This window comes from Euleptes europaea, chromosome 18, assembly GCF_029931775.1.
Source record: "Euleptes europaea isolate rEulEur1 chromosome 18, rEulEur1.hap1, whole genome shotgun sequence".
Taxonomy (NCBI): Eukaryota; Metazoa; Chordata; class Lepidosauria; order Squamata; family Sphaerodactylidae; genus Euleptes; species Euleptes europaea.
In genome coordinates, this window is record NC_079329.1 from 15,399,594 (window position 1) to 15,463,497 (window position 63,904).

The 63,904-nt window shown below is 45.4% G+C and overlaps 3 protein-coding genes across 3 annotated transcripts; 2 read left to right on the forward strand and 1 right to left on the reverse strand.

Moving 5' to 3' along the window:
- Positions 1-4,030: 4,030 nt before the first annotated feature.
- Positions 4,031-17,853, forward strand: LOC130490461 (serine protease 33-like). Its single transcript, XM_056864289.1, has 6 exons — positions 4,031-4,085; positions 5,168-5,188; positions 9,073-9,238; positions 11,312-11,589; positions 12,883-13,064; positions 17,674-17,853. The coding sequence occupies exons 1-6, from the start codon at positions 4,031-4,033 to the stop codon at positions 17,851-17,853; spliced, it is 882 nt and encodes a 293-aa protein (XP_056720267.1).
- Positions 17,854-31,943: 14,090 nt separating this feature from the next.
- LOC130490463 (serine protease 33-like) lies at positions 31,944-43,159 on the forward strand. The gene is made up of 6 exons (XM_056864290.1): positions 31,944-31,998; positions 32,758-32,778; positions 34,321-34,486; positions 36,295-36,572; positions 37,873-38,048; positions 42,980-43,159. Exons 1-6 carry the CDS (start codon positions 31,944-31,946, stop codon positions 43,157-43,159), a joined length of 876 nt encoding a protein of 291 aa, XP_056720268.1.
- Positions 43,160-48,560: 5,401 nt separating this feature from the next.
- LOC130490464 (serine protease 27-like) lies at positions 48,561-60,509 on the reverse strand. Its single transcript, XM_056864291.1, has 6 exons — positions 60,452-60,509; positions 59,390-59,410; positions 54,530-54,695; positions 51,030-51,292; positions 49,852-50,021; positions 48,561-48,866 (listed from the first exon to the last, which is right to left on the reverse strand). The coding sequence occupies exons 1-6, from the start codon at positions 60,507-60,509 to the stop codon at positions 48,561-48,563; spliced, it is 984 nt and encodes a 327-aa protein (XP_056720269.1).
- Between the last annotated feature and the right edge of the window lie 3,395 nt (positions 60,510-63,904).

Here is a 63,904-nt window from a genome sequence, read left to right on the forward strand (position 1 = left end):
ATCCCTTGCTGAGCGTGGGTGGATGTTTGGCTGACCCTTGGGGCGGACGGGAAGAGATAGCCGGGCCGGCTTTTTGGGAGGGGCCGTGGCTCAGTGGTAGCATCTGCTTGGCATGCGGAAGGTCCCAGCTTCAATCCCCGACATCTACAGTTAAAGGGACTAGGCAAGGAGGTGATGTGAAAGACCTCCACCTGAGATCCTGGAGAGCTGCTGCCGGTCTGAGTAGACAATACTGACTTTGATGGACCAAGGGTCTGATTCGGTACAAGGCAGCTTCATGTGGCTCCTGCTACCTCCGCCTGCAGGGATGAAATGAGGACACACTGGCTAAGAACTCCCTCCCCCCCACCGCACATTCTGGCCCTGCCTCCTTTAACCTCTCCATTGTAGCCACTTCTGCCCCCAGCCTTCTTGTAGTACAGAGGGAATACATTTCTCCATGGCCCGGGTGGGGAAGGGTTAACACAGTTTCTTGGGCGGTCCTAGCAGCTCCATAGCTAATGACTCTTCTGCAAGGGGGAAAAGAGGTTCCTTGAATAGAGGCTATTCCTGTCCGTGGGAGGGGGTGGATCACCATTCTTCAATCCTTCTGACTTAGAGATCTGCCAGGACCCACAAAGGGCCAGACCAAATGATTTGGCGGGCCTTAAACGGCCCCCGAGCCTGATGTTTCCCACCCCTGAAACTGAGAGAGCCAGGATGGTATAGTGAAGTGGTACTGAAATATCAATACGAAGGCTTTATTATACAAACACTAGCATCTGAAGTGGTACTCAGTCCGTGGGTCATGGAGAGCCACTTTAGCAATTCTCATCATCCAAAAGAATGGCATGGCTTCTGCGTGCCCTGTGCACCACCCCAGACATGCTCAAACAATAACACATAATATAACATATTTTTTATTTTTTAAATAAGTATAAAAGGACATAGAATGAAGGAAAAGTAAAAAGCCATATCGTGACCGCAACGGCAATTAAGTCAATTGCATCAAAGGTTCTCACTGAAAAATAGTCCCATCTTAGTGGCCCTGAATGTCTCTGAGTTCCAGCCAAAGATGTCTGTCATTGTTTTGCTCCTGCATCTAGTGAATGGTAATTAAAAGATTAGACTTTAACAAGTGCAACTTGGAACACCAGTTGCCTCAAGCTAATGAACGACAGAAAATCCTCTGAAATCTTGCAGATGAATTCTTGGGAGTTGTTCGTCTTCATTGCCCCGAAAGAAGTTGGCTGTTTCCCGAGTCTCCAAAGGTGAACTGGGCCTCAGGTTGTCAACTCTGAACATTTTTTTAAAAAGTTCTGGGAGTTCAGAGAGCATCCCTGGGGTGAAGCTGGAGTCAAGTGGATTCTGACGGTCAATTGATGGAGCTCAATAGCTTCTGCTGCATTTGGAGGTGGAATCTATGGCATCACATCCCTCATGAGGTGCCTCACCTTCCCAACCCCCCTCCCCGGGTTCCATCCCAAAATCTCCAGGAATTTCCCAACCTGGAACTGGCAACACTAGTATAGATTCTTTAAAAAAAAAAATCATATTTGCCTATAGGGCTGAAATTTGGGGTGGAGCCTGAGGAGGGCGGGGTTTGGGGAGGGGAGGGACTTCAATGCCATAGAGTCCAATTGCCAAAGTGGCATTTTTCTCCAGGTGAACTGATCTCTATCGGCTGGAGATCAGTTGTAATAGCAGGAGATCTCCAGCTAGTACCTGGAGGCTGGCAACCCTACTACTTACTGGTCAGCAATCCAAGGGAACAGAAGTGTATTTCGCCGTGGAATCTGAACCCTGCCCCTCACGATAGGTCAAGTTCCACACAAAAGTTTGTGGCCCATCAAGCAATAAGTCCTTTGGAGGTATGGAGGACACCTGGTCAGGTATAGCACTGCAAACCTGCGGGCTGGATTCAAACTGCTTTTTCATTCAATCTCACCCAAATCCTCTCTTTAAATCTGTAATCTTTCTTCAAGGTAAACAGATAAACGACGGGCTGCCGTCTCTCTCCCCATTTTGAAGTTGTCTTCCTCAGAATAATTCTTTATTTTAAAAATGACAAGTATATTGCCAAAGTAGATTACCTCAAGAGTTTTATCTGTGAAAGGGATTTTATCTCAAAGAAGAATTACACAATGGAGGAGGACTTTTCACTTCTGTGAAACCAGTAATATATATATATTTAGTTTTTTACCAACTTGAAGATTGGTATTAACTTGTTCAAATTAATTATTAAGATGATGTAATTAGTTTTTTGCTTTACAGCCATGTAGTTTGTACTTTGCTTGCACTTTTGATGTGGCTTAGCTACTGGACTAGGTGGCTCCTGAGATCTCTTCCAGACTTAGCTCCTGTAGTTTTGTCAGAGCCCACATTGTTGAAACCGATGCCTTTGTGCCCATAAAGACTAGGAGCCTTTCCTTTTTATAAGGTAAGATGCTTCCAATACACTGAAGGGCAAGAAGTTGTGAAACTGGCGACAAACCTCTTTGCTTATGCAAAGGTGAGAAGTACAGAGTCCCGAATTTGATTAAGGCTCAGAGGATTCGAAACTCACCAATGGAATAGGGATGTATGTGTGTAAAGTGCCGTCAAGTCGCAGCTGACTTATGGGATATTGACGTATAATTTATGTAGTGACAGAAATCAGGAACTTCTAGGTAAGCCAATCATAAAGGTTCCTTAGTTTGCATACTTGGGTGGGGTTTCGTTATCTTTTAATACAGTATACATAGGATTGATAAAGGCAAACTTTATTGTTGCGTTGGTAGTCTGCTGGGACTACCTGAAGAGAAAGGTTTATGTTGCTCTGCTGGCAGCTGTGACCCAGCTCACCTTAACTGTAGGCAGTGCGCGTCCATGCACATACCTGGAATAGGAAGAGGAGACGTGGGAAGATAGGTAAGTACTTTGATCCAATCTTGCATAAATTCTGGAAGCGGAAAAGAAAAGTGAACGTTCTGCTGGTGGGGGGAGGGTCTCGAAGCAAGAGGGATCCCTTGGACGCCTAAAACCGATCGCCTCATTTAAATCTCTGCTCGTTTCCTCCCATTTACGCATGTTGGTCAATACGAGACAAATGCAGACACAGACTAATGAGTTCCAGAAGTTCAAAATTTTAGTGTGTGTGATTTGCCAACAAATGTCGAGGGACCGTGGCTCAGTGGTAGGGAGGGACAGTGGCTCAGTGGTAGGGACTCTGCTCGGCATGCAGAAGATCCCAGGTTCAATCCCCGGCATCTCCAGTTAAAGGGACCAGGCAAGTAGGTGATGTGAAAGACCTCCACCTGAGACCCTGGAGAGCCGCTGCCAGTCTGAGTAGACAATACTGACTTTGATGGAACCAGGGTCTGATTCAGTATAAGGCAGCTTCATGTGTTCATGAATGGCAAACAGCTGACTTTTCACAGCTGACTTTTGGCGATCCTGTGGGGTTTTCAAGGCAACAGAAGTTCGGAGGTGGTTTGCCATTGCTTGCCTCTGTATAGCAACCCTGGTCTCCCATGGCTGACCCTGCTTAGCTTCCGAGATCTGATGAGATCAGGCTAGCTTGGGCGATCCAGTCAGGGCAAAAAAATCATGTTTAAAAAGCATGTTAATCTTTGGAACCCAGGCACCTTCTCTTTCTCTAACTCACTCTACGTGGCTGGTCTCAGGGAGCTGGCATGGGGGTGGCATCCGCCCCTCTAATTCTTGAGGCATTTGTTCCCACCTGGAACAGCTGTGGAAGGAGGTATGCAGAGGCTACAGAAACGGGGACAGAGAGCCAGGATCCTCAATCCAAGCTTCTTCGAACAGGATAGAAGCACAGGGAGTCTGTTGACTCTTTGCTTTTTCCATCTAGACAATTAGCAGGAGTCCTCAGTTCTTTCTGTCTTGCGGGGGGCGTGTGTGTGCAGACAGTAGCTCCATATTCTTCCAGAATGGAAGCTTTGTTGTTCTTTTTATGACCCTGCCGATACATTTCTGCTTGAAAATGTCTTGTCCTGACTTTAAAATGGCTTTAAATGACATTGCTCAGACAAGTGAGGAGACTGAGAACATGGCCAGGATCGAAGTGCTCCTTCTATGGCTTCTGACGCTGCCTCTGCTAAACGGTGAGTTAAAAGCTGATTTTGATACTCGTGTGCTATTTCATTGCTGTGCAGCTGATTTAATGCACAGTTTTCTTTCACCTTACTGTTTCTCCAGTTTCTTCTGCAAGTCTTGCTCACTCGTCTCGACAATCTCCCAACATTCATGTGTGCCGCAATTGGCATCACAAGCTTTCCCGTTATCAAGCTGAAATGATCTTAGTGGCTAGCTGACAGGTTGATAATAAGAAATGTGGCTAGCCAAAGGGGCCAGTGACACAGACAGCGGAACAAAACTCTGGTTGCTTGAAAGCTAAGCGCTACTTGAGACAAAGAGCACTTTCACACATGCCATATAATCCGTTTTCAATCCACTTTCAATGCACTTTGCTGTTGGATTTTACTGTGTGAAATGGCAAAATCCACTTGCAGACAATCATTAAAGTGCATTGAAAGTGGAATGAAAGTGCATTATTCAGCATGTGTGAAAGCACCCTGGATAGAATTCCACGCACATTCCGCGCCACTATATCTAACGATATAGTGTGGAAGATACAAAACCAGGTTACCCACAGACAATATACAATTCTCTCTGCCTTCAGAGGACATCCTAGGCATGCCGAAAAATATGACCCAGAAAAAGAGCAAGAACCCAGTAGCTCCTTAAAGACTAACAAAATTTCTGGCAGGGTATGATCTTTCGTGAGTCACAGCTCACTTCTTCAGATAACTTCAGATAACCACTTCAGATATTCATTAGCCCCTTTTAATCATTATCGTTGGGTGGGGGGTGTACAAAACTGTATACCTCTCCTCCCTCAGCATGCACATCACCACCTCAGCACAGGGGAGACGGTGGCTACATTGTTTGATAGTCAGAGGACAGGCAATAGTGGCACCTGCTGCACTGAGGCAAAGATTCTGCATTTTACGAAAGATGTCATTTTGGCTTTAACAGTTGAAAAATACTGAGGCGAAGATTCTGCATTTTATGAAATGCAATTTTGACTTTAACACTTGAAAAATACTGGGAGGGGGCCAAAATATCAGCTGTTTGTTCTGCTCTAAATATTACCCCTCTCTCCTTTCCCCCAATTCTTTTCCAGGAGCTGATACCATGCCCTCAGGTAAGGAAGACAGCCACGTTTTACTGTAAAAAAGATGTACCTATGCAAAGCTAACTGGGAGTCGGGATTGCCAGACACTACTCAGTCTTTGGCTTTGAAGGAAAGAGGTTCCTGTGGTTGGAAAGAGGGGGTGGAAGCTTTATGAATTAGGAGCTTTAGGGTCTTCAGAAAGGAAAGTCCCCCCCCACAGAAGTCCGGATCCTGTTTTTAGATTTAGGGTGCATTCCTTAACCCCGCCCTGAATCAGCTTAGGAGCCAACGTGACCCCGTGGTGGCTTAAGTCCCCATTCATCCCATGATAATGGGCACTTGTGCCAGCACGGGGGGCATTTCCACTGGCGCCTGGGTGCTGCGGAGCTACACCAGCCTCCCCTGCCAGCATAGCCTCCCTCTGGCATCCATCTGGTGCAGGTTCCTGTGCCAGCATCCCAGGAGGTGTTCCTAGGGGCAGAGCTGCCTTTGGGAAGCTTCCCAGCCTCTTTTGCCCCAGGAATGCCGCCTCCCATGGAGGAGTGAGGAATCAAACCCGGTTCTCCAGATTAGAGTCCACCGCTCCATACCACCACTCTAAACCACAACACCACACTGGCTCTCACTGATTGAGGAAGCTGTATATTGCCTGGGGGTGGGGACACAGAATGAGCATGCCCCCAAATACTTCTGAGCTGGAACCCTCCATGCATCCCTGCAAGTTCTCTTTCTCTCCATCCGTTCCAGTCGTTCTCCCTGAAAACCTCTCATTTACCTGTCTATTACTCTGCCCACCTTTCTTTTGTAGAAGGCGCATTCCTTCCCATTAACTCGTGGCAACCGCATCTATCTTCCCACATCCACATCTCACTCTCTGCTTACAACAACCGTATATTATTTTTCATGAGTTAATTGTTCAGATTTGTAATCTGCCCTTGAGATTTAGGAAATGAACCAGGATTGGCAGGAAAACGGGAAACATGAAAGACCTGGCCTAACCAAAACTGCCTTACAAAGTCCTTGGAAGAGGCTTAAGCTCTGGAGTAAGCCCTGGCAGAAGCTCTGGAGCAACACCTGGAAACATCTGGCTTCTGCATGGACCTTGGAGGTTCCTGCTTGACACAGAGAGGCTACTGTTACAAGTGGTTCTCGGTTAACTGTACACCTAAGCCCTCCGCAGAGATTATGTTGAGGTTCTGTTTACGTGGATGAGGAGCCTGCCAGGGGCATATTCTGGGAATAGGGCAACCTGTGGATTTTTTTTTTCATAAAATTTTTATTATTTTAAAAATATTTTACTGTCTGGTACTTTTCAACAACACATTCATTTCATAAATCATACAATAAAAAACTTTAACAGCGTCATCGAAAAGCATATTCATCTATTAATGAAAAGGTATTCAAATAAGAGACTTCCCCCTCACCTTCCTCCATCTAGCTATAAATTTATCTATTCTTTTGCAAAAAAGTTCTAATCCAAAAAAATACATCAAACTTAATTACTAAGTTAATTCTAAATTATTCAATTCATTTACAATTAGTACGTGTTTATTATTGATTTCATATATAGTAACAGATTTTATTTCAAAACCGTTCTTAAGGTAAAAGGATTAGATCAGAATATACAAAATTCCCTAGTCATCATTTAAATCCCTGTTTAGCCCTCTGTTTCTCTCTATCACCCATAAACTGCATGTTTCCTTTTAGTTTTGTTCTTGCTGTGAATTTTTGTTTTTCCAACAACTGTTATTTTTGAAGTCTTGTCTTTTTTGTCCAGATGTCAAGGCCAACTCCTTTTTCTCCTCTTCTTGTTGATGTTGTGGCTCCTGGTTAAGGCCAGCTAGGTCTTTTTCATAATTTTTCAAAAAGTTTTTAACCTCCTCCTGTGAAGAGATAGTAAATCTGACCTCTTTGTAGGTAAAAGTGAGTCCCTGTGGGAAGATCCAGCAGAATCTTATTCCATTCTTCTTCAATATCCCAGTAAATTCTTTGTACATATTTCTCTTCATCATCAAATGTCATGGGATATCCTTAAGAATGATAAGAGGATTTCCATTCACTGACAAAGGATTATCATAGAGGGTTTGCATAATATAATCTTTCATCCTTATATCATAAAAGGAAATCATAATATCTCTTGCCTTTGTCTTCTCCAAACTAGTGGGTAAAGGAATTCTATATACTTTGTTTATTGCATAATCCAGATCTTGTTCACTTATATGAATCAGGTCAGCCAATGATTTTATGATCGTTATTCTGGTACATCCCATTGCTTCTGGAAAATTGCGAAGACGTACGTTCGATTGTCTTAATTTTAACTCCATAGTAGCCAGTAGGTCCATAACGCTTTCTTGTTGGAAATGTATAGCTTGAATTTGATTACCTTGAAGTATCTGTTTATTTTTAATATCTTTCTGTTCTTCAATTGCCTTTTTAATTGAAGTATCCATTTTTCCCATATCAGTTTTCATTGTAGATATTTGAGATTTCATATTTGTAATTTCGCTTGCCAAAGTGTCCAATTTCTGACTAGTCTGGTTGGTAGTTTGAGTTAGACTAGTCAATATGTTGGTTAACTGAGCCAGACGCTGAGATTGTTGCTCACATTGTTTAGTAAAGGCATCCATGTGTTTTGTTAACATTTCCTGTATTTTCTCGTCGGTCTTTCCCATTTTTATTTCTGAAAATAGTTCTGACAGTTCACCAATACCAGGAAATGCTATTTTAAATATGTTGGCAGGGTCCAAAACCTTGTAGTAGTTCTATTCATCAATTATACAGGTCCTGGGATTAAATGGCTGCAAAATCTTCTCTCCGCTGTAAAACAATTAGTGTTGTTGTAAAAGGGCCATCAAGTTTTATTGACACTCTGCTCGACTGTAAAAGAAGGGGGAGAGCTGGGCATTATTTAAATCACGGACCTTCGGTCGCCTTATTTTCCAGTAGTAGGAATATGTTGCATGTTGCACAATAAAGACGCACCTCAAGCCCTGCGATTTGGTTTCCTGTATGATCTTTCCCTTTCAGTCTCGATGGTTTTCTTTAATGAATCGGAAAGACGTCATCTCCAGAGGAATTTAGCCCATTCGCTCCCACCCCTTTTAACACCTTGGCTTCTAATTGGTAGCTAGAGTGTCTGTCAACCATCCCGTTTGTTATGCCAAAGTGGAGATTGAGTAGATAAGGCTCCTGCCGTTCAACTATACTCTTTTTAAACAAACAAAGTCACTTATATTCTGGACAGAGAAATGCAGATTGCATTGATGATTATTACGATCTTCCAAAGCTCCAGTTTCAAGGTAAAGACAAAAGAATTCTTGCAACTTACTCAGATGTTGGATGATAAGGTTACGGTGATGATAATTTCTTTAGATGGTGATTGAAGGGGGAGGACTGAACCTTGATGACCCATGAAATGTTCCGGCGATGACTTTCCCTCTTGCCCTCGGGACCGGCATCAAAACTTACGAGGGGCTTAAAAGCCTCCCTCGGAGAGTTCTGGAGGTCAAACCGCATATATGGCTGCAGGGAATTCCTGCTTCCCGAGTCCACTGTTTAGGACCGGGTTGAGGTGCTATTTAGCACCCCAATTTGAACATTTCTTGGATTTTTCCTGGAGAGTCCAGGAAACATGGCGCTCAGCCCAGCTGTGGATTTTCCATGCGGGTACAGCTTCCATTCATCCTGTTCATCACTACACCTGTCCCTCCTCCTCCTCTTCTTCTTTGTTTTCTTCTTCTCAAAAGCCATTTGGTTTTGATTGATTGATTGCACATCCTGTAATGGAAGAGATACTCCTCCTGAAGATAAAAATATTTGGCCTCAGTAACTCTGTGGCACTCGTTGTATTTGCTATGGAAGAATGCTCACCTTAACTCTGCCCTCTCCCGTGCCTCTCTCTCTTCTCCCCACAGCCTGTGGCCGGCCCAAAGTGTCTTCCCCTTGGATCGTTGGGAGGGAGAATGCTGCTGAAGGGAAATGGCCCTGGCAAGTCAGCATACGGAAAAACAGGGTGCACATTTGTGGCGGGAGCCTCATCTCGTCCCAGTGGGTGGTGACGGCCGCGCATTGTTTCGAAGGGTGAGGAAAAGAGGCTGAGGAGGCACTACCTCCTCTGCACCACTAGGGGGAGTTAGCTTTTAAAATGGCCAAATTTGGATGGCGAATTATGAAGACTAGACGAGCATGGGTCGAACCCAATGAATTAGTTTTAACTGTGTTCTAATTAAGCTTATGTTTTTAATAGTTCCCCTACGAATGTTTGATTATATATTTATTGATGTATTGATGTATATAGATACTATTTTTATTATGTAAAAGTTTTTCATTGTTGGTCTGAGACCGTATTAAACATTTCACTTCAAAGGGTGAGGAAAAGAGGCTGAGGAAACACTACCTCCTCTGCACCACTAGGGCGAGCTAGCTTTTAAAATGGCCAAATCTGGATGGCGAATTATGAAGACTAGCTGAGCATGGGTCGAACCCAACGGATGAGTTTTAACTGTGTTCTAATTAAGCTTATGTTTTTAATAGTTCCCCTATGAATGTTTGATTATATATTTATTGATGTATATAGATACTATTTTTATTATGTAAAAGTTTTTTATTGTTGGTCTGAGACCGTATTAAACATTTCGCTTCAAAGGGTGAGGAAAAGAGGCTGAGGAGGCACTACCTCCTCTGCACCACTAGGGGGAGACAGAGGGATGGCAGTGTGTTGTGCCAGGATCAGTATAAATTTAACAATGGACCAATTCTACCGTCGCTAATGCCAAAATGGTATAATCTGTGAGTTGTGATTGGAATCAATTATTTACGAACCTGGAATATGGATGTCCAGGTAAGGAGTGGCTCATTAGACCAATCCATTTATCGTGAGTGCTGATAGAATGTGGGTCAGATGTATTGAACACTGAAATTTTCTATATAAATATGAGTTACTATTACTAGGCATCAGGATACAGATATTACACTCCTGTGCTGGCTAATCTATTAGCATCTCCTTGCTCTTTGGTATTTATTTGGTCTCTGATGTAGTGTAGTGAGCCAGATGGGGATGCCAACTCTGGGCTGGGAGATTCCTGGAGATCTGAGGATAGAGCCAACCCACCAAAGCAGCCATTTTCTCCAAGGGAATTCATCTCTGTACTTGAGATGAGTTGTAATGCTTGGAGATCTTTAGGTAGGGTTGCCAACCTCCAGGTGGTTGCAACAACCAGCATATGGGCTCAAATTTAAGATATGCGGTGTACAATATAATATACCACTTAGTATACTTTATAATATACACAATGTTCATTAGTATATAATGAACACAAACTGATTTGAAATTAAAGAAAAATAGTGTTATTGTCACACATAATATTCTAGATTGGTGTTGAATTCACACACATGTCAATATCATAAACATATACACAATCCCAATATCATATGTTTATGATATTGGCATGTGTGTGAATTCAACACCAATCTAGAATATTATGTGTGACAATAACACTATTTTTCTTTAATTTCAAATCAGTTTGTGTTCATTGGACTCTATGGCACTGAAGTCCCTCCCCTCACCAAACCCTGCCCTCTTCAGGCTCCATCCCAAAAATCTCCAGGTATTTCCCAACCTGGAGCTGGCAACCCTATCTCTAGGCCCCACCTGGAGGTTGGCAGTCCTAATTAGTAGAGTTGCCAACCTCCAGGAACTAGCTGGAGATCTCCTGCTTTTACAACTGATCTCCAACCGGTAGAGATCAGTTCACCTGGAGAAAATGGCCGCTTTGGGAACTGGACTCTATGGCATTGAAGTCTCTCCCCTCCCCAACCCCCGCTCTCAGGCTCTGCCCCGAAAACCTCTTGCCGGTGGCGAAGAGGGATCTGGCAACCCTGTCCCTCCGCCTTTCCTCATAAGGCTTGGTCTCCAGACCAAATGAACCCTGAGGCTGAGTATAGGCTTAAACTTAGCAGAAGGGGTGCCAAACACAGAGCCCCTTGAGAGCTCCTATCCGGCCAGCAAGCCAGCTGAGGCAGCCACCTCCTCATCTGGGCTGGCGAGGAATGGCCCGGCCCAACCAAGTGACATTTATGTCACATCCGGCCCTTGTAAAAAATAAGTTTGATGCCCCGCCCTAATTTTTCTTTGGATTTCCCCCCACCATCCAGACCGCTGGTCCCAGACGAGTATCGCGTGCACCTGGGAGAATATGAGCTCCCCAAACCTTTGCCCAGCATGGTCTCGTCCGGCATCAGCAAAATCATAGTGCATCCGAATTACGCCGGAAAAGGGCTGAGCGCCGACATCGCACTCCTGCAGCTGGAAGAGCCCGTCCAGTTCTCCCGGACCATCTTGCCCATCTGTCTGCCTGCTACTTTGGATCTGGACCCCTTCCCCGCTGGAATGTCATGCTGGGTGACCGGTTGGGGCCACCTCTATGAGAGAGGTAAGAACGAGCTTGGTGGAGTCTAGGGTTGCTAAGTCCCTCTTCGCCATTGGCGGGAGGTTTTGAAGTGCCTGGCTGTCTTATAGAGTCCAATGAACAGACAGCAAGGAGGAGGTTAAGTTCAAAAGCAAACAGTTCTTTATTTAGCTAAACACAGAGCTGGGTGAGTTAACCACAGATAAGGCACAGGGTTACTCACAAAGGAACAAAGCATGGGATAGATCCTTTATACTTTAGGATCGGGGGAAGGTACATTGCCTTACAAGGAAACATTTCGTATTACAAAAGAACCAATACACAATAGGTGTCTACCAGCAAGTTAATTAGCATAGCCTATAGATATTGCCCGAAGGCGTAACTAAGCGGGTGCTTGATCTTGTGAGCTAGGAAACAGAAACTACATTCCTAAGGATAGATGTAAGAGTAACTGTGTCTGTCAAAGACAGCTCTCTCTCATTATGGTGAGAGGCAGTACCAGGCAGTGAGAGTATGATTTGTTGGTTCAAAGCCTTTGGATGCCAACTTCCCTACATCTTTTATGTGTGTGCATATGAGTACATAGTATTTTAAACCAGCCCTTATATTTAGGCACAACAGTTTTTGGGCGGAACCTGAGGAGGGTGGGGTTTGGGGAGGGGAGGAACTTCAATGCCATAGAGTCCAATGGCCAAAGTGGCCCTTTTCTCCAGGTGAACTGATCTCTCTTGGCTGGAGATCAGTTGCAATAGCAGGAGATCTCCAGCTAATACCTGGAGGTTGGCAACAGTAGGCCAAGCTGATCCGGCATCATGTGTATGAGAGTATGAGGCATTGTTTCTATAGGAGAGACTCCTATACACGTGACTCCATGAAGATCCATCTGTAGGGTGGGAAGAACAATGGACACACAGAGAGAGGAGGGATCAAAGGGTTAAGAGAAAGAGAGGGACATCCCATTCAAGGGGATAACACTTATACACACTTAAAGTGATGTAGCGCCCCCTAATGTCCAGACATGCTAAGTTGCTCACTCCAACATTTATATTGGTATACCATTACAAAAAAAAATCAAGCCAGAACTGACCCTAGAAGCTAAAATGACTAAACTGCGGCTATCGTATTTTGGTCACGCCATGAGACGACAAGAGTCACCTGGAGGTTGGCAACCCTATGTCAGACTATTGACTTCAGTGGACCTAGAAGTATATCACTCTTTGGGATCACAATGCCAAAGTCCCAGTGAGCATGAGAAGAAATGTTGAGTCTTTTTCTCCAGTTTGAGCCCAGTCTCAGTCCCCCCTCCCCCTTTCCCAGCCCCCTTTCTCACTCGGACCCTGCAGGAGGTGGAGGTGCCCATCCTAGGCGTGGAGGACTGTGACAACATGTACCACTACAACACCTTCTTCGACACTGAGGATGTGCCGGAAGGCTACAGGCTGATCCACGAAGACATGATCTGCACTGGGTACCCGGAAGGGAAGAAGCATGTATGCCAGGTAAGATCTCTGGCTCAGGCAGAGCCGAGAGCAAGAGGCCTACTGTGTGGCAAGGGCTTCTTGTTTCTTTTACACGTGGGCCTTTAAATATGGATTGCTGTGACTTTTGATGGGAGAATTATTTAGCAGCAGATGGGATTTCATTAAAAAAGGTGCTTCCTGTAAATACGCGGGGGAAATGTCTGCTTCCGGGAGCCCGAAGGTGGTCAGCTCCCACCTCCAGCTAGAAATTGGCACCTAGTAGTAGGGTTGCCAACCTCCAAGTGGTGGCTGGAGATCTGCTATTACAACTGATCTCCAGGCGACAGAGATCAGCTTACCTGGAGAAAATGGATGCTTTGGAAGGTGGATTCTATGGCATTGTACCCTTTTGAATTCCCCCCTTCCCCAAACGCCACCCTCCTTAAGCTCCAGCTCCAAAATTTCCAGGTATTTCCCACCCCAGAGCTGGCAACCCTGCCTAGCATGGAAGCCACATTTGGGAGGATGATGTTGCTAGAAGGTCTCTTCCTGGAGATTTCAGTATTAATGCTTCCCAAGACATGAGATGGGGTTGGTGAAACAGGGAGGAAGTAGTTATGATGACCTTAAAAGAAGGGTAATAGGTAGGGTTGCCAACTGCCAGGTAGTTATACCAAAAAATCAGCACGAGGGCTCTGCTTTTAAACATAAGATTATATTCACCAATTACAAGTTGCAAGTTTCCCTTATTTAAGTAGCACTATATACATTGAAATCAAAATAACACATTTAAACAAAATAATACAAAGTGTTCAGTCACACCATTCAATTTCAGAATCAGTTATTCAAGTGTAAGCTGTAAAAGAGTCCGTTACTCAAGTGTAAGCTGCTAGAGAGTCCAAATGAAATTCAAAAACAAACCAAGATATAAATCATGCTGTGGCTGTCTTCCTGCAGCCAAAGGTCAGACTTAAATAAGGGAAACTTGCAACTTTTAATTGGTGAATATAATCTTATGTTTAAAAGCAGAGCCCTCGTGCTGATTTTTTGGTATAACTCTGGTTAATACAGCACAGACCCATTGTTTACATTAAACTGCCAGGTAGTAGCAGGAGATCTCCTGCTAATTCAACTGATCTCCCGCGGATAGAAATCAGTTCACCTGGAGAATAATGGCCACTTTGGCAATTGAACTCTATGGTATTGAAGTCCCTCCCTTCTGCAAACCCCGCCTTCCTCAGACTCCGCCCCAAAAACCTCCCGCTGGTGGCAAAGAGAGACCTGGCAACCCTAGTCATAGGCTGCTACTTTGGGTTCCCATCTGGGGAGAAAGCAGGGTTCCCAGCTCCAGGTTGAGAAATACCTGGAGATTTTGGGGGTAGAACCTGAGGAGGGAGGGGTTTGGGGAGGGGAGGGACCTCAATGCCATAGAGTCCAATTGCCAGAGCAGCCATTTTCTCCAGGCGAACTGATTTCTATCACCAGGAGATCAGTTGTAATCGCGGGAGATCTCCAGCCACCATCTGGAGGTTGGCAACCCTAGGAGAAAGTTAGGGTATAAATTAAGTACATGAAATAAATTTGATAGAAATGTGGGTGTGGAGCATGTGGCTGAGGTAGAAGCCCCCCAGTTCCTTAACATGTCTGTACACTTCAGCAATGGATGGCTCCTTGTAACCTATGATCTTCCAGCTGCCCCAGCCTCGGCCATCTATCTCCTGCTTGCTCCCCTAAATGACTCCACCTTCCCCCCCTTGCTGCCCTTTATATGGAAACTACCTCCCAGAATCATGGTGTCATGCCCCCCTTCTACCTCCCTTCAAATCCCCTCTCAGCATCCACCTTTTCTGTAAAGTATTGGACACAGAATCCCTCTCCTACTCAAACTCACCCTCTGCTGGAATAACTTGGAAGCACCATGGGGCAGAGGCTTCCCTACTCGTACTCTGCAAATTTTGAGTTACGGTTATGGATGAATGGGGTGGATATGTGTATCATGTCTAGTTTAAGAAGAATAATTGTTTTTTGTATGCCGACTTTCTCTACCCCTTAAGGGATACTCAAACCAGTTTACAATCACCTCCCCTCCCCTCCCAACAGACACCTTGTTGGGTAGGTGGCCCTGAGAGAGCTCTTAATAGAGTATTGTACTGCAAATGGTCTGGTGTGGAACGATGAAAATCTAAGGTCCTGGTATTCTCAAAGTCCTGGAAACCACTGAAATGGATAATTGGTGGCAACTCACTTGAGCAGATCAAATATTTTAAGTATTTAGGCATTTATTTCCATCATAATGCATCTTGGAAAACCCATTATCAATTTGCAACTAAATCAGCAGAACTTAGCTCATTAGCAATTATTCAGGCTTTTTTCAATAGAGGAAATCAATATATTCCTGCTGCCCTTAAGGTCTTTAACTAAAGCCAAAGTCAACGTGCAATTGCTGTATGGAATTCCTGTCTGGATTAGTGCACTAGGTTATCCACTGGAAAGCACCCAAGCCAAATTCCTCTGAAAAATAATGTGCATGCCCTATTGTGTCCCATATGCCGCATTGTGCTTGTAAACTGGCCAAGTGCTACTAGAAACAAGAGCATGGCTCATGACTGTAAAATTCTGGTTACGCCTCCATTTTAAGGCAGATTTATTTTCCCTTATCTACTATATGCTCATGGAGTCACATGCTTCAAAGTTGCTTCAACATTGGTTCTTGTAGGTTATCCGGGCTGGGTGACCGTGGTCTTGGTATTTTCTTTCCTGACGTTTCGCCAGCAGCTGTGGCAGGCATCTTCAGAAGAGTAACACTGAAGGACAATGTCTCTCAGTGTCAAATGTGTAGGAAGAGTAATATATAGTCAGAAAGGGGTTGGGTTTGAGCTGAATCATTGTCCTGCAAAAAGTATCAAAGGTAATGTGCTAATCATTGTCCTGTAAGTATCAAGATAATGTGCTAATGAGGGTGGGGTATGTTAATATGGAACCATTGTATCCTGAAGTGATCTGTTAATGTGTGAAATCCAAAGCTAATCTGCATGGCTATTGTGGACTGTAGGCTTTGTTAGCCTTCGACAATATTTTGCTTCAACATATTGAGAGCAAAATTAAATCTATTGGCTTTAACCTCGACTCCTTGCTTATGCTTACTGAGGCAGAAGCTTTTCAAAGGATAAAATGCAGGCTCTTAGATATAGGACTTCAAGACCTAAACAGTGCTACTAATAAAACATGCTCCCCATCAAATTTAGGGGTACCTTTTGATGTTTATCATCCCTCCCCATACTTATCTCACCTGTGTGATCCTTCTCACTGTAGAACCATTACTCTGGCCAGATTTAGGTCAAAAACGCACGGCCATTTACTCCAGTTTCTGCCCAGTTTCCTCCCCGTTCCAGCCAGGATTAAATGAACCCGGGCTGGGGGAGAATCTGTACACATTACCTTTGTTGATCTGTGCTTAAACTATGTGCTGATCCCTCCGTGAAAACAGAAAATGTGAGAGAGACATGCTTCCTGGTCGTTCAGCAACGCCCCCTTCCCCTGGTGATTGGTTGATTCAGACTCTACTGCCATCACTGGATAGGTCTATATGCCCTGCCTTTTCAAGATCAGCAACGCCCCCTCCCCCTGGTGATTGGTCGATTCAGACTCTACTGCCATCACTGGATAGGTCTATCTGCCCTGCCTTTTCAAGATCTGGGCAGCTCAGCCAATGAGAGCCATTCTATCTCCAGATCCTCTACCTCAAGGAAATTAAGCAATTAAGACGAGCCAGGGATAAAGGTTTGGCTCCTTGATTGCAAAACCGGGTTCGTTTTGAGTCGACATATCGCTCAGCCAGCAGCAAATCAAGCGCCGTTCGTTTGCGAGGATTTGATCCTGGGTGAAATTGGGAATAAACAGGGAGGAAACTGCGCAGAAACTGCAGTAAGTGACCGTGCATTTTTGCCCTTAATGTTTTGCCATCTGCGCTACTTGAAGGCAGATTTCAGAAAATCCCTCTGACAGGCTTTGCCCTTGTGGCAACAATTGTATTGAAACGGTTGCTCGTGTCTTATTTTATTGTAGTTTCAACATAGAATGTCGTAACGAACTTTTAACCTCCCTGTTGGTTAATAGACTTCAATGCCATAGAGTTCAATTGCCAAAGTGGCCATTTTTTCTCCAGGTGATCTCTATCGGCTGGAGATCAGTTGAATTAGCAGGAGATCTTCTACTACCTGGTAGTTGGCAACCCTAGCTCTAAGAGAGCTGTGACTAGCCCAAGGTCAACCAGCTGGCTTTGTGTGTAGGAGTGGGGGAACAAATCCAGTTCACCAGATTAGCCTCCGCCGCTCATGTGGAGGAGTGGGGAATCAAACCCGTTTCTCCAGATCAAAGTCCACTGCTCCAAACCGCTGCTCTTAACCACTACACCATGCTGGCTCTCCTAGAGAGATGAGTTTAACATCTTCCCTGGTGAAAGAAGAAGTGCCTCTGAGCATGCTAAGAGTTCACCCCCGCTTGCAACTGATATACTGTAATCAGGTTTCCTGCCCTCATGTCTAGACTGGGGTGGGGGAAGCATTTCCTTGAATGGGCTGTGAACTCTTTCCTGTCTTTTTACGCAAATGCAACCGTGTCCCATGTTTCCTTCTTTCTGTCTTTCCAGGGCTACTCAGGGGGACCCCTGGCCTGCAAGCAGAATGGCACTTGGTTCCTGGCTGGAGTGGTGAGCTTCGGGTTTGGCTGTGAGAAGGCCAACCAACCTGGCGTCTACACCCGGATTACCTCCTACATGGACTGGATTCAACACACTAGAAGTGGAGCCCATCTCCCGTGTGCTAATTGACAATGGTCAATTTAGCCCCATACTGTGTTCTCTGATTGGTTCTCCCATCTTTCCCATCACTCGCTGTCTTAACTGGAGATACTGGGGTTAAACTTGGGACCTTCGGCATACAAATCAGGTGCTCTGCCACAGAGCTATGCTACAATTGAGACGCCAACCCACGTATTGTCAGCTTTCACTGGTGTTAATGGAGTTCTCCAAAGCCATAGTTAGAGGCCTTTCCAGTCTTTATTTGGTGGTCCTGGGGGTGGAATCTTGGATCTTCACACAGAACATATATTTTATTATTGAGCTCGCTTGCCTGGGCCTTTCTCCACCTACCCTGTTAGCCATGGGTGTAGATCAAGCATCATGTTCCTTGAAGCAAAGGGTGGAAGACATTGGACACCAGCCAGACCTTGGAAAATCACCATTTTCCCTAGTACTTGATAAATCTAGATACTTGGTCTCACCTGCAGCTTATTTTTATCATCTTGAGTGTATTAATTATAGGAAGGCCTTTACCCTTGCCAGATGCCAGGCCCTACCATTGGCTGTTTTTGAAGGGAAATATAAGAAGATCCCTAGTTCAGAGAGGTTATGTCCGTGTGGAACAGGGGACATTGAAGCCATGAACATGCACTGATATGTTGCCCATTCTACCACGAAGTTAGATCAAAGCTTATTTCCCCCCTACTTGGTAAATTTCCTGATGAGTCAGTTGATCTTTTGGCAAAGAAACTCCTATTAGGAGAAGACCCTCCGCTTACACTCCAAGCTGCCATGTTTTGCTCTATTGCTATTAAAAAATACGCAGAGCTTTATTAGAGAATGATTGTTCGGCTATTTTACAATTTTATCAATTTTAATGTGATAATTTTAACCAGGGTTTGCTTTTATTGACCTTACACCTTTATAGGTACGGGCAGTCTGTGATTCTGCGGTGCAAAACTATTGTGTCTGGAAATTTTGATGGGTTGGCACGTGATTGGTCAGTCGACTGTATTAATAAACTTGACTTGTCTACTATTGAGCTCTTTCTGTGTATAAAATCCATGTTCGGAAAAACCCGCATGGGTTGTTCCCCATGGGTCTTGAAGGCAGATTTTAGGAGAACTTCATTTAGGAGAAAAAACTTCATTTTTTTAGGCATTAGGTTTGCAGTAATAGGCATATTTGCTTCTGTGTAAGCTTGACTGACTTCAGTGGTGCTTTTATGAAAATATACCTGCAACAGAATCAAGCTATAAGCACAGGAGCCCTGACCTGGATAGCTAAGTCTAGCCTGATCTCGTCAGATCTCTAAGCAGGGTCGGACTTGGCTAGTATTTGGATGGGAAACCACCAAGGAAATCCAGGGCACGAGGAGGAGGCAGGCAACGGCAAACTACCTCCGACGGTCTCTTGCCTTGAAAACCCCATGGGGTTGCCATAAGTCAGCTTTGACCAGATGGCAAAAAAGAAAGAAAAAAAAGAAAAGAAAGGTACACTCATTGGATGCCAATGAAGGACAGACAGAAGACACAAAAATATGTATTTGTTCTTTTCACCTAGAGAGATGATAATAAAGCAAGTGTTGGGATACTGCTAGAGTTGCCAACTTCCAGGTGGTATCAAAAACAGAGCTTGAGCTGATAAAGTCAAAATGGATGAGAAATACGCAGCCACTATGGCATCAATTTAACCCTTATAATATAATAAATCAAAACACAGCTTCAAATGGTTCAACTATAGTCGCAAATAAGTCTTCATATTCATTTAAGACAAATTACAAGTGCATCCTCATTCTTTCTAACGACGCAAACAGTGGCCTTGGTATTGTTATTTGTTCAAAACAATAATACAATAATGGTAGCAGTCCAAACAAATGGGTGGAATGGGTGTTACAGGTTTTCGGTAGCTTCTCCCTGTTTCAGTTATAATCATCTTCAGCCACCCTTTCTTCAGTGCAATCCCATTGTGTTTCTGCCACTCTGCTGTTTTTTTCCACCAGTTGCCTATTTTTATAATTTCAGCCAATTTCAGCGGGTCAGAATACATCCAATATTTCATAGGCATATCACCACTTCATATTGATGCCTTTCCCCTAATAATACACAATATACTAATATTGAAGCTGTGCACATTATAAACAAAGCTTCAGATAAGCACGCAATAATCCACAATCATCATTTCAATTTACCTACCAGCTTTTTACAACACAAAGTAACACGTTGTATAGACGTTTCACTGCTTCATATCGAGTGCCATACATTCACAAAGAATTACAGGTGTTTAAAATCATTCAGGGAGGAACTCAGGGCATTAGTTCATCATTATGGGAGTGATCCTAAACAAAACTTATGGAAATCCTGAAAAATCACATGCGGCATACAAGTCATTGGGAACTACCATATTAAACATAGTAATGAAGCGAGCCTCTTGATCTTTTGTATGTTGGATCTAACATACTTTTAACGCTGAAATTGCCATAAAGCAAAAAACCGAAGGTCCGTGTCCAGGTGCTTGAATTTTCTAAAATGATCCACGACCAGGGTTTCAACCACATCATTCCTAATGCGTGAGCGGTGCTCCCCAATACACAAATTCAATGGGTGGCGAGTCTTTCCTATGTAAATCAATTGGCATGGGCAAACCAGGGCATTAATCACATTGGATGAATTGCAGTTAGTAAATGATTTAAGTTCAAAACTAAACCCCGTCTTAATGTAGGTAAACCTCTTAACTAGCAGAGCATATGCGCACATTGCGCAGGACCCACAGCGAAAGTGGCCCTCTGTATTGGAGATAACAGAACTCGTTTTGATCTCCGAGTGCACCAGCCTGTCCCTTAAAGATACAGTACACCGATACCCAATCAAAGGGGGTGTGGAACAGCCTGGAATAGTATTTAGTATATGCCAGTGTCTGTTTAATATTCTTTTAATCCCACCTACCAACGGGGTATATTGGAGTGAACTAACAAACCTATCTTGCTGCTTCGCTCTACTCTTAATTCCTCACGGTTGCGTGCATCTGCTCTTCTTTTTGCTTTCTTACGACAGGATAACCTCTCTTAGTCAAGGTTTCCCGTAAGGCACACGTAACATTTTCAAAATCACCCTGCTTCGTGGCATTTCTTTTTAAATGCAAAAGTTGGCCATATGGCAAATTGTTCTTTAAATGATTTGGGTGTTATGAATTGTAATGAAGAAGAGCTCCCCTGTCGGTTGGTTTTCTATAGGTGTCACCCACAACTTTCCATCATTACCAGTGTTCACAGTAATGTCTAAACCCCCCCTCCTCAGGCTACGCCCCAAAAACTTCAGGATACAATGGTTCCATATTAACATACCACACCCTCATTAGCACATTATCTTGATACTTATAGGACAATGGTTAGCACATTACCTTTGATACTTTTTGCAGGACAATGATTCAGCTCAAACCCAACCCCTTTCTGACTATATATTACTCTTCCTACACACTTGACACTGAGAGACACTGTCCTTCAGTGTTACTCCTCTGAAGATGCCTGCCACAGCTGCTGGCGAAATGTCAGGAAAGAAAATACCAAGACCACGGTTACACAGCCTGGATAACCTGCAAGAACCAATGAACTCTGACCGTGAAAGCCTTCAACAATATTTTGGGCAACTGAAGTTTTTCATGGCATGGAGGTCAAAAACAGCACCTGGTAAATAACATCCTGTTAAACTACTGAAGGGATAGGACATTTTTTATTCTCTATAGGCAGTTGGCAACCCTATTCCCCATGCATGGGTAGTGGTGGAAAGTGCCATCAAATCACAGCTGACTTATGATACACTGTAGGGTTTTCAAGGCAAGAGACGTTCAGAGGTTTGCCATTGCCTGCTTCCGCGTCACACCCCTGGTATTCCTTGATGATCTCCCATCCAAATACTAACCAATGCCGACCTTACTTAGCTTCTGAGATCTGATGAGATTAGGCTAGCCTGGGCTATAGGAAATAACAAAGTATAATATTCCTTATCTTTTACAGCATGGGTGGGGAACCTTTTTTCTGCCAAGGGCCATTTGGATATTTATAACATCATTTGCGGGCCATACAAAACTATCAACTTAATAATTAGCCGACCGAGCCCCAAGCTGGCAGCTGCCCCAGATGACACCCTCCGGAACGGGAAAGCAGGCAGGCATCCAAAACGGTGGTGCGCTCGCCCACTTGGTGGCACAGTGTGCTAGGCCAGGTCGTCTCAGGTTACTGCCGGCTACTGCTCTTGAGAGCAGGCTGTTATCTCAGGAATGCAGGAAGCCGGGGAGTCCCGCCAGGAGCTGGAAACCAAAATAAAGTCCGAGTGCAGAGGCGAAGTCAAAAGTCCAGTCCATGGGTCAGAAGTCCATTTATCAAAGTCTAGGAGCGTCAGCAACAAAAGTCAGAGATCCTTTTGCAACAATTGCTTTCGCAACGTCTGTCTGTTCCAAGCCTGGGTTTAAGCTGTTTCTCTTTGCCTTAGTTCTCATCCTCGGACAACTCACAGTCTTGGAGCCGTCTTCTTAGTGCCTGTAGATGTGCACTTCTCCTTTTACTTTGCAACTCCATTCTCCCCTTTTGCCTGTGCTGTTGAGTGGCTTCAGGTGAGCTGGGTGGGTCCTGCTTCTGTGGAGTTACAGCTGCATCTGGTTGTGATTCTGTGTTTACTTCCAATTCCTCAGCAGGGCTGGTGTTTACTCCTACCTGTTGTCCTTCACCCTGCCCTGCATTCTCAGCTGCCTGAGGTGCAATGCCCGTTATTTCTCCCTGCTCAGGCTTTTTCTCGGATGATGCTTCGCCTGTTGAAGTCTGGGCCATGACACAAAGGATGGTCTGTTGCACCAGCCAGGCGCAGCCATCCAGCCACATGCCAGAGTTGCTCCTGCTCCGCATGGTTGGGGCCGGATTCTACAACCGGCTGCCTGCAGGGATGAAATGAGGACACACTGGCTAAGAACCGCCCCCCCACACATTCTGGCCCTGCCCCCTTTAACCCCTCCATTGTCGCCACTTCTGCCCCCAGCTCTCTTGTACTACACAGGGAATACATTTTTCCACACCCCGGGTCGGAAAGGGTTAATACAGTTTCTTGGGCAGTCCTTGCAGCTCCCTAGCTAACAACTCTTCTGCAAGAGGGAAAAAAAGGTTCCTTTTATTGACAAACTCGCACCAGATCCTTCTGAGCTAGAGATCTGCTAGGACCCACGAAGGGCCAGACCAAATGATTTCGAGGGCCTTAAATGGCCCCCAGGCCTGACGTTCCCCACCTGTATTGTACAGAGACATGCAAAGATGGTGGAATGCACTGGGAACACATCACAAAGAACTCTGCAGCCAATTCCAAAAGAAGACGTTTCCTCAAAGACACCAGGGTGGGAAAAATATTGTTCCTGTTGGAAATCTGATAGGAAGTCTATCCTATTTTCCTTTTTGATCAGCTTTTAATCTTTCTGGGTTTTCCTTCCAACAGTTAGTTGAAGGATAATTTAAAAAATCCACTGAGTCATTTGTGTGTGTGTTGTGTGTGTTAAGTGCCGTCAAGTTGTTTCCAACTCATGGGGACCCTATGAATCAATGTCCTACAAAGTGTCCTATCCTTAACAGCCTTGCTCAGATCCTGCAAATTGAGGGTCCTGGCTTCCTTTATAGAGTCAATCTCTTGTGTGGTTTTCCTTTTTTCCTGCTGCCTTCAACTTTTCCTAGCATGATTGTCTTTTCCAGTGACTCTTGTCTTCTCATATGTTGAAAGTACAACAGCCTCAGTTTAGTCATTTTAGCTTCTAGGGTCAGTTCAGGCTTGATTTGCCCAAAGTAATCAGATAGTAGTGGGCGTCGGCTCAACACCAGCACTGTGCAGAAGGAAATTCCACTGGGTGAGCTGTCAGATCACAGGCAGTGAAATGAGTATCTCACAGGAGAACAAACCGAGACCCCCCAGCAACAGCAGCAGAGTGAAGGTCTTTGGTATTCTGCCATTCTTCCCAGCAGTCCCACCACCTGCGTTTGTGCATGTCGCAACCCCACCTCCTGCATTGGTGCACGCCGCAAAAATCATGCTGGGTATATACTGGGAGATCCAGTCAGCATAGTAAGGCACGTAGGCGTAGACGCCAGGGCGGTTTGACCTAATGCTTCTCATAGTGGAACAAGCTAACACTGAGGTCAAAGCTATAAAAAAAAGAAACTGACAACATTGAAGACAAACTTAAAAATGAACCGGAGTCCTCTGAACTGACAAATTTAATGAAAAAATTGGAAACTGACCTTAAAACGTATTCTGAGAACATTCGATCATACAAAGTTAAAAAATTTGAGAGAGATACTTCAGATTACTCCAAAAATTCAGTTTATCCTTGGTATAATTTACAGGGATCTAACGCTAATAACATTGAGTCTAATACAGGCAGTAGAGTAACACAGAAATCAGTCTGAAAGTGATTCTTCCAGCATGTTTAGTTGGTCTTCTTTTAGAGAATATGCTCTTAGACCACAAGACAGGGAAAGAGGCTCTTGTAATTTTTTTACCACAGAGACCTAATTGGAAGAGACAGACTTAGTAGTTAACTTGTCAGATTGAACTCTTATGGAAGCAGAAAAACAAGTACTTAATATAGGTTTGGGCTTTGTGCCCAAACCAAAATACTCTGCATTTCAAACACATATTGATATATTCAAACTAGTTCGACTTTTAAAACTTAGAGATAATTTTGGACAGTCCACCAGCCCAGCCGTTTCCTTTAAACCCAAATCTACATTTGTGCTCTCTTTGTGCAGCCACCTAATCTCCACTTTTCAATATCTGGTATTTCAGGATATCAGTAGAGAGAAAAAAAGATTTACCAATGACAATTTGTCTGCAGATGACCGGGTAATTTTAAATGAATTGGCAAATGACCCGGACTTGACGATTAAACAAGAGGACAAGGGGGTGTTGTTGTGCTGCTTAACACCAGGGATTACATTAAGGAGAACCTAAAACAGCTCAATGATTCTAAGATATATTGTAAGTTACCACAATCCCTCCCTCAGAGTTGCACATGATTCGCACACTAATCCAAGAAGGTTTAGCTCTTGACTATAGAACCAAATCGAAAGCTGATTTTTTTTATAAACATGCATCCTAGGATGCCTATTTTTTATTCGCTGCTAAAGACACAAATGGATTTCCGCCCTCCCCCGGTCGTCCGATCATTTCCGGAAATCAATCTGTCATAGAACCCTTAGCACAGTTTTTAACACACCACCTCCATGGTTTTTCTATTGACACTCCCTCTTATATTCTAGATAGTAAGCAATTTATTCAAATGGCTGAACATCAGACAGTTCCTGAGCAAGGAGTGCTTGCTACAATGGATGTGGCATCCTTATATACCAACGTTCCCCTTGAGGAAGTCCGCCATATCATAGCCAAGCCAGTAGATATAAGGACATCGTCTTCCCCACCCACTCATTTTTTGCTAGATCTGCTAGATATAATTTTTGAGAATAATTTTTTACATTTTTTGTACCAAATATATCTACAAACACAAGGAGTCCAATTGCCAAAGCAGCCACTTTCTCCAGGTGAACTGATCTCTATTGGCTGGAGATCAGTTGTAATAGCAGGAGATCTCCAGCAAGTACCTAGAGGTAGGCAACCCTACCTCTCATCGACTGCCCTAGCTGACTGCTGCAGCTCCAAGCAATTGCAGGATAATTTTTTTAAAGGCAGCTATGACTCCTTCCTGGGAAGGTCACCAATATGTCCCTTCCGGGTTTCCCCAAGAAGTGACGTAGGGACGGAGCCGACCTCCACCCACTGCTGGTTGCCAGGCCCGTCAAGGAGGCCATGATTCTGGACCCCATCCTATACTTTTGTGCGAGGCCCCAGAATTGCTAAGAGCCAAACCAGACATTATGGCATCCCCAGGTCCAACCTGTGGGCGCTGCTGATGGGTCCCTCTTTGCTACTGGCGGGAGGTTTGGGGGCGGAGCCGGAAGAGGGTGGAGTTTGGGTAGGGACTTCAATTGGACTCTATGGCATTGAAGTCCCTCCCCTCTCCAAACCCCACCCTCCTCAGGCTGCACCCCCAAAAATCTCCAGATATTTCCCAACTCTGACCTGGCAACCCTATCAGTAATGCTAGAAGAACCTTCCCTGACATCCAAAGCAATAGTGCATAAGTCAATTAGCCAGAACACTCCCCAATGCATGTTTACTAGAATGCTTGATCTCACTGTGGGTCTGATTGTGCTTCCTATAAACTAGTTGCAACTTTATAATATGCTCAGTCACCTTTACTACCTGAGTAGTGATTTATTGGCTGGGTGTGTGGGTCAAAAAGGAGCGCGTTGACATTTTGTGTTCTTAAAATGCATGCTTTCACATGCACCAAAGTCCAAGCTGTTCAAATAGAGCAGAGGTGGAGAATCTTTTTCCCACCAAGGGCCATTTGGATATTTATAACATCATTTGTGGGCCACACAAAATTATCAACTTAAAAATTAGCCAATCAAGCTCCAAGCAGGCAGCTGCCCCAGATGACCCCCACATGGGCAAGCAGGCAGGCATCCAACCGGTGGTGCACTCACCCCCCTGGTGGCACAGGATTGTCTGTTTCAGCAGCTGGGCGTAGCCATCCTGCCACACACAGGAGTTGCTCCTGCTCTGCATGGTCGGGGCCAGATTCTAAACCTGGCACGAGACTCGGCGCTCCATTACGGAGGAAGCCCCAAGAGCACGCGAGGGGCGAAGCCTGTGCACTGCGGATCTGGACAGCTGCCAAGCGGGGTGGGACATCCTCATCCCTTGCTGAGCGTGGGTGGATGTTTGGCTGACTCTTGGGGCAGAGGGGAAGAGATAGCCGAGATGGCTTTTTGGGAGGGGCCGTGGCTCAGTGGTAGCATCTGCTTGACATGTGGAAGGTCCCAGCTTCAATCCCCGACATCTGCAGTTAAAGGGACTAGGCAAGGAGGTGATGTGAAAGACCTCTGCCTGAGATCCTGGAGAACTGCTGCTGGTCTGGGTAGACAATACTGACTTTGATGGATCAAGGGTCTGATTCGGTACAAGGCAGCTTCATGTGGCTCCTGCTACCTCCGCCTGCAGGGATGAAATGAGGACACACTGGCTAAGAACTAGGGCTGTCAATTCGGTTCGGCCCGAACTGAAAATCAGCCGAATTTCCCTTGATTCGGCGGTTTTTAGTTTGGGAGGAACCGAACTCAAAACTGGCGGGCAACCGGGGGGGCCGAATTCAGTGAGTTCGGGAGTTCGTGAATAAATTCGGCCAATTCGGGGCCGTCAGTAAGCAGCATAACCTTCAGTAAGCAGCATTCTCCTCTCCCGGCCAATCGGTGGCCAAGCTGGGTCTTCTTCTGGCCAATCAGTCAGGATTGAGTACTGGAGGAATCAGCTGATGTGCGGCCGGCCCGGGAAAGAGAGAGAGAGAGAGGGAAATCCTCATGTGTGTGTGAGGGGGTGCTTGTGCACATTCGCTCCTTTCCATGGCTGCAGGGGGCGCATTTTTTTGGGTACAGACCCCAAACTTTCAGGGAATATTCAGACAGGTTTTCTTAAGAGACCACCCAAGTTTTGTAAACATCGGGTCAGGGGGTCCCGAGATATGGGCTCCCCCCTTTTTCTTTCCATGGCTGCAGAGGGCGCATTTTTGGGTGTGCCGACCCCAAACTTTCAGCGGAGCATCAGACAAGGCTTCTTAAGATACCCCCCAAGTTTTGTAAACATTGGGTCAGGGGGTCCCGAGATATGGGCTCCACCCCTTTTTCCTCTCCCCCCTTTTCCATTTTCGTGGCTGCAGGGGGCGCTTTTTTGGGGGTGCAGCCGCCAAACTTTTGTCATAGCTTCAGAGAACCCCTCTTAAGAGACCACCCAAGTTTTGTAAAGATGGGTTCAGTGGGGGCTGAAATATTGGCTCCCCCCTTTTCTCTTTCCGTGGCTGCAGGGGGCGCATTTTTGGGTGTGCCGACCCCAAACTTTCAGCAAAGCTTCAGAAAAGGCTTTTTAAGAGACCACCCAAGTTTTGTAAACATTGGGTCAGGGCCCCCCGAGATATGGGCTTTCCCCTTTTCCCTATTGGGATGAATGGATCACCCTCGAGAGATGCATACATATGGATCTTATATTGGATACAAATGGAATCATATTGGATTACCCAGCCTCCCAGCCCCTCCTGCTGGAACAGAAGACAGCCACAGTAAGACCCCTTTGGGGGCTTTAATCTATAATTTTTCTTTTCTGTGTGTGTGTGTGGGGGGAAAGCAGAGTCTGTGTGTGTGTGTGGGGAGGGAGCAGTTTCTGTGGGTGGGTGGGGGAAGCCAAAGGGGGCTTTTGCCGGTTCTGCCTGGGGTGTGTGTTCCCCCTCCAGTCTCTCTCTCCCTGGTTTGAGGGGGGGCTTCATTTTTATTCTTCAGGTTTTTCCTCATTCATAAGATCAGTTAGGTTATTTTGATGCTTGCTCAAAACTGGTTTTCAAATGGTGACTTAAAGAATGCATCTGCCTGGTCCCAAGTCCAATGCAGAAGGAGAAATTCCACCCCCTCCTGCTCATTATGCATAGCTAGCTGCCTCTGTCCCTTTCCATGGTATGCAAACTCCCAGGTGTCAGGTGTTGCTTTGCACTGTTGCAAAGGTGTTGCATTGCGTGCTTGTGTTGCTTTGCAGTTGAATGGTTTTGCAAAATTCTTCACACCTGCCCCGCCCTTTGCATGTTTGCAAAGGGGTTGCTTGCAGTTGTGTTGCTTTGCAAAGTTCTTAGCACCTGCCCCGCCCTTGCTCTCATCAGCTGTTTGTCGGGGCTGGGAGCTTTGTGCATGGGCGGCAAGCTCTGCTGAGAGATATACATTAAGGGTGGGGGGGACCCCTTTCAGGGCCCATATCTCAGCCCCCCCTGACCCAATCTTTACAAAACTTGGGGAGTCTTTCAATATATGTCCTTTGAAGCTCTGCTGAATGTTTGGGACCTCTAAGCCCAAAAATGCCCGCCCCCAGAGCCGCGGAAAGGCGCGATTGTGTTTTTAATGGTTTTATTCGGCCGAATTTTTTTTCCGAACTTTGAATTCCCGCCTAATTGAACGGATCCGAAGTGGGGGAGTTCGGACTTCGGCACGTACCGAACCCACAAGGGCCAAATTCGGCCGAATCCGAACTGTACCGAATTTTTTTTTTTGACAGCCCTACTAAGAACTCCCTCCCCCCCACCGCACATTCTGGCCCTGCCTCCTTTAACCTCTCCATTGTAGCCACTTCTGCCCCCAGCCTTCTTGTAGTACAGAGGGAATACATTTCTCCATGGCCTGGGTGGGGAAGGGTTAACACAGTTTCTTGGGCGGTCCTAGCAGCTCCATAGCTAATGACTCTTCTGCAAGGGGGAAAAGAGGTTCCTTGAATAGAGGCTATTCCTGTCAGTAGGAGGGGGTGGATCACCATTCTTCAATCCTTCTGACTTAGAGATCTGCCAGGACCCACAAAGGGCCAGACCAAATGATATGGCGGGCCTTAAACGGCCCCCGAGCCAGACGCTTCCCACCCCTGAAATTGAGAGAGCCAGTATGGTATAGTGAAGTGGTACTGAAATATCAATATGAAGCCTTTACTATACAAACACTAGCATCTGAAGTGGTACTCAGTCCGTGGGTCATGGAGAGCCACTTTAGCAATTCTCATCATCCAAAAGAATGGCATGGCTTCTGTGTGCCCTGTGCACCACCCCAGACATGCTCAACAATAACTCATAATATAACATATTTTTTATTTTTTTAAATAAGTATAAAAGGACATAGAATGAAGGAAAAGTAAAAAGCCATATCGTGACCGCAACGGCAATTAAGTCAATTGCATCAAAGGTTCTCACTGAAAAATAGTCCCATCTTAGTGGCCCTGAATGTCTCTGAGTTCCAGCCAAAGATGTCTGTCATTGTTTTGCTCCTGCATCTAGTGAATGGTAATTAAAAGATTAGACTTTAACAAGTGCAACTTGGAACATCAGTTGCCTCAAGCTAATGAACGACAGAAAATCCTCTGATATCTTGCAGGTGAATTCTTGGGAGTTGTTCGTCTTCATTGCCCCGAAAGAAGTTGGCTGTTTCCCGAGTCTCCAAAGGTGAACTGGGCCTCAGGTTGTCAACTCTGAACATTTTTTTAAAAAGTTCTGGGAGTTCAGAGAGCATCCCTGGGGTGAAGCTGGAGTCAAGTGGATTCTGATGGTCAATTGATGGAGCTCAATAGCTTCTGCTGCATTTGGAGGTGGAATCTATGGCATCACATCCCTCATGAGGTGTCTCACCTTCCCAACCCCCCTCCCCAGGTTCCATCCCAAAATCTCCAGGAATTTCCCAACCTGGAACTGGCAACACTAGTATAGATTCTTAAAAATAATAATAATAATAATTCATATTTGCCTATAGGGCTGAAATTTGGGGTGGAGCCTGAGGAGGGTGGGGTTTGGGGAGGGGAGGGACTTCAATGCCATAGAGTCCAATTGCCAAAGTGGCATTTTTCTCCAGGTGAACTGATCGCTATCGGCTGGAGATCAGTTGTAATAGCAGGAGATCTCCAGCTAGTACCTGGCCACCCTACTACTTACTGGTCAGCAATCCAAGGGAACAGAAGTGTATTTCGCCGTGGAATCTGAACCCTGCCCCTCACGATAGGTCAAGTTCCATATAAAAGTTTGTGGCCCATCAAGCAAAAAGGCCTTTGGAGGTATGGAGGTATGGTCAGGTATAGCACTGCAAACCTGCAGGCTGGATTCAAACTGCTTTTTCATTCAATCTTGCCCAAATCCTCTTTTTAAATGTAATCTTTCTTCAAGGTAAACAGATAAACGACGGGCTGCTGTCTCTCTCCCCATTTTGAAGTTGTCTTCCTCAGAATAATTCTTTATTTTAAAAATGTCAAGTATATTGCCAAAGTAGATTACCTCAAGAGTTTTATCTGTGAAAGGGATTTTATCTCAAAGAAGGATTACACAATGGAGGAGGACTTTTCACTTCTGTGAAACCAGTAATATATATATCTTTAGTTTTTTACCAACTTGAAGATTGGTATTAACTTGTTCAAATTAATTATTAAGATGATGTAATTAGTTTTTTGCTTTACAGCCATGTAGTTTGTACTTTGCTTGCACTTTTGATGTGGCTTAGCTACTGGACTAGGTGGCTCCTGAGATCTCTTCCAGACTTAGCTCCTGTAGTTTTGTCAGAGCCCACATTGTTGAAACCGATGCCTTTGTGCCCATAAAGACTAGGAGCCTTTCCTTTTTATAAGGTAAGATGCTTCCAATACACTGAAGGGCAAGAAGTTGTGAAACTGCCGACAAAACTCTTTGCTTATGCAAAGGTGAGAAGTACAGAATCCCGAATTTGATTAACGCTCAGAGGATTCGAAACTCACCAATGGAATAGGGATGTGCGCATGTAAAGTGCCATCAAGTCGCAGCCGACTTATGGGATGTCGACGTATAATTTATGTAGTGACCGAAATCAGGAACTTCTAGGAAAGCCAATCATAAAGGTTCCTTAGTTTGCATACTTGGGTGGGGTTTCGTTATCTTTTAATACAGTGTACATAGGATTGATAAAGGCAAACTTTATTGTTGCGTTGGTAGTCTGCTGGGACTACCTGAAGAGAAAGGTTTATGTTGCTCTGCTGGCAGCTGTGACCCAGCTCACCTTAACTGTAGGCAGTGCGCATCCATGCACATACCTGGAATAGGAAGAGGAGAAGTGGGAAGATGCCGGTAGGTAAGTACTTTGATCCAATCTTGCATAAATTCTGGAAGCGGAAAAGAAAAGCGAACGTTCTGCTGGTGGGGGGAGGGGGTCGAAGCAAGAGGGATCCCTTGGACGCCTAAAACCGATCGCCTCATTTAAATCTCTGCTCATTTTCCTCACAGGGAGTCTGTTGACTCTGCTTTTTCGGTCTAGACAATTAGCAGGACTCCTCAGTTCTTTCTGTCTTGGAGGGGGGGGGTGCAGACAGTAGCTCCATATTCTTCCGAATGGAAGCTTTGTTCTTTTTATGACCCTGCCGATACATTTCTGCTTGAAAATGTCTTGTCCTGACTTTAAAATGGCTTTAAATGACATTGCTCAGACAAGTGAGGAGACTGAGAACATGGCCAGGATCGAAGTGCTCCTTCTATGGCTTCTGACGCTGCCTCTGCTAAACGGTGAGTTAAAAGCTGATTTTGATACTCGTGTGCTATTTCATTGCTGTGCAGCTGATTTAATGCACAGTTTTCTTTCTCCTTACTGTTTCTCCAGTTTCTTCTGCAAGTCTTGCTCATCGTCTCGACAATCTCCCAACACTCATGTGTGCTGCAATTGGCATCGCAAGCTTTCCCGCTATCAAGCTGAAATGATCTTAGTGGCTAGCTGACAGGTTGATAATAAGAAATGTGGCTAGCCAAAGGGGCCAGTGACACAGACAGCGGAACAAAACTCTGGTTGCTTGAAAGCTTGAGACGAAGAGCACTTTCACACATGCCATATAATCCGTTTTCAATCCACTTTCAATGCACTTTGCTGCTGGATTTTACTGTGTGAAATGGCAAAATCCACTTGCAAACAATCATTAAAGTGCATTGAAAGTGGAATGAAAGTGCATTATTCAGCAAAGATTCTGCATTTTACGAAAGATGCCATTTTGGCTTTAAAACTTGAAAAATACTGAGGCGAAAATTGTGCATTTTACGAAATATACCATTTTGGCTTTAAAACTTGAAAAATACTGAGGCAAAGATTGTGCATTTTACGAAAGATGTCATTTTGGCTTTAACAGTTGAAAAATACTGAGGCGAAGAGTCTGCATTTTATGAAATGCCATTTGACTTCAACACTTGAAAAATACTGGGAGGGGTCCAAAATATCAACTGTTTGTTCTGGTCTAAATATTACCCCCTCTCTCCTTTCCCCCAATTCTTTTCCAGGAGCTGATACCATGCCCTCAGGTAAGGAAGACAGCCACGTTTTACTGTAAAAAAGATGTACATCTACAAAGCTTAGTGGGAGTCAGGACTGCCAGACACTACTCAGTCTTTGGCTTTGACAGGAAAGAGGTTCCTGTGGTTGGAAAGAGGGGGTGGAAGCTTTATGAATTAGGAGCTTTAGGGTCTTCAGAAAAGAAAGTGTCCCCCCCAGAAGTCCGGATCCTGTTTTTAGATTTAGGGCGCATTCCTTAACCCCGCCCTGAATCAGCTTAGGAGCCAACGTGACCCCGTGGTGGCTTAAGTCCCCATTCATCCCATGATAATGGGCACTTGTGCCAGCACGGGGGGCATTTCCACTGGCGCCTGGGTGCTGCGGAGCTACACCAGCTTCCCCTGCCATCATAGCCTCCCTCTGGCGTCCATCTGGTGCAGGTTCCTCTGCCGGCGTCCCAGGAGGTGTTCCTAGGGGCAGAGCTGCCTGTGGGTAGCTTCCTAGCCTCTTTTGCCCCAGGAATGCCGCCTCCCATGGAGGAGTGAGGAATCAAACCCGGTTCTCCAGATTAGAGTCCACCGCTCCATACCACCGCTCTTAACCACTACACCACACTGGCTCTCACTGATTCTCCTGCATGGGCTGACCAGCGATCCTATTGGAAGGGGGAGGTTCAGGCAGCAATGTTTGAGGAAGCTGTATATTGCCTGGGGGGTGGGGACACAGAATGAGCATGCCCCCAAATACTTCTGAGCTGGAACCCTCCATGCATCCCTGCAAGTTCTCTTTCTCTCCATCCGTTCCAGTCGTTCTCCCTGAAAACCTCTCATTTACCTGTCTATTAATCTGCCCACCTTCTTTTTGTAGAAGGCACATTCCTCCCCATTAACTCGTGGCAACTGCGCCTATGTGCCCACATCCACATCTCACTCTCTGCTTACAACAACCGTATATTATTTTTCATGAGTTAATTGTTCAGATTTTTGATCTGCCCTTGAGATTTAGGAAATGAACCAGGATTGGCAGGGAAACGGGAAACATGAAAGCCCTGACCTAACCAAAACTGCCTTACAAAGTCCTTGGAAGAGGCTTAAGCTCTGGAGTAAGCCCTGGCAGAAGCTCTGGAGCAACACCTGGAAACATCTGGCTTCTGCATGGACCTTGGAGGTTCCTGCTTGACACAGAGAGGCTACTGTTACAAGTAGTTCTCGGTTAGCTGTACACCTAATCCCTCCGCAGAGATTATGTTGAGGTTCTGTTTACGTGGATGAGGAGCCTGCCACGGGCATATTCTGGGAATAGGGCAACCTGTGGATTTTCCATGCGGGTACAGCTTCCATCCTGTTCATCACTACATCTGTCCCTCCTCCTCCTCTTCTTCTTTGTTTTCTTCTTCTCAAAAGCCATTTGGTTTTTATTGATTGATTGCACATCCTGTAATGGAAGAGATACTCCTCCTGAAGATAAAAATATTTGGCCTCAGTAACTCTGTGGCACCCGTTGTATTTGCTATGGAAGAACGCTCACCTTAACTCTGCCCTCTCCCGTGCCTCTCTCTCTTCTCCCCACAGCCTGTGGCCGGCCCAAAGTGTCTTCCCCTTGGATCGTTGGGAGGGAGAATGCTGCTGAAGGGAAATGGCCCTGGCAAGTCAGCATACGGAAAAACAGGGTGCACATTTGTGGCGGGAGCCTCATCTCGTCCCAGTGGGTGGTGACGGCCGCGCATTGTTTCGAAGGGTGAGGAAAAGAGGCTGAGGAGGCACTACCTCCTCTGCACCACTAGGGGGAGTTAGCTTTTAAAATGGCCAAATTTGAATGGCGAATTATGAAGACTAGACGAGCATGGGTCGAACCCAATGAATTAGTTTTAACTGTGTTCTAATTAAGCTTATGTTTTTAATAGTTCCCCTACGAATGTTTGATTATATATTTATTGATGTACTGATGTATATAGATACTATTTTTATTATGTAAAAGTTTTTCATTGTTGGTCTGAGACCGTATTAAACATTTCGCTTCAAAGGGTGAGGAAAAGAGGCTGAGGAGGCACTACCTCCTCTGCACCACTAGGGGGAGACAGAGGGATGGCAGTGAGTTGTGCCAGGATCAGTATAAATTCAACAATGGACCAATTCTACCGTCGCTAATGCCAAAATGGTATAATCTGTGAGTTGTGATTAGAATCAGGTATTCGCAAACCTGTAATATGGGTATCCAGGTAAGGAGTGGTTCATTAGACCAATCCATTTATCGTGAGTGCTGATAGAATGTGGGTCAGATGTATTGAACACTGAAATTTTCTATATAAATATGAGTTACTATTACTAGGCATCAGGATACAGATATTACACTCCTGTGCTGGCTAATCTATTAGCATCTCCTTGCTCTTTGGTGCTGGCTAATCTATTAGCATCTCCTTGCTTTATGGTCTCTGATGTAGTGTGGTGAGCCAGATGGGGATGCCAACTCTGGGCTGGGAGACTCCTGGAGATCTGAGGATAGAGCCGACCCACCAAAGCAGCCATTTTCTCCAAGGGAATTCATCTCTGTACTTGAGATGAGTTGTAATGCTTGGAGATCTTTAGGTAGGGTTGCCAACCTCCAGGTGGTTGCAACAACCAGCATATGGGCTCAAATTTAAGATATGCGGTGTACAATATAATATACCACTAAGTATACTTTATAATAATGAACACAAACTGATTTGAAATTAAAGAAAAATAGTGTTATTGCCACACATAATATTCTAGATTGGTGTTGAATTCACACACATGTCAATATCATAAACATATACACAATCCCAATATCATATGTTTATGATATTGGCATGTGTGTGAATTCAACACCAATCTAGAATATTATGTGTGACAATAACAGTATTTTTCTTTAATTTCAAATCAGTTTGTGTTCATTGGACTCTATGGCACTGAAGTCCCTCCCCTCCCCTCACCAAACCCTGCCCTCTTCAGGCTCCATCCCAAAAATCTCCAGGTAATTTTCAACCTGGAGCTGGCAACCCTATCTCTAGGCCCCACCTGGAGGTTGGCAGTCCTAATTAGTAGGGTTGCCAACCTCCAGGTAGTAGCTGGAGATCTCCCGCTATTACAACTGATCTCCAACCGGTAGAGATCAGTTCACCTGGAGAAAATGGCCGCTTTGGGAACTGGACTCTATGGCATTGAAGTCTCTCCCCTCCCCAACCCCCGCCCTCAGGCTCTGCCCCGAAAACCTCTTGCCGGTGGCGAAGAGGGACCTGGCAACCCTGTCCCTCCGCCTTTCCTCATAAGGCTTGGTCTCCAGACCAAATGAACCCTGAGGCTGAGTATAGGCTTAAACTTAGCAGAAGGGGTGCCAAACACAGAGCCCCCTGAGAGCTCCTATCCAGCCAGCAAGCCAGCTGAGGCAGCCACCTCCTGAAGTCCTGATCTGGGCTGGCGAGGCATGGCCCGGCCCAACCAAGTGACATTTATGTCACATGCGGCCCTTGTAAAAAATAAGTTTGACGCCCCCCCTAATTTTTCTTTGGATTTCCCCCTACCATTCAGACCGCTGGTCCCAGACGAGTATCGAGTGCACCTGGGAGAATATGAGTTTTCCAAACCTTTGCCCAGCATGGTCTCGTCCGGTATCAGCAAAATCATAGTGCATCCGTATTACGCCGGAAAAGGGCTGAGCGCCGACATCGCACTCCTGCAGCTGGAAGAGCCCGTCCGGTTCTCCCGGACCATCTTGCCCATCTGTCTGCCTGGTACTTTGGATCTGGACCCCTTCCCCGCTGGAATGTCATGCTGGGTGACCGGTTGGGGCCACCTCTATGAGAGAGGTAAGAACGAGCTTGGTGGGGCCTAGGGTTGGTAAGTACCTCTTCGCCATTGGCGGGAGGTTTTGAAGTGCCTGGCTGTCTTATAGAGTCCAATGAACAGACAGCAAGGAGGAGGTTAAGTTCAAAAGCAAACAGTTCTTTATTTAGCTAAACACAGAGATGGGTGAGTTAACAACAGATAAGGCACAGGGTTACTCACAAAGGAACAAAGCATGGGATAGTTCCTTTATACTTTAGGATCGGGGGAAAGTACATTGCCTTACAAGGAAACATTTCGTATTACAAAAGAACCAATACACATTAGGTGTCTACCAGTAAGTTAATTAGCATAGCCTATAGATATTGCCCAAAGGCGTAACTAAGCGGGTGCTTGATCTTGTGAGCTAGGAAACAGAAACTACATTCCTAAGGATAGATGTAAGAGTAACTGTGTCTGTCAAAGACAGCTCTCTCTCATTATGGTGAGAGGCAGTACCAGGCAGTGAGAGTATGATTTGTTGGCTCAAAGCCTTTGGATGCCAACTTCTCTAAAGCTTTTATGTGTGTGCATATTACATAGTGTTTTAAACCAGCCCTTATATTTAGGCACAACAGTTTTTGGGCGGAGCCTGAGGAAGGTGGGAGGGGAGGGACTTCAATGCCATAGAGTCCAATAGCCAAAGCGGCCCTTTTCTCCAGGTGAACTGGTCTCTATTGGCTGGAGATCAGTCGCAATAGCAGGATATCTCCAGCTAATACCTGGAGATTGGCAACAGTAGGCCAAGCTGATCTGGCATCATGTGTATGAGAGTATGAGGCATTGTTTCTATAGAAGAGACTCCTATACATGTGACTCCATGAAGATCCATGTGTAGGGTGGGAAGAACAATGGACACACAGAAAGAGGAGGGATCAAAGGGTTAAGACGGGTTAAGACAAAGAGAGGGACATCCCATTCAAGGGGATAACACTTAAACACACTAAAAGTGATGTAGCGCCCCCTAATGTCCAGGCATGCTTAGTTGCTCACTCCAACAGTTATATTGGTAAATCAAGTTATATTGGTAAAAATCAAGCCAGAACTGACCCTAGAAGCTAAAATGACTAAACTGCGGCTATCGTATTTTGGTCACGCCATGAGACGACAAGAGTCACCTGCAGGTTGGCAACCCTATGTCAGACTATTGACTTCAGTGGACCTAGAAGTATATCACTCTGCTTTGGGATCACAATGCCAAAGTCCGAGTGAGCATGAGAAGAAACGTTGAGTCTTTTTCTCCAGTTTGAGCCCAGTCTCAGTCCCCCCCTCCCCCTTTCCCAGCCCCCTTTCTCACTCGGACCCTGCAGGAGGTGGAGGTGCCCATCCTAGGAGTGGAGGACTGTGACCGCATGTACCACGACAACACCTTCTCCTACACTGTGCCGGAAGGCTACAGGCTGATCCACGAAGACATGATCTGCACTGGGTACCCGGAAGGGAAGAAGAATGTATGCCAGGTAAGATCTCTGGCTCAGACAGAGCCAAGAGCAAGAGGCCTACTGTGTGGCAACTAGGGCTTCTTGTTTCTTTTACATGTGGGCCTTTAAATAGAGTTTGCTGTGACTTTTGATGGGAGAATTATTTAGCAGCAGATGGGATTTCATGAAAGAAGGTGCTTCCTGTAAATAAGCGGGGGAAATGTCTGCTTCCGGGAGCCTGAAGGTGGTCAGCTCCCACCTCCAGCTAGAAATTGGCACCTAGTAGTAGGGTTGCCAACCTCCAAGTGGTGGCTGGAGATCTGCTATTACAACTGATCTCCAGGCGACAGAGATCAGCTTACCTGGAGAAAATGGACGCTTTGGAAGGTGGATTCTATGGCATTGTACCCTTTTAAATTCCCCCCTTCCCCAAACGCCACCCTCCTTAAGCTCCAGCTCCAAAATTTCCAGGTATTTCCCACCCCAGAGCTGGCAACCCTGCCTAGCATGGAAGACACATTTGGGAGGATGATGGTGCTAGAAGGTCTCTTCCTGGAGATTTCAGTATTAATGCTTCCCAAGACATGAGATGGGGTTGGTGAAACAGGGAGGAAGTAGTTATGATGACCTTAAAAGAAGGGTAATAGGTAGGGTTGCCAACTGCCAGGTAGTAGCAGGAGATATCCTGCTAATTCAACTGATCTCCAGCCGATAGAGATCAGTTCACCTGGAGAAAAATAGCCACTTTGGCAATTGAACTCTATGGCATTGAAGTCCCATCCCTTTGCAAACCCCGCCTTCCTCAGGTTCCTCCCCAAAAATCTCCCACTGGTGGCAAAGAGGGACCTGGCAACCCTAGCCATAGGCTGCTTCTTTGGGTTCCCATCTGGGGAGAAAGTAGGGTTCCCAGCTCCAGGTTGAGAAATACCTGGAGATTTTGGGGGTGGAACCTGAGAAGGGAGGGGTTTGGGGAGGGGAGGGACCTCAATGCCATAGAGTCCAATTGACAGAGCAGCCATTTTCTCCAGGGGAACCGATTTCTATCACCTGGAGATCAGTTGTAATCACGGGAGATCTCCAACCACCATGTGGGGGTTGGCAATCCTAGGAGAAAGTTAGGGTATAAATTAAGTACATGAAATAAATTTGATAGAAATGTGGGTGTGGAGCATGTGGCTGAGGTAGAAGCCCCCCAGTTCCTTAACATGTCTGTACACTTCAGCAATGGATGGCTCCTTGTAACCTATGATCTTCCAGCTGCCCCAGCCTCGGCCATCTATCTCCTGCTTGCTCCCCTAAATGACTCCACCTTCCCCCCCTTGCTGCCCTTTATATGGAAACTACCTCCCAGAATCATGGTGTCATGCCCCCCTTCTACCTCCCTTCAAATCCCCTCTCAGCATCCACCTTTTCTGTAAAGTATTGGACACAGAATCCCTCTCCTACTCAAACTCACCCTCTGCTGGAATAACTTGGAAGCACCATGGGGCAGAGGCTTCCCTTGTCGTACTCTGCAAATTTTGAGTTACGGTTATGTATGAATGGGGTGGATATGTGTACGGTAGCCCCTATCATGTCTAGTTTAAGAAGAAGAGTTGTTTTTTGTATGCCGACTTTCTCTACCACTTAAGGGAGACTCAAACCAGTTTACAATCACCTTCCCTCCCCTCCCAACAGACACCCTGTTAGGTAGGTGGGCCTGAGAGAGCTCTTAATAGAGTATTGTACTGCAAATGGTCTGGTGTGGAACGATGCAAAATCTAAGGTCCTGGTATTCTCAAAGTCCTGGAAACCACTTAAATGGATAATTGGTGGCAACTCACTTGAGCAGATCAAATATTTTAAGTATTTAGGCATTTATTTCCATCATAATGCATCTTGGAAAACCCATTATCAATTTGCAACTAAATCATCAGAATTTAGCTCATTAGCAATTATTCAGGGTTTTTTTCAATAGAAGAAATCAATATATTCCTGCTCCCCTTAAGGTCTTTAACTAAAGCCAAAGTCAACGTGCAATTGCTGTATGGTATTCCTGTCTGGATTAGTGCATTAGGTTATCCACTGGAACGCACCCAAGCCAAATTCCTCTGAAAAATAATGGGCATGCCCTGTTGTGTCCCATATGCCGCATTGGCTTTAACCTCGACTCCTTGCTTATGCTTACTGAGGCAGAAGCTTTTCAAAGGATAAAATGCAGGCTCTTAGATATAGGACTTCAAGACCTAAACAGTGCTACTAATAAAACATGCTCCCCATCAAATTTAGGGGTACCTTTTGATGTTTATCATCCCTCCCCATACTTATCTCACCTGTGTGATCCTTCTCACTGTAGAACCATTACTCTGGCCAGATTTAATGTTTTGCCATCTGCGCTACTTGAAGGCAGATTTCGGAAAATCCCTCTGACAGGCTTTGCCCTTGTGGCAACAATTGTATTGAAACGGTTGCTCACGTCTTATTTTATTGTAGTTTTTACACAGAATCTCGTAACGAACTTTTAAGCCCCCTGTTGGTTAATAGACAGAAAGTCTCAGATTCTTTTAACGTTTCCTATTTATTGAACAATATTGGAGACGGTGGCACAGTTTTTAAAGTTTGCTTTAAAAAGCCAGCCAAATGGTTAATTAGACGGCAGTATCAACAAACAGCGTTATTTGATGTAACTGTCTTTTAACTATGCCATAAAAGGCACTTTTTAATCTCTTCATTCCTTTTGTACCCTTTTTGTATTATGTTTTTATGCCAATAAAGGAATGATGATGGTGATGAGGTAGGTGAGGCTGAGAGAGCTCTAAGTAGGGTTGCCAGGTCCCTCTTCTCAACCGGCAGGAGATTTTGGGGGCAGAGCCTGAAGAGGGCGGGGTTTGGGGAGGGGAGGGACTTCAATGCCATAGAGTTCAATTGCCAAAGTGGCCATTTTTCTCCAGGTGATCTGATCTCTATCGGCTGGAGATCAGTTGAATTAGCAGGAGATCTCCTGCTACTACCTGGCAGTTGAGCAAACCAAAATCAACACCTCTGCACGAATATCAAGGATAAGGAAAGTAGTGCAGGAATCTTAGGCTATAATTACTACAACACAAATGAGTGAAACATCAAAGTGTAATCAATGCATACAATAGTGGAAAGGGACAAACATACACAGGCACTGACGTCATCTTTAAGGGACCGGGGCTATCCCATTCATACTGTACAACAAGCTAGAACTAGAGCCAATATGAAAAGTAGGGAAGAAGTCCTGTATTGTAATGAACAGAAAGAACATGCCACTAATAAACCACTCACCTTTGCCTTCCGTTTCAACCACCTTTCCAGTCATATTACTGCAATTATCCACAAACACTGGCACCTCCTCTCCAATGTCCCTGGCTGTCAACAAATCCCCAAAATCGGCTATAGCAGAACCATGTCTATTAGAGACAAATTGGTCCATGCCGACTTAATTTGTGATCATAATGAGGGCACTAATATTAAGGGCCACTTTCGCTGTAATAAATGTCTTGCATGTAACCTGGCTTTAGAAGTCAAAGAATTTAAACGTGCTGACAGCAATTTTACTTTTAAACTTAACAGCTTTTCTAATTGCAACACGAAATTCTGTGTTTATTGTTTACTTTGCCCTTGCCAGTTGATTTATGTTGGTTCCAGTATTCGGCCCATAAAAACCAGGATTTTGGAACATAAATCCAGAATTAGGGCAGGAATTCGTTCCTTAAAGCTCGCCACAATGAAAATGAACTTCGTTTTTTTGTAGTTTGGCGACTCAAGGGTAAACTCTTTGACAAAAGGAATAATGAATGACTTTTAAGGCAGAAAGAGGCATATTTCATTAATTTATTTCAATCTCTAGAACCCCAAGGACTAAATGCTGAAAATGACCTATCTTGCTTTATTTGATACTGCCCCTTTAAGAAACAGCATAGTACATGTGCCACCTGTACTTCATTTAAGCTTTTGTAACCAGCGGCTGAGCATTCACTTTGTGTATCCCTTGTGGAACTGTTACATTTGCAATGACTTCTGTTTATTCCAACTATATCCTCTATAGATTTTAAGTCATATGGACTATTACATTTGCCAATGGATATAGTTATAAGAGTTATCCCTAAGGGGAAGAAATGAATTTTTGAACCTTGTATACCTTTTGAACTGCATGAATTGTAAGTACATGGACATTTTGATATTTATTGATATTTATTGATATTTATTGATCCATTATGCCTAGTAGCAATATTTTAATAGAATGATTTTTGACATAGGAATGGAACTGATGAAAAATGAAACTATCGTCTTCCTTTCATAATAGTCTTTTACACATCTGCTGAGGTCTTGTGACCAACTATTGGAATCTTCTTGGATCTATGTACCCTGATGGACTATTGAAAAAAAACACATTTATACATACCTTTGTGGACTATTGAAATACCATTGTATATAGTTGTATGTTTGTCCCTTTCCACTATTGTATGCATTGATTACACTTTGATGTTTCACTCATTTGTGTTGTAGTAATTATAGCCTAAGATTCTTGCACTACCTGGTAGTTGGCAACCCTAGCTCTAAGAGAGCTGTGACTAGCCCAAGGTCAACCAGCTGGCTTTGTGTGTAGGAGTGGGGGAACAAATCCAGTTCACCAGATTAGCCTCCGCCGCTCATGTGGAGGAGTGGGGAATCAAACCTGTTTCTCCAGATCAAAGTCCACTGCTCCAAACCGCTGCTCCTAACCACTACACCATGCTGGGTCTCCTAGAGAGATGAGTTTAGTGTCTTCCTTGGTGAAAGAAGAAGTGCCTCTGAGCATGCTAAGAGTTCACCCCCCTTGCAACTGATATACTGTAATCAGGTTTCATGCCCTCATGTCTAGACTGGGGTGGGGGAAGCATTTCCTTGAATGGGCTGTGAACTCTTTCCTGTCTTTTTACGCAAATGCAACCGTGTCCCATGTTTCCTTGTTTCTGTCTTTCCAGGGCGACTCAGGGGGACCCCTGGCCTGCAAGCAGAATGGCACTTGGTTCCTGGCTGGAGTGGTGAGCTTCGGGCTTTTCTGTGAACAGGCCAACCGACCTAACATCCACACCCGGATTACCTCCTACATGGACTGGATTCAACACACTAGAAGTGGAGCCCATCTCCCGTGTGCTAATTGACAATGGTCAATTTAGCCCCATACTGTGTTCTCTGATTGGTTCTCCCATCTTTCCCATCACTCGCTGTCTTAACTGGAGATACTGGGGTTAAACTTGGGACCTTCGGCATACAAATCAGGTGCTCTGCCACAGGGCTATGCTACAATTGAGACGCCAACCCACGTAATGTCAGCTTTCACTGGTGTTAATGGAGATCTCCAAAGCCATAGTTAGAGGCCTTTCCAGCCCTTGATTTGGTGGTCCTGGGGGTGGAATCTTGGATCTTCACACAGAACATATATTTTACTATTGAGCTTGCTTGCCTGGGCCTTTCTCCACCTACCCTGTTAGCCATGGGTGTAGATCAAGCATCAAGTTCCTTGAAGCAAAGGGTGGAAGACATTGGATACCAGACAGACCTTGGAAAATCACCATTTCCCCTAGTACTTGATAAATCTAGATACTTGGTCTCACTTGCAGCTTATTTTTATCATCTTGAGTCTATTAATTATAGGAAGGCCTTTACCCTTGCCAGATGCCAGGCCCTACCATTGGCTGTTTTAGAAGGGAAATATAAGAAGATCCCTAGATCAGAGAGTTATGTCCGTGTGGAACAGGGGACATTGAAGCCATCAACATGCACTGATATGTTGCCCATTCTACCACGAAGTTAGATCAAAGCTTATTTCTCCCCTACTTGGTAAATTCCCTGATGAGTCAGTTGATCTTTTGACAAAGAAACTCCTATTAGGAGAAGACCCTCCGCTTACGCTCCAAGCTGCCAAGTTTTGCGCTGTTGCTATTAAAAAATACGCAGAGCTTTATTAGAGAATGATTGTTAGACTATTTTACAATTTTATCAATTTTAATGTGATAATTTTAACCAGGGGTTGCTTTTATTGACCTTACACCTTTATAGGTACGGGCAGTCTGTGATTCTGCGGTGCAAAACTATTGTGTCTGGAAATTTTGATGGGTTGGCACGTGATTGGTCAGTCGACTGTATTAATAAACTTGACTTGTCTACTATTGAGCTCTTTCTGTGTATAAAATCCATGTTCGGAAAAACCCGCATGGGTTGTTCCCCATGGGTCTTGAAGGCAGATTTTAGGAGAACTTCATTTAGGAGAAAAAACTTCATTTTTTAAGGCATTAGGTTTGCAGTAATAGGCATATTTGCTTCTGTGTAAGCTTGACTGACCTCAGTGATGCTTTTCTGAAATTATACCTGCAACAGAATCAAGCTATAAGCACAGGAGCCCTGACCTGGATAGCTAAGTCTAGCCTGATCTCGTCAGATCTCTAAGCAGGGTCGGACTTGGCTAGTATTTGGATGGGAAACCACCAAGGAAATCCAGGGCACGAGGAGGAGGCAGGCAACGGCAAACTACCTCCGACGGTCTCTTGCCTTGAAAACCCCATGGGGTTGCCATAAGTCAGCTTTGACCAGATGGCAAAAAAAGAAAAAGAAAAGAAAGGTACACTCATTGGATGCCAATGAGGGACAGACAGAAGACACAAAAATATGTATTTGTTCTTTTCACCTAGAGAGATGATAATGAAGCAAGTGTTGGGATACTGCTAGAGTTGCCAACTTCCAGGTGGTATCAAAAACAGAGCTTGAGCTGATAAAGTCAAAATGGATGAGAAATACGCAGCCACTATGGCATCAATTTAACCCTTATAATATAATAAATCAAAACACAGCTTCAAATGGTTCAACTATAGTCGCAAATAAGTCTTCATATTCATTTAAGACAAATTACAAGTGCATCCTCATTCTTTCTAACGACGCAAACAGTGGCCTTGGTATTGTTATTTGTTCAAAACAATAATACAATAATGGTAGCAGTCCAAACAAATGGGTGGAATGGGTGTTACAGGTTTTCGGTAGCTTCTCCCTGTTTCAGTTATAATCATCTTCAGCCACCCTTTCTTCAGTGCAATCCCATTGTGTTTCTGCCACTCTGCTGTTTTTTTCCACCAGTTGCCTATTTTTATAATTTCAGCCAATTTCAGCGGGTCAGAATACATCCAATATTTCATAGGCATATCACCACTTCATATTGATGCCTTTCCCCTAATAATACACAATATACTAATATTGAAGCTGTGCACATTATAAACAAAGCTTCAGATAAGCACGCAATAATCCACAATCATCATTTCAATTTACCCACCAGCTTTTTACAACACAAAGTAACACGCTGTATAGACGTTTCACTGCTTCATATCAAGTGCCATACATTCACAAAGAATTACAGGTGTTTAAAATCATTCAGGGAGGAACTCAGGGCATTAGTTCATCATTATGGGAGTGATCCTAAACAAAACTTATGGAAATCCTGAAAAATCACATGCGGCATACAAGTCATTGGGAACTACCATATTAAACATAGCCTCTTGATCTTTTGTATGTTGGATCTAACATACTTTTAACGCTGAAATTGCCATAAAGCAAAAAACCAAAGGTCCGTGTCCAGGTGCTTGAATTTTCTAAAATGATCCACGACCAGGGTTTCAACCACATCATTCCTAATGTGTGAGCGGTGCTCCCCAATACACAAATTCAATGGGTGGCGAGTCTTTCCTATGTAAATCAATTGGCATGGGCAAACCAGGGCATTAATCACATTGGATGAATTGCAGTTAGTAAATGATTTAAGTTCAAAACTAAACCCCGTCTTAATGTAGGTAAACCTCTTAACTAGCAGAGCATATGCGCACATTGCGCAGGACCCACAGCGAAAGTGGACCTCTGTATTGGAGATAACAGATCTCATTTTGATCTCTGAGTGCACCAGCCTGTCCCTTAAAGATACAGTACGCCGATACCCAATCAAAGGGGTGTGGAACAGCCTGGAATAGTATTTAGTATATGCCAGTGTCTGTTTAATATTCTTTTAATCTCACCTACCAACGGGGTATATTGGAGTGAACTAACAAACCTATCTTGCTGCCTCTCTCTCCTCTTAAAACAATTCCTCATGGTTGCGTGCATCTGCTCTTCTTTTTGCTTTCTCATACACCTCGACAGGATAACCTCTCTTAGTCAAAGTTTCCCGTAAAGCACACACAACATTTTCAAAATCACCCTGCTTTGTGGCATTTCTTTTTAAATGCAAAAGTTGGCCATATGGCAAATTGTTCTTTAAATGATTTGGGTGGTATGAATTGTAATGAAGGACGGCTCCCCTGTCAGTTGGTTTTCTATAAGGTGTCACCCACAACTTTCCATCATTACCAATGTTTGCAGTAATGTCTAAACCTCGCCCTCCTCAGGCTCCACCCCCAAAACTTCCAGCCAGTGGCGAAGAGGGACCTGGCAGCCCTATAGCAAGCTGTTTTTCATCAGGCTTCTGCTCAAAGACAATGAACGGCTCCAGCAGACAGATGTGCTCCCCCCTCCCTGAAAATCCTAGAGCACACACAGCCTTATACTTCCAGCTCCCAAAGGTGGTGGAGGAGGTACTGTATTTGCCCTGTACTTTACCTACCCCCATCTCTCTCTGATACTGTGCCCCATATGCCTGACATTCTTGCCCTTCCCCATGTTTGGGTCCATCTGATGACCAGCTTACAGCTCTGGAGATCTATAGATGGGTGGCTGTAGCTTTTCATTTCTCGGTGAGACAGGTGTTTAAAGGTCACATCTTTCCTCCCTTTTTTAAATACTAATGATAGTTCAGGGAACTCGGTTGTGAAAATGAACAGAGGGGCGAAGCGTTAAATCCCTCTACCTTCAAGGCCCCCTTGTGGCCACTTTACCTTTTAGGCAGATGGAGATCCCAAGGCTTAAACTGTGTGTTTTCCTGCATTGCCCTCTGCTGGAGAGATATGGTCTTCCTCTTTTTTTTGTGTGTGAGATGCACGGGTCATGTGCACATGATACACGTCATGTGCAACGTTTAAGACTGTAATCCAGCAGGGATACTAGGCCAGTGCTGGCACCCCCAGGAGCCTGTGGGGGGGGGGGGAGGTAAAGCAAGAGTCAGACATGACATTGAGCTGCGTGGTGATGTCACATCTGGGTGAAAACCCAAGTATGGCATCAACTGATGCCCTAGAAACTCTATGGTAATTCCATAGAGTTTCTAGAGTGTCGCCGGAAGCACCTGATGTCACAGACCACACACAATTTTGATGTGTAGCCCAATGTCATTTCTGGCCCCCACTGTCATCCTACTGGCTGCAGAGGAGAGGGGGCAGCAATGGAAGAATTCCCACCTGAGGCAGGTAACTGGCATGGGTATAATCCAGTGACCTCGAGCAAGGGCCAGTTTTTTTAAAAAGTCCTATTGCACATCTAGTAGAAAAAAGTCCATTAAAAGCAGACTTATATTCATTTGTAAATCTGCACCTAAAAGAGAAGCCAGGCTAGTTCAGACCGGAGGTCCAGTTAGTCCAGCCCCCTTTTGCCAACAATGGCCGAGATGCCAAAGAGGCAACCAGTAACAGAGCTGGCTGGCAACAGTTCTCACCTGCTGATTGCACTCCAGCATCTGCCAGCAGAAGCCTTCTGCTGTTAAATATATAACTTATTTGTTCAGAGTGAATCAAAGACTCCCCCAAACTAGCTTGCCCACAAATTCACAGCTCATTATTTATCACGTCTGAGGTATTAAATTTATTACTTCCTATTTGATCACTGGCCAGGAATTTAAGAAAAGTAATTATAAATGTCACTTTTGGTGGCACACAAGGGCCAAATCATATGGCATAGATGACATCTGTCATTAGATTTCTCATCATTTTGTTTAAGCTGGAAAAGCCATTGAGGAGGGAGTGACTTGGATAAGGGTTATGATGCTGGGTGTTAATCCCCCCCCCCATGCCATTTTGTAGATAGAACTCCCTCCTCCATCCAAGTTGCTGCTAGCTGTACCAGGGCAAAAGACAGGACATACATTGAGCTTGTCTTTTTCGAGCCTGTCTTTTTTCTCCCCAGGGTCAGTAGCAGCTGGCGGGGGGATTTCTGTCAGCGAAAATCACATAGAGAAAAGGGTTAAATTCCCCTTCCTCTGTGTTGTGGCACCAATGCACATCACTTCCCCTACAGCTGTTTTTTTGAAGCTAAAAATACACTAGAATATCTGATCATGGATCTTTTACATGATTTGTAGTCTGACTTGCTAACACTTCACTTCATATTCCGGTTCCCAACCAAAATTCCCTGGCTGAGAAATCGTGAGGGAAGATGAATGCCCAGCATCCTTTTTCAAGGACAAGGTTCTTCAAGGTAAGTCACAGGAAATGCTTTTAAAGCAATCGGGACGGGGAAGCGTGCCCAAAGTAATCAGACAGAAGTGGCCGTCGGCTTCCCGTTGCATGTGGTGATTTCGGACACAGCTCAACGCCAGCACCGTGCAGAAGGAAATTCCAGTGGGTGAGCTGTCAGGCTGCAGGCAATGAAATGAGTATCTCACAGGAGAGCAAACGCGAGATACCCCAGCAACAGCAGCAGAGTGAAGGTCTTCGGTATTCTGCCATTCCTCCCGGGAACCCCATCTCCTGCATTCGTGCATGTCTCAACCTCACCTCCTGCATTGGTGCACGCCGCAAAGGTCATGCTGGGTATATTCTGGGAGATCCAGTCAGCATAGTAAGGCACGGAGGCGTAGACACCAGGGCGGTTGGGTACAGCGCAGCCCTCTCCCCAGCTGACAACCCCAGCCAAGACCCACGAACCTTCATCACACTGGCAAACCAAGGGTCCTCCAGAGTCTCCCTGTGGAGAAAGAGGGAAGATAGCACTTGTTCATGGAAAACATTGAAATCAGATTCGGGGCACCATATGCGTGTCACTTTAACCAAGCCGTTATTCTCTTACCTTCAGACCTCCGTTTTGCTATGTTGGGATGATAAGCCTGGTATATCATTCAAGGTTGTTGTGAGGAGTATTTAGCTTTGACCGCTGTAGGGTATACTGTCCCCAAAACACTCACCCAGTTTTTAATGTTTTTTAGTTGTTGGATGAAAGCTGTTTTATTCACCCCTCTTGATCCAGAGATATGAGGCAACACATAAGCATCCTGCTCAATTCTTTAGAGCAGGGGTGTCATAAATAAGGCCCGCGGGCTGGATTTGGCCCCCTGAGAGCCAGCCGAGGCAGCCACTCCACCACACTCGATCTGGGCTGGCGAGGCATGGCCCGGCCTGACCAAGTCACATTTATGTCATATCTGGCTCTTGTAACAATTAAAGTTGCCAGATCGCTCTTCGCCACCAGTGGGAAGTTTTTGGGGTGGCGCCTGAGGAGGGTGGGGTTTGGGGAGGGGAGGGACTTCCATGCCATAGAGTCCTATTGCCAAAGTGGCCATTTTCTCCAGGGGAACTGATCTCTATCGGCTGGAGATCAGCTTTGTGTATGCATGAGGTGCAGATTAGGCACCCGGAATTTCCGGCAATGGGAATATAGCAGCCCTACTCTGCTCCCACCCCCTGGGTGGCCTCCTGGTTGCCCCCCACATTTCCCACCACCATCCCAAAGGCAAAAACTGAAGGGGTCTCCTTGGCAGCCGACATCAGCGTGAAGTCACTCGAGGTGAAAAACCCAAAGTGACATCATTGAGCTGGGGCGACACTGTAGGATTCACCTTGGTTTTAGCCAAGCTTGTCCCTGCCCCTCAAAACTCTCCTGGCAGGTTGCCAGTGTTGGCTGGCACTCTTACTTTATCTCTGGCAAGGGCCCTGCAAGTTATGGAGCATCCTACCTGGCAGGCATCCTTTCCACCTTCTTCGTAACCAGCACAAAACATATCTTCCTCGACTGGATTGGGGTCCAGGTCCTCCTCTGGATTAATGCTGAAGAGGGCATTGCAACAGTCTCTGCTTATGATTGGCACCTCCAGTTCCTGAAGAGTTTGTGGGTCGGCCAAGTTCTCTGTAGGGAAAAGACATGGGAGACCTTTGCATTCACAGAGCAAGGAGACAGGAGATTGATGCTTGTTTTCAAAGGGTGGGATCTTCCTCGTTTCTGTGATCCTCATGGACAGCCAGGAGACACGTATTCCTCCATTGCCTTAATCTCGTATCTGGTGTAGAACATAGTCGGTTGGATTCAGCCAACCTCTCTCCTTCTTATTACAGCCCCCCTCCCACACATGGCTTTTGTCCATGCAGGCCCCATGATCCTCAGCGAATGTAGCCTTTAGGGGTGGGACCCCTCCTTTCTTCTTCGCCACCAGAAAATTTGGTTGGATTCAACCCAGCACCCAGTTGGATTCAACCCAGCACCCAGCACCCAAGCATTTGTAATCAAACCCTCTCCCCTTCATCCTTGTAACCTTGGTTTCTCCAGCTGGGCTCCTATAACCTGATGGCAAGCTTTAGATTGTTAAGCTCCTTGGAGCACCGACTTATCTCCCCCACCCCATGAGCCGGTGAAGCATAGCTGCTAAGAAACTGATCTACAAACTACCAAGTCCCTGGTTTACATCCTGCCTGGACCATGAAACACCCCGTGGCCTTAGTGCCTCCCCTAGGGTTACCAACCTCCAGATACTAGAAGGAGATCTCCTGCTATTACAACTGTTCTCCAGCCGACAGAGATCAGTTCCCCTGGAGAAAATGGCTGCTTTGGCCATTGGACTCTATGGCATCTAAGTCCCCCCCTCCCCGAACCCCCTCCTCCTCAGGTTCTGCCCCAAAAACCTCCCACCGGTGGCGAAGAGGGACCTGGGAACCCTAGCCTCCTACCGTACAGGGTTCTTATAAGGATTACAGCAAGATCAAAGACACAAAACACTTGGAGCAAGTGAAAGTCCTATACAAATGCTAAATATTATGATTTGCCTTGTGCTGTACAGTTGCAGGTCTGCAGGAAATTAGTAGGACATATCACCATCTGAATGAACACCACAAATATCACTATCCTCCACTGTATCCTTACCGTTTGGCTGAGTCTTACCCCACCCAGTGACCCAGCACTTCTTTCCATCTGGGAAGTATACAAAAGAATCTGGCAAGCAGATGGGAAGGATGTTGCTGGCGAAAGTTACAGACGACGACAGCTCCACTAGAGCGATATCTCCATGGGAGACCTCACTGTGAGGATTGTAGTCACCATGGGGAATAATCTGGTTTATGCTGAATATCTTTTGCTCCTGCCCGGGAATTTGAAGCTGGTAGGCTCCCACCTTCACTTCATAGTCGCTGACGGGCCTGGAAGTATGAAAACAAAGGCAAAACATAACAGAAGAAGTATCCTTGCAAAAATGGGCTTGGAATTTCCCAGAGTCCCCAGAGATGGCAACCCTAAACTAAACATTATAGCATCCACGGTTTAGGCCTATGGACAGTGTTGCCATTTTTGAGTTGGCATACAGTGTGGTGGGACTAGGCACTCTTGTTCCCTCTGGTGTGCCTTTTCAAGTGCCCAAACAGGGCTGTCTTGGCACTTGAAAAGGGGGGTGGGTGTAGGGTTGCCAACTTCCAGATACTTAGTGCAGAAACAGGCTGATAACAATATGTAATGACAAAAGTATATTGAATGTAACAACGTGCTACCAAGCCAATTGCATATATACAACAAAGTATTTCTCAGTTCTGGGTGTATAACAATGTGCTAACAAGCCAATTTTATATGTACAAAAAAGTATTTCTTAGTCCTGGTACAGTAACAATCAATCCGAGGTCAATGTCTTCAAGTGAAGAAGGGTAGAAAGATAGTTTCAGTTCTTCCTCAGTCCCGTTTATATATTGATTTTAAAATGTACTCATTTCAATATAAGCTTCTGTAGCTTCAAAATTCTCATAGACTTTTAAGCATCACCCTTTTAGGGACAAAATAGCAACCTTGTGTATTTTTTAGCTTACCTATTCCAACATCAGGCTATCCATTGAAACAAGGTTGCACAGACAAATTTACAGTTTCCACATTCCCAAATGGGATACAAGTTGTTAGCACTTTGATATACACCCAGAACTGAGAAATACTTTGTTGTATATATGCAATTGGCTTGGTAGCACGTTGTTACATTCAATATACTTTTGTCATTACATATTGTTATCAGCCTGTTTCTGTACTAATTTTCTAACCTTAGGTAATGGTGCAGAGGTGTTGATTTTTGATTGCTAACTTCCAGATACTAGCTGGAGATCTCCTGCTATTACAACTGATCTCCAGCCAATAGAGATCAGTTCCCCTGGAGAAAATGGCCACTTTGGCAATTGGACCCTATGGCATTGAAGTCCCTCCCCTCCCCTAATCCTGCCCTCCTTAGGCGCCACCCCTAAAACCTCTCGGCAGTAGCAAAGAGGGATCTGGCAAACCTAGGTGGGTGGGAGGAAGCAAGATCGTCTGGTCCTGCTGTGCTGTGGGACCGGTCATGACTGGGATCTTGAAGAATTTTCAAATGGCCTTTCAGCTCCCAACCCAGCAGCAGTGCCCACAGGTTGGACCTGTGGATGCCATAATTATTGGTTTGGCTCTTAGCAATTGGGGGGCCCTGCACAAAAGTATAGGAGGGCCCCCAGAATCATTGCCTCCCTAATGAGCCTGGCAACCAGCAGAGGGTTGCGATTGGCTCCACCCTACGTCAATTCTTCGAAAACCCGGAAGTGACATATTGGTGATTTTCCCAGAAAGGAGACATAGCTGCCTTAAAAAAAAAAAAAAAAAACTCCTGCCATTGCTTGGAGCAGCAGCAGTCATCTAGAGCTGCTGAGAGGTAGGGTTGCCAACCTCCAGGTACTAGCTGGAGATCTCCTGCTATTACAACTGATCTTCAGCTGATAGAGATCAGTTCACTTGGAGAAAATGGCCACTTTGGCAATTGGACTCTATGGCATTGAAGTCCCTCCCCTCCCTAAACCCTGCCCTCCTCATGCTCCACCCCCAAACCTCCTGCCTGTGGCAAAGAGGGACCAGACAACCCTAATGAGAGGATTGGTAGCCCCAGAAGGGTCCATTTCCTCTGGAGAAAACAGCTGCTTTGGAGGGTGGACTCTACGGTATTATACCCTGCTCAGGACCCTCCCCTCACAAACCTCATCCTCCCCAGGCTCCACCCCCCAAATCTCCAGGTATTTCTCAGCCCAGAGCTGGCAACCCTACAGTGTGCGTGAGCAGTTGGGGCCCAGGGCCTTTGCCCCATTTCCCATTGGTAAAGACCACCCCTGCTGCCTATTAATCTACAGTAGGGTTGCCAGGTCCCTCCTCACCACTGGTGGGAGGTTTTGGGGGTGGAGCCTGAGGAGAGAGGGGTTTGGGGAGGAGAGGGACTTCAATGCCATAGAGTCCAATTGCCAGAACGGCCATTTTCTCCAGGGGAACTGATCTTTATCGGCTGGAGATCAGTTGTGATAGCAGGAGATCTCCAGCTAGTACCTGGCAGTTGGCAACCCTACTCACAAGATTTCTGTTGTGGGGGGTGGGGGGGGGAGGGATATCAGTTGTAATAGCAGGAAATCTCCAGCTACTACCTGGAAGTTGGCACTTCTATTCTACAGGCTACCAGCTTGCCCTTGCAGCTCCTTCTGGGTTGGAGCTTGACCATACTCGTGTTGTAGGGTTGCCAACCTCCAGGTACTCTATGAACACAGCAGTAATGGACCAAAATATCGTTGCAAAAAAGTGCTATAATGTATTTACAGTGAACATTGTAACATAAACAATCCTTATATACAAAGTTACTTATCTAAATAAACCAAAATCTTCAAACTATTGGAAGCATTGTCCATCTATATTCCATTCACAGTTGTAAATAGTTCAACATCGTGCTGTTAAGTGCATATGTGGAACTGTATCCCGTTTGTTGCACTGTCTTGTGAAGCAAGGTTGGGGTCTCTCAAATTATCTAGTCTGGGGCGTGTGTTTACAGGGGTCCGGATTTTCGCCCTGTTTCGACCCTTGTGTCTTCATCAGAATATGTCCAAGGCAGTTAGGGTATCTGCTCTTGCAAAAGGAGGAACCCAGCACTGATTCAGGAATGCTTTCTTTTGGTGTGAGGGAACACGGAGCGCTTAGAGAACGCTGGGTTCCTCCTTTTGGTTTATTTAGATAAGTAACTTTGTATATAAGGATTGTTTATGTTACAATGTTCACTGTAAATACATTATAGCACTTTTTTGCAACGATATTTTGGTCCATTACTGCTATGTTCATAAAGTATAACCAACATTACAGCAGGCTGATTACTTTTATTGCCATAACCTCCAGGTACTAGCCCCAGGTAATAGCAGGTACTCCTGCTTTTACAACTGATCTCCAGCTGATAGAGATCAGTCCACTTGGAGAAAATGGCCGCTTTAACAATTGGGCTCTATGGCATTGAAGTCCCTCCCTTCCCCAAACCCCACCCTCCTCAGGCTCCGCCCCCAAAACCTCCCACTGGTGGCAAAGAGGGACCTGGCAACCCTACTGTGTCATGACATGTGTCAGATACTCACAGCTTAGTCATGCAGTGAGCCGCTGTGAGCACCCATTGTTCAGCTATGAGGGAGCCTCCGCAAACGTGCTTGCTTGAATACAGGATGCTGACCTGCCAGGGCCACTCTCCGTCACTGGCTGGCTGCCCCCCAACGATGCGCGTCGAGGACCCTTTCTGCCCACAGACTGAAAAGCAAAGAAAAGGTGGGGCGGGGAGAGGATGAAGCAGGGCAGACGGCAATAATCACAACATGGAATCAGTGTGAGGCAATAAGGGATATCAAACCGAAGCCCAGTCACATTTGGGGGACAAACAGAATTTGTTCCGGCATAAGTTTTCGTAAGTCCCTTAACTGAAGAACGGCACACTCCTTCTCTCTGGGATGGTTGTCCTCTTCCACCGAGCATGCAGCTTCGGAGGGGATGCTCATGGAGTGGTGAGGGAGGTAGGGGACACCCGCCTAGCCAGCCAGATCAGCCAAATCAACCCTGGCGATCAATGGGGTGACAGATGTCGCAGCCAGATCGCCCCCACATCCGTTTTCGTAAGTCAGAGCTCACTTGATCAAATGCACTGGAGGTAGGGTTGCCAGGCCCCTCTTTGCCACTGGCGGGAGATTTTTGGGGCAGAGAATGAGGAGGGCTGGCTTTGGGGAGGGGAGGGACTTAAATGCCAGAGTCCAATTTCCAAGGCGGCCATTTTTCTCCAGGTGATCTGATCTCTATCGACATGAGATCAGTTGAATTAGCAGGAGATCTCCTGCTACTACCTGGCAGTTGAAGGAAAAATCAGACACCTCTGTACAATTACCAAAGGATGAGAAATTCAGTACAGGAATCCAGCCATAAATGATGCCAAATATATTCTGGCTAAATCTTTACAGTATGTGGTAATATAACTACCAACACCATATATTGCCAACAACAAGTGTATTTTTTCTTATTTACAGGATGTTTCAACAGGCAGTTGGCAACCCTAACTGGAGGGTACATCCATAAGGCTAGGGTTGCTGACCTCCAGGTACTAGCTGGAGATCTCCTGCTATTACAACTGATCTCCAGCCGATCAGTTCCCCTAGCGATCAGTTCCCCTGGAGAAAACAGCTGCTTTGGCAATTGGACTCTATGGCATTGATGTCTTTCCCCTCCCCGAACCCCGCCCTCCTCAGGCCTTGCCCCCAAAATCTCCAGGTATTTCCAATACTGGAGTTGGTAAGCCTACATAAGGCTAGGGGAGAGTTTGTAAAAGCATCGCCTTGATATGTGGCTTTTTCCAACTAGAAATAGCCCTGGGGAGCTGCTATGTACCCTATTTGTGGCCCGGGTGAGATTTGAACTGGGAACTGGCTGATCCGGAGCTCAGTCTTTCAGCTTGAGCTACTGTGTGAAATTAAAAGAACACAAGAGTCTTGGGTCATACCCCAGGCTGTAATCGAACATCATAAAATGGCAAAACTGTACCAACAGACCCATTTAACAGTAGCTAGGAAAACCGCACAGAGGCTAACAAATGTAGCTTCAGCCTTCAAGGGCAGGAGTTGATTTTGTCAGATGCATGAAGTGTTGCGTTCAGTTGGCAGGCATATATATGCATATAGGAGGAGATATTACTCAGTGAGGCCACAAAGTGCAGCAAGCCATTGAGATACCAATTGCTATGTGCAGCACTGATGGACACAAGCAATCCAGTTGCATTAGGAAAAGATCTCATCTGAGTGGGCATGTTCACAGAGAGTGATTAATTGGAAAAGCAAGATGAATAAGTGTACGTACACTTCTCAAGAGGGACAATTACTTTCTATGACAAAGCAGCCACTCCTAGTACCTACTGAGACTGTAGGGTTGCCAACCTCCAGATACTAGCTGGAGATCTCCTGCTATTACAACTGATCTCCAGCAGATAGAGATCAGTTCACCTGGAGAAAATGGCTGCTTTGGCAATTAGACTCTATGGCATTGAAGTCCCTCCCCTCCCCAAACCCCACCCTATTCAGGCTCCGCCCTCAAAACTTCCCATCGGTGGTGAAGAGGGATCTGACAACCCTATGAGACTGCCTTCCCTGAATCTCTCACTATGGAAGGAATCCAACAGCAACTGAACAGCTCTGTCCCTCTCTCCAAGAAGGTCTGGTCCCCAAACCAGTTCTGAAATAGCCTACGGCTCTTCCTGGAAAAAGGATAAATGGACTGGCAAACGGGCAAAAAAATACAAGATGAGTCATTGTTAGCTGTTCATGTACTTCAAAGGCACTTCCCCATCACCGCCCAAAACAGTCCCCCACCAATTGTCATTCAGAGCATCAAAGTCAGTCTCCTATGCCAAAGTACACCTTTGTGTACCTGAAGATAACCACCCCTTCCAGCTCCACACTTTATTCTCACAGCTCACGAATTAGAATGCCCTTCACATTGTTTTAATTGTGTAACCCTGCTTTTATGTGGCATGCAAGGTGAGATTCCCAGGAGGTTTCCCATCTAGGTTCAGACCAGACCTGTCTTTACTTCAGCTGCATCCACAGAGGGATGTGGAATTGTGCCTTGTACAATTGCAGCAGCAGGATGCGGCAAAGGAGAGAATGGCTCCCACTAGGGTTTGCCAACCTCCAGGTGGGTGCTGGAAACTTCCCAGAATTGCAACTGTTCTGTACCTGACGAAGGGAGCTTTGAGTCTTGAAAGCTTAAAAAGGTAAAGGTCCCCTGTGCAAGCACAGGGTCATTCCTGACCCATGGGGTGACATCACATCCCAAAGTTTACTAGGCAGACTTTGTTTACGGGGTGGTTTGCCAGTGCCTTCCCCAGTCATCTTCCCTTTACCCCTAGCAAGCTGGGTACTCATTTTACCGAACTTGGAAGGATGGAAGGCTGAGTCAACCTTGAGCCGGCTACCTGAAACCAACTTCCGTTGGGATCGAATTCAGGCCGTGAGCAGAGCTTGGACTGCAGTATTGCAGCTTACCATTCTGTGCCACAGGGCTCCTCTTGAAAGCTTATACCCTGAAAATTTAGTTGACCTCTAAGGTCCGATTGGACTCAAATCTAACTGTTCTAAAGACTGCAGAGATTTGTTCCCCTGGAGAAAATGGCATGCTTCGGGGAGTAGATTAGCATTATATCCTGCTGAGGTCCCTCTGATCCCCAAACCCATCCCTCCCCAGGTCCCACCCCCCAATTCTCCAGGAATTTCCCAACAACCATGTTGTAATGCTGCAGTGTGGCTTAGCACGGGAAGGGGGGGGCTTTGAAGGACTAAAGGGAGTGATGGTGGTGGTGTGTGGCAGCAAAATACTGCCCACCATTTTGAAAGCTGAGCTTAGTTCCTCCCCGTCCCCACAGCGGTGACAGAGGGACTGTCCGTGCAGAAATTCCCCTGCAGCCCCCCTGCAGATTCCCATTTAGGATTGCCAGCTCTGGGTTGGATAATACCTGAAGATTTGGGGGGCAGAGCCTGAGGAGGGTGGGGTTTGGGGAGGGGAGGGACTTCCACACCATAGAATCCAATGGCCAAAGCAGCCATTTTCTCCAGGTGAGCTGATCTCTATCAGCTGGAGATCAGTTATAATAGCAGGAGATCTCCAGCTACCACCTGGAGGTTAGTAATCAAAAATCAACACCTCTGCACCATTACCTAAGGTTAGAAAATTAGTACAGAAACAGGCTGATAACAATATGTTAATACAAAAGTATAATGAATGTAACAACATGCTACCAAGCAAATTGCACATATACTACAAAGTATTTGTCAATTCAGGATGTATAACAACATGCTAACAAGCCAATTGTATATGTACAACAAAGTATTTCTCAGTCCTGATACAGTAACAATAAATCCAAGGTCGATGTCTTCAAGTGAAGAAGGGTAGAAAGGGATACGATCATTTCAGTTCTTCCTCAGTCCCGTTTATATATTGATTTCAAAATGTACTCATTTCAATATAAGCTTCTGTAGCTTCAAAATTTCCGTAGACTTTTAAACATCACCCTTTTAGGGGCAAAATAGCAACCATGTGTAGCTTATCTATTTCAACATCAGGATATCCATTGAAACAAGGTTGCACAGACAAATTTACAATTTCCTCGTTCCCAAATGGGATACAAGTTATAGCCAATGGGATACAAGTTGTAGGGGGGGGTGTCTCTTGCTATATCTATGCAGGGGGAAATCCCCACACAGTCAATGAGGTGGATATCTCTTGTGTACAGTTTTATGCGGCCCTTCCTCCAAGGAACTGCAAGCAGTACGCTTGTTTTTTTGGTTCCTCATATTATCCTCACAACAACCTTGCAAGGTAGGTTGGCTGCCCCAAGGAGATTCAGATAGCTGCTTTAAGGTAAAGCGGCCGATTGAATCCAGGTCTCCAGAACTGTATTCTGATACACTAACCATTAACTCGCAGGGCCCCACCTTAGAAAGCTGAAGAGGGTGAATGATTTCTATGACCCACTCAGGGCAACAGCTATCATCCGATCAGAACTGCATTCCAGAAAGAGAAACCCTGATTAAGCTGAAACAAGGTTCAAGTGTTTTTTCCCCATGGCTACTTTTGAACATAGACAAAAGGCTTAGCGGCCCCAGACTTTTGTATACCCCCCTCTTTGGTACATAACTAGGGTTGCCAACCTCCCGGTACTAGCTGGAGATCTGTTGCTATTACAACTGATCTCCAGCGGATAGAGATCAGTTCGCCTGGAGAAAATGGCCGCTTTGGCAATTAGACTCTACGGCCCTGAAGTCCCTCCCCTCCCCAAACCCCACCCTGATAAGGCTCCGTCCCAAAAACCTCCAGCAGGGGCGAACAGGGACCTGGCAACTGTATATATAACCTCCCCACTTGAGAAATCCCTGTGAAAAAATACCTTCCTGTCTATTAAGCCCTCCTACCTGCTTCTGAGCGAGCAGCACCTGGGGGAAAAACCAGAAGAGAAAAGACATGTCAGGTGAGACTCGAAGCAATGAAGAAGGCACACCTCCCCACCTTGCTAAAACTGTAAATAGAAGAAAATGGGGTATCCTCTGGGCAGCAAGCCATCTTCAATTTGTGGAAAAAATAAAGTCTCAGATAATGAGCTATGAGTATGTTTCTGCTCCATAAGGTTACCATCCTCCAGGTGGGGCCTGGAGATCCCCAGAATGACAACTGATCTCCAGACTACAGAGCAAAGTTCCCCGCACATAATGGCAGCTTTCGAGGGTGGACTATATGGCATTGCACCCCACTGAGCTCCTGCTACCCCCGAACTCTGCTTTCCTCAGGTTGCTCCCCCCAATCGCCAGGCATTTCCCAGCCTGGAGTTGGCAACTCTAGTTTCTCGAGTTTCCAGCCATTTTCAGGATTCATACGGTGATTTTAATCCCCTTGCCTTTGGAGGGGGTCTTCAGCTGGGGAACCGAATACGAATATGAATACGGAAACCTTTATTGGCATTTTAAAAAGCTGGGGAACCACTCTGAATGCTGAGCCTAACAATACTAGGCAAGTTAAACCATCCGCAGCTAACTTTTGGCTTCTGTCATTCTTCTCTTCTCAGGCTGTCTCCGTGGCGTCCTGACAACTGGACCGGCAGCCCAGGCATTTGGGATCAGGTGTGGAAAGGATCCCGGAAGAAAGATAGGCCTTTCTGGAATCCTTCACATCTCTTCTTTTAGAAACTGAGTCCCAGATTATAGGGTTTTCGATCTGGTAGCAGGAACACTGTGATAAGTAACCCATAACAAACAGTCACCTGCCTTCTTGCCTACCAACTGTCTTCCTGTAAATTCTGGGACCCACTGCCCCCTCGGGCAAGATGCCTTTTAGTTTCCACATGATAATCCAGGGATTTCTACACCATCCTGGATTTGAAGACCTCCTTTGTCATCCACCCTCTCGAATCCCCAAAAGAGAGAAGGTACTACAAGGATGAGCCTCCCGTCTTTCAACGACCTCCCTCCAGCATCAATCACCTTGTAGCACAGCCAGCTGAAGCAGCCACACAGCCAGGAAAGGGGGCGCAATGGGCATGGTGCCCCCCTTTCGCACCTTGAATCCTTCCGAGTTGTCCTCGCAGCTTTTCTGCCCCAGCCGCTTCCAGGAAACAGGAGTCTAACCTCTGTGCGCCTTTTGTTATCTGCGTTATAAAAATTTCATGGCAAGGGTAGGGCTGGTGGAGTTTTCACCTTCCCGAGCAGGAAGATGCAGCCTGTACTCTTAAATCCCTGAATTCGCCATGTGGCAGCAGAGCCCCAAATCTTTCCCTTTTCACACAGTCTGGGTCCTTCTTTCCTAATTTCTTTCACTGCCCCTTTGGAGCATTCCTGTCCCCTTAAAACAACCGGTCAAAAAAATCAATTAGGAGAGACTAGGAAGTTCCCTATTACTATGTATGGGTGTGAAAGCTGGACAGTGAAGAAAGCTGATAGGAAGAAAATAGATTCCTTTGAAATGTGGTGTTGGAGGAGAGCATTACGGATACCGTGGACTGCCAGAAAAACAAATCAGTGGGTTCTAGATCAAATCAAGTCTGAACTGACCCTAAAATGACTAAACTGAGGCTATCATATTTTGGTCACATCATGAGACGACAAGAGTCACTGGAAAAGACAGTCATGCTAGGAAAAGTTGAGGGCAGCAGGAAAAGAGAAAGACCCAACAAGAGATGGTTTGACTCAATAAAGGAAGCCACAGCCTTCAGTTTGCAAGATCTGAGCAAGGCTGTCAAAGATAGGACATTTTGGAGGACTTTCATTCATAGGGTCGCCATGAGTCAGAAGCGACTTGACTGCACTTAACACGCGCACAGGAAAAATTCACTTGTTGGAATTTTGTCTTGCAAGGCAGCTAATAAAAGCATAGGAGCCCTGCTTGGGATAAAGTGGCGACTTCACCTAGTTTCCTTTTATCCTCCCCCATCACTGAATTGTGATTCCCACTTTGTGTCCAGATGCAGAACCTGAGATTTTTGTGATTCTCTAGACTGCTGGTATATTATCTACTGATTTTAGTTGTTCAGCAGTGGAACCAGATACCTAGGGAGGTGGTGAGCTCCCCCTCACTGCCAGTCTTTAAGCAGAGGCTGGACAAACACATGTCAGGGATGCTCTAGGCTGATTCTGCATTGAGCAGGGGGTTGGACTAGATGCCTGTATGGCCCCTTCCATGATTCTATGAAACATTTCTCGCCATGCACTCTCCCCCCAAATGAACGTGTCCAGAGGAGGGTAACAAAGATGGTGAGGGGTCTGGAGACCAATTCCTATGAGGAAAGGTTGAAGGAGCTGGGTTGGGTATGTTTAGCCTGAAGAGGAGAAGACTGCGAGGGGATATGATAACCATGTTCAAGTACTTGAAGGGCAGTCATATAGAGGATGGTGTCAAGTGGTTTTCTGTTGCCCCAGAAGGTCGGACCAGAGCCAACAGGTTGAAATTAAATCAAAAGAGTTTTCATCTAGACATTAGGAAGAATTTTCTAACAGAGCGGTTCCTCAGTGGAGCAGGCTTCCTCTGGAGGTGGTAAGCTCTCCTTCCCTGGAGGTTTTTAAGAAGAGGTTAAATGGCCATCTGTTAGCAATGCTGATTCTATGACCTTAAGCAGATGATGAGAGGGAGAGCATTTTGGCCATCTTCTGGGCATGAAGTAGGGGGTCACTAGGGGTGTGGGGGGAGGGGCTTCAGTGCTATTGAGTCCAATTGCCAAACTGGCCATTTCCTCCCAGTAAACTGATCTCTATCGGCTGGAGATCAGTTGTAGTAGCAGGAGATCTCCAGCTACTACCTGGAGGTTTATCAAAACAATTCCCAGTGCGATGCACTCAGAAAAGCGTAAGCTACCACTACACAAGCAAATTTCAACCACCAGACTACTATGTAGAATTAAGAAAACAACAAGGCTGAAGAAGCCATCATTGGTGAAAGCGTCTATTACCTGGAGGACATTTCCATTCTACTATAATAAGTGCCAGCTTGGTCTCCGTTTGAAACACCTGCAGCACATAACCAGTGGATATAAAAGTCTGATTTCCCACTTGGACTCTTGGAAAATCTGTAGGAATTCTTTCTACTTTCGGGACCAGCTGTTACAAAGACTGAAATTATACTGGGAAGTCTTTAAGACTCAAAGAGAAACATTAGACATAGATTTGTTGTATATATTGTTCTTTCACTTGTCTTTTGATATTTTTGTATAATGTTCTCTTGTTTGACTGTCGCTCACCTATAGATATTGCTTGCACCACGTTTTGTATTGACTATCTCCTTTTTGAACATATGTATAGAACTGAGCCTTGTGTGGATTGTTTTTGCATTGCACTACCTGGAGGTTGGCAACCCTAGTTCCCAATGGCCGATCAGAAGCCCTACCTGGCCCCATGCTGTGGTGGCCAAGGGCATCATGTTTGGGACTCCTGGTCTAAAGAACAATCCCTTCTTGGAATGGTGAGACTATGAACGCTCTGGGCAAGTACAGAGTGCTTTTTTCTTACTATAAATAACTTAAAACATCTACCATCCTAGTATTGGGGGATTATTTCTAGGCTGGAGGGAATTCTTTGCAGCCAGTGTCCCTCAGCAATCTCCCAGTTTCATAAAGAAGGCTGCAAACCTAAAGACACATTTCTGGGAGCAAGCCCCTCCGAATATCCTTTCAAGAAGACTTGTTTAGGATTGTTCTTTCAAGCACAGATTAATTGCTATGTCCCCCACCTCTTAGCTTCCTAAAATAGTTTTGAATCTTTCCACCCCTTATGCCCTGCAACTCCTCTTAGGAGAAGAAGAGAGATATTTTAATTAAAGCAACCACAGACTCATAATACAATCATAAGCAAATCCCTCGTCCTTGGGCATGCCTGGTTGCAATAACAACTGCACGTGTGTAAATTGAAGCTGGGAAGCGATCCGGAACTACTAGCTCAACTACATTATATTTAGCACATAGTTAATCTCAGTGTAATTTTTTTAGCCTGGTAAAAAAATAGCCCGTCTCTTCTAAGCCACATAAGGGTGACTGCACACATTCTCCCATGCCATGTGGTACAATAACTCATGGTGTGTGGAAGTGCATGTTCAGCATGACGTCATCACATGGAGCCAACCCATGACATCATCAGGAGTCAGAGACTTCCTTCCCTTCAGGATTCTCGCCTCCCTTTTACTGTTGCATTTCTGGCTACAGGAATATTAATTCAGAGTCAAATTCAGATTTAGAATCCCAGTCTGTGGGGAGCAAAACTAAAGCTTTCATCCTGAGAACACTTTCCTGGGAGTAAGCCTCCACTGATGAAAATGGGACTTCTGAATAGATCTGCTTAGGCTTGCTCCCAAAGTCTTTTTTACTGCGTTACATGCATGTTGTAGGTCATGGGTAATGAGAGTTATGTTTCCAAGTGGTATTCCCTGTGTGAGAAAGGCGAGAAGGAGGAAGT

Coding starts and splice junctions, on each gene's coding strand:
- LOC130490461 (XM_056864289.1), top strand. CDS start 4,031: ATGGCCAGGATCGAAGTGCTCCTTCTATGGCTTCTGACGCTGCCTCTG. Junction 5,189..9,072: donor AGCTGATACCATGCCCTCAG/GTAAGGAAGACA, acceptor TTCTCCCCACAG/CCTGTGGCCGGCCCAAAGTG. Junction 13,065..17,673: donor GGAAGAAGCATGTATGCCAG/GTAAGATCTCTG, acceptor CTGTCTTTCCAG/GGCTACTCAGGGGGACCCCT.
- LOC130490463 (XM_056864290.1), top strand. CDS start 31,944: ATGGCCAGGATCGAAGTGCTCCTTCTATGGCTTCTGACGCTGCCTCTG. Junction 34,487..36,294: donor GCCGCGCATTGTTTCGAAGG/GTGAGGAAAAGA, acceptor CCTACCATTCAG/ACCGCTGGTCCCAGACGAGT. Junction 38,049..42,979: donor GGAAGAAGAATGTATGCCAG/GTAAGATCTCTG, acceptor CTGTCTTTCCAG/GGCGACTCAGGGGGACCCCT.
- LOC130490464 (XM_056864291.1), bottom strand. CDS start 60,509: ATGCCCATTGCGCCCCCTTTCCTGGCTGTGTGGCTGCTTCAGCTGGCT. Junction 54,696..59,389: donor TGCTGCTCGCTCAGAAGCAG/GTAGGAGGGCTT, acceptor TTTGCTTTTCAG/TCTGTGGGCAGAAAGGGTCC. Junction 48,867..49,851: donor GTGGAAAGGATGCCTGCCAG/GTAGGATGCTCC, acceptor CTTTCTCCACAG/GGAGACTCTGGAGGACCCTT.